At 37.3% G+C, this 72,089-nt stretch overlaps 1 protein-coding gene across 1 annotated transcript; it reads right to left on the bottom strand.

Moving 5' to 3' along the window:
• Positions 1–30,681: 30,681 nt before the first annotated feature.
• tmem47 (transmembrane protein 47) lies at positions 30,682–71,432 on the bottom strand. Its single transcript, NM_203568.1, is given in 3 exon segments — positions 30,682–31,298; positions 35,408–35,548; positions 71,180–71,432. Coding segments are annotated over 3 exon segments (540 nt in total). The 5' UTR covers positions 71,400–71,432; the 3' UTR covers positions 30,682–31,119.
• Positions 71,433–72,089: the final 657 nt, after the last annotated feature.

The raw sequence follows: 72,089 nt of genomic DNA, 5'->3' as shown, positions 1-72,089 counted from the left end.
ACATCTTTTCCAGATGTAGTGCTCCAATCTGGACAGATAGTTCACCGGTGGTTAAAGTGATGGTGTCCGTGGAGAGAGGTCTGTCATCGATGGCGAAGACCCGAATAGGAGGAGCCACTGGAAAGAGGGAAATGCCAACCTTTTTTGCGAATGCCAAGTCCATAAAGTTTCATGCAGCTCCGGAATCAAGGAAGGCTGAGACTGGTATTGCCTGGGAGGACAACCGGATCTGCACAGGAACATGAAATTGGTGAGATTGTTCCACTGATTTAGGAACAATACTACGAGCAAAAGAAACAACAGTCTTACTTGAAGCAGGAGTATTCCCCAGCTTGACAGGGCAGGAAACCGCTAAGTGGGATTGTCCGCCGCAGTACAGACATAGGCCGGAAAGGCGTCTCCGAAGCTTCTCTTGTGCGGATAGTCGAGCCTTCCCAAGTTGCATGGGTTCCTCCGAAGGGGAAGTGGTAAACTGCGGAGAAGACGGGGGTATCATAGGGTTCTGGAAGCGCGGAGCCAGGACTGGATGAGACTTTTTACTCCGCTCTTTATCAGCCTGATGTTCTTTAAGGCGAGTGTCCACCTTAATAGCGAGAGCAATCAAATCTTCAAGGGAGTCAGGTAGATCTCTGGATACCAGGTCATCCTTCAGACGGGACGATAGGCCTTGGTAGAAGACTGCCTTATACGCCTCCTCATTCCAGGAAGTTTCCGCCATGAGGGTTCTAAAGTCTATGGCATACTCACTGGCACCGAGACTGCCCTGTCGGATTTGCAGCAGGCGTGAAGAGGCAGTAGCGACCCGACCAGGGGCATCAAAGATGGTTCTGAACATCTGTAGAAATTCCTTCACATCAAATGTCAGGGGTGACTGGCTCTCCCAGAGAGAAGTTGCCCATTCCAGTGGTTTGCCCTCCAGACGAGACATAACGTAGCCCACCTTTGCTCGCTCACAGGAGAATTGGGAAGGTTGGAACTCAAACTGAATCTGGCATTGAGTCACGAATCCCCTGCAGGCCTGCGGATTGCCACTGTAGCGCGGAGGAGGAGGTATTCGTGGCTCACGAGCTGGTGACATTGCTGGCAGAGGAACCACCACAGCAGGAGGAATTTCCGCGACAGCGGGAGTAGCGGGCAAACGGGACAAAATGGAATCTAGTACTTGCCCAATTCTGACTTGCTGGGATTCATATGCCTCCATACGGGACGCCAGCCCGCGAAGGGCTCTTCCGACGTCCGGTACCACTTCCTCGGGATCCATGGCCCGAGTATAATGTCAGCGGGGGCCTTCGGCACCCACGGGGAGGGTGAAGTCAGGATCAAGGAGGAAAGCCGCTTCCAGCGAGTCCGAGCGAAGTACAGATGCAGGGTAATCCAAAAACAAGGTCAGGTCCAGGCAAAGGTCACTTAAGGCAGGCAGCAAGGTACAAGGTCAGGAACAGGCAAATAAACAGCAACAGGAAGGCAGATGAGACAAATAGAGACCCAGGAACACAATAGGTAAATTGAGCTATACTCGGGCATTGAACCTGGGTCTCTGGCGTCCTTTTAAGTTTGAATTTGGCGCCATAGCGCGTGACATCATCGCGCCGGCGTCCTTGCGCCCACGTGGAGCCCTGGGCGCCGCCGCACAGGAGCAGGTAGGGAGCGTCGCCGATCCATGACAAGTGCATTCAGCATTCTCATTATTTAACAAAATAATGTTACAGTGACACATGAGACATGTTAAAATAATGGTGTCCCTGATCCCCACGTGTAATTGAAGGTTTTAGCAGGTACTCCCTGGCTTATTAAATGTGTAGCCACATTCCATGTTTAATATTGTAAATTAAATTCACAAAGATAATCTAGTTTTCCCATGGCTCATTGGTCTGGGTCAACTTTTTTGTAGAAACTGATTGTAAACATTTTAAAGTCATTTCAGTGGCCCCCTAGGCACAGAGTGGGGGTTGAGCTGTGGGCCTTTTTATTTCCAGTTTCAAAAATGTATTTTTTTATGGCTTAATTTTTTATTGTTAGACCCAATGGAACAAATGCTATTTCAAGATATACCATATTAGAAACATTTTCATTGTATTCCTAGGTTAAACTGAGTAAGTATCCCAGAAGTATTCACTGCTTACTGAGCTACATTAATCAAATTAATACCTAAGGATAGAGCATAGAACATGTTTTCCAGTAATAACTATTTTGAGAAATAATTTGGTATTCCCAATGCTCCGTTTGTATAGAATTTACTTGTAATAGATTCATTATGAATCTGTTTTTTTTTCTGAGAGTTAAAGTAGGCAATTAAAATCTGTATCTGTCTCCATGTAATTACAATTGGTATTATTTAGTATTTATGTGTGGCACATCTACAGCTACAATGTAAGCCCATATTTTTCCTTTCAATTCACTGTAAAGTAAATTCCTACAGCATTGTGATATTTAGCAGCATATAGCATTATTATCTTGATTCAGTTTCTTTGTGGGACACAGGCTTGTCTCGCCTACAGTTTGAAACTTGTCTGCCTAAGGGATATTGTTAGCAGGCAGTTTTAGTGATTTATATGGAACATGGCTTTCCCCCATGTGACAGTCTGTCAGTTATAATATTTGGGGAGAGAGAACTTTTACATTAGCTATGACACTAACTCTGAACAAGCAAGTCTGGTTTCATTCTAATGCAGACTCTTTCTGACCTTAGACAAGTCCCTTGATCTCCCAGGGCACCAGACTGAATATAAAACTGAAGGCTCTGTGGAAAAGGTACTGTACATAATATTCTTTGCACTTCTCACATCTTATGTAAAATAGCACTATTGTATAAAAAAAAGGTTTTTTTGTAACATTTAAAGATGATTAATAAATATGTTACATATACACTGGTATCAATATGGATGTTAATGTTTTTTATAATTATTATTTATTTATTTATTTATTTTAAAGGAACACTCTCATCCAGTCTGTGAATAGAGGGAAGCAAACCTAAGCAGAACAGGTACTGATAACTACAACATAAAATACATACATTTGACTCCCAGTTGCAGCCTGCTGTGGCATATCATATGCAGAGTTCTTCTAGAGAGGCCACAAAATCCCATGGCAAATGTATTTTTCCCCCTTATTACAAAGTTTAATCTGCAAGCCTACAAATTTCACTTGCCCATGCTCTGGGCAGCAAATCCCTGATATTCACTTAACTAGCCTCAATTTTGTTAAGGCGACATGGTTGTTTATTTTTATATTTGTTTACTACTTAGGGGCACATAGGTGGGGAACAACAGAAATAAGAGATCAAAAATGTAACTCATCCCTTCATACCAATAATTCAGAGGGGATAGAGTTTCTATATTCTGACTCCCTCCAGGGTGTTTTGTTATTAGCTTTGGGATGCATTTTACCAGGGACAGCAAATAGTAGTACTGAATTTCTACCCTCTGCACTCTGCACAACCATGTGGCACCCTTAATTCACTCCAGCACAAAAGTGATTGCTTGGGGAAGTGATGGGGGAGGCATCTGGAGTTCTACCTTAGGCAGCAGCAGACCCAGGATTACCTCTGATTTCTCTGTCCCTCTTTATTATTTAAAGGCAATAGAGCAAAACAGAACAATTTTCAATATTCAGACTCAAGCAGCCCATTCTGTTGTTCATCATTATTGTATAAGCAGAGAGGAAATGAAATCTAATATTGGTACTTGCAGACCTGAAGAAAAAAAAATATCAGGCAGTAAGTTACAGTGTAGCTCAACCACAGAAGTGTTAATGCTTTCCAAATCACGTCACTTGTGTCTGTACAGTATATGGGAAAATTACTACTGGAGCATAAAATAATGTAAAATATTAATACTGTTCTCCATACCATCAAAAATATGGATAAAAATAAAAATAAGTATCCATATACTCTATAAGTGCCATGACCAAGTTTGCCCTATGAATACAGCACTGCCTGCATCCCCCCAGTGTCAGTGTGCTTTATTCATATCCTGCCTTATGGTTGTGCTCTGCACCTTGCACTAGACTTCTTTATTATATGCTACTAGGCATCAACCAAGATAATTTGCTCCTCTGCCTCGTTCAAGATGGGGTTCCAAAGCAAACAAAATTTGCATCTACAAATCTTCAAATACGTAACAATTTATCAAGAGTGCCAGTGGGTTTTTTTTCACCAAAAGTAACTTTACTACTGCTGGCAAACCTCCATTTTCAAGATACAGAAGACTCTTACTAGTCTTATTATGTACGTCATGCCCTCCATGTTAGTATCCCACATACAAGAACTAATTTGTCAGTATATTTTCCCCCATTTTAATTATATTTGCTGGAATAATTTCCAAAGTACACAAGCAAAATTTGGGCACATTATGCTTGCAATGGTGTAATTACAATCTTAATTAAATACACAATAAGCCGTAAAAAAACCTGACACTTTACGACAAGGCATTTTAAAGTGAACTCTGGTGGAGTTAGGCAAGGAGAAAATTCACACTTTAATGAATATGCCTATAGATGTTCAATGGGATGGCTAAAACAATGTGAAGGAGCAAGAAGTAAAGAAAAGAGGAACAATGTTGTATATGTTACTATGCACTGATCTTGCCCATATAAGTAGTAACCAGCAGAAATATTAAATGACAATTTAGCACAATTTTCATACATATTAATTCACTAGTGCATTGTGTTATTCCTACCATGTCTACTACTTTAGCTGTAACTTCAGATTTAGAATCTATTTCCAGCTGTTACTGTCAAATTTAGAATCTATTTCCCCCTGCCTCTTAAACTAGTAAATAAAATAAGAATCTCTATATCTGAAAATAATGAAACCTTTGTGGAAAAAAACAAATATAAAATGCATTGTAAATAAATGTAAATGTTCATTTAGCTATGCTGTTTCATAGCTATTCTTTGTAGAATGGCTTATTAAATATTGATAACAAGAAATATTCTTTGAGAAGCTTCATTTACAAAAGGGAGTCGGCAGAAAGAAAGAGATTACGTCAACATTAAATTTTCATTGAACATACAATTCATTAGATGGATGCCAACAATTGCTATTGCAGAAATTTGTCAACAATAAGGGGCATATTTAAAGAACTGTGTAAAATACATGACATATTTCTAAAGTTCTGTCATGGTTCTTACAGGTGAATTTATGTAGGCATTGTCATTACAGAAAAGAGATCCCTAATAATTCTAAAGCTGTGCATTTTCTTTCATGCAAGACAAACATCTAAAACGCAAAAAATAATGCCAATATTTGATACCACTCTTGACTTGGTTTAAGACATTTAGGTGAATACCACTAACTCATGCAGGGAAATATGTTGTGCACAATAGTGATACCACTACCCACAATAAATGTTTTACAGCAAACCTGTTGAAGCTTTTTTCCTATTTTTTGGATTTCCACAATAACATTTTTTTTATTTACACAGCTTTGTAAATATGTCATGAGTGATGTATTAAAATGTCTAAAGGTTGCTACTTGTCTAGTAATCCATAGCAATCATGCAGCAAGTTGCTTAAAAACACATACAGGTATCTGTTTGTTTGCTACTGTATGGGTTACTACATGAGGTCAAACTTTAAAACATATTATGATGTAACTGTATACCATGATGTTTAAGTAGCTATGTAAATTCTAATGTAAGATGTGTTTTAAATATGCCTAAAGTATTTAAAATCCACAAACAGATTTTCAAGCTCTCCGAAAAAGTCCAAACTATAATTCTCTATGTAATAAGAGGCATCAACAGGTAGCATTTACTGGCCCTGTTTGAAATAAAAAATGTGCTTGGCAATGAGTAACAAGACCTGGGGGCACATTTACTAACCCACGAACGGGCCGAATGCGTCCGATTGCGTTTTTTTCGTAATGATCGGTAATTTTGCGATTTTTTTTCGGCGTCTTTACGATTTTTGCGTAAAAACGCGAGTTTTTCGGCGTCTTTACGATTTTTGCGTAAAAACGTGAGTTTTTCGTAGTCATTACGAAAGTTGCGCAAAGTCGCGTTTTTTTCGTAGCGTTAAGTTTTAACGCTACGAAAAAGGCGCGACTTTGCGCGCAAGTGTTAACGCTACGAAAAAATCGCGACTTTGCGCAACTTTCGTAATGGCTACGAAAAACTCGCGTTTTTACGCAAAAATCGTAAAGACGCCGAAAAACTTGCGTTTTTACGCAAAAATCGTAAAGACGCCGAAAAAATCGCCAAAAATACGAAAAAATCGCAAAATGTTTGTTTCCAATCGGAATTTTTCCAATTCGGATTCGAAATCGTGTCTTAGTAAATCAGCCCCCTGGTGTAGCTATTTTTTACTAGTTGATTGCTATGGGTAACAGATCTACAGATTTTTTATTTTATTTCTGTTTCATTATTTAATCTTTTTAATATTTAGTTCTAGATCACTTTAAACTGGCTTAATTCTAGACAGAATGCAACGTTGCATTTCAGATTTTAATAGGCTCTCCGTGCACTCTGCTATTGTGCAATAGTGTTGGCGAGCGAATAGTGGAAACTGGGACTAGGGGACAAGTCAAATTGCATAAACTTTCACCAGAACTAAAAAATGTTGGCATATTAACCTTGCATTGACATCTTTTTGCCATGAGTGATTGCAAAATTGGAAAATTTTAAATATCTCATTATGTACCAGTAAGTCATATTCTCCATGTGTAGTGATGAGCTAATCTGTCCCATTTAGCTTTGGCATAAAATTTGGGAAATGGCAAGAAAATTTACGAAACGGTGAAAAATTTGAGAAACGCATTTGTCGTGTGATTTTTTGGTCGCCTGCGTCTTTTTTGTGGCCCGCAGGTTTTTTTTACACGACCATGGCCAATTTGACGCGCAACAAAAAACATTCCAGGCAACAAATTTTTCTACAGCGAATTTTCATGGAAGTTTCGCGAAACAGTATCTCACATATGATATGCCATTGCATTAGAAAATGAATTTGCCAGTGTCCCCATTACAATTCTGTGGGGTAAACATGCTGATATGGCAACACAATTTTGACACATTATGCTTGCAGTGGTCTTATTACAATTTTAAAGAAATGTTACCACAATGTTACCACAAAAAAAGCCTGTTAGCCTTAAGTTAACTTTGCTGGGGTTGGACAAGAAGAAATTCACACTTTAATGAATATGCCTCTTGATGTTCAGTGGGATGAGTGAAACAGAATATGAAGGAGTAAGGAGGAGAGAGTTACTATGCATTGATTATCCATATAGAAGTAGTAATCAGCAAAACAATTGAATTACATTTCATCACCAAATCTAGTAATCATATTTTTATTTGAATATACCTGCAGTGTTTCTAGTTGTTCTTTTAAGGGCAATTCATAAGTATGTATGTATTATTATGTAGGTATAATCAGACATTCCATTCAATGTAATAGTCTGTTTGGGCTTTGCTTAGATAACATTTAAAACATGTCTAAACACTGATAATGAACATGCTGATATAGGAAGCATAACTTCCAATTGAAAGAAAATATTTGTATATGTACAGGAATCAATTAATAGAATGCAATGTCATAATAATGTCCATTTTATATGTTGCTGGTTCTAAAATGGTATTTTTCAAGGTGTCCAGCCTAAAAATGATAGTAAGTATAAGATGAAATCACTTGTAACGAGCATCAAGTCCCTATTAATATTTATTATTGTACTAGTACTATAGATATTGTAAAGCTGAAAATTACCAAAATTATACTATATATTGTTGGCATTTGCTGAGCAACGTGTAAGGTTAACAAAAAGAAAGTGCAAAATTGCAGCAACACCAATAAATGGTCTCCATTGTCTTTATTTTTGCAAACCCGCTGTACAGTCACTGACTTGACAACTAAGTGACATGAAGAGTCCAAATATCTACACGGATGGCTTACTGCATTAGAGTAACAGCTAATACTACTGTGTCTGAAGAGGATCATATTCAAATGAATATTTCATTTCTGAAAGGCACAGAGTTATTGTGCCTTGCGGCCCTGGCTGTGCGTCTCAAGTTAATTATATGACTTTTTCTGATGTCCTTATTTAGCTTATCGACATAGATATATTGCAGGTTACATACAGCATTGTACTGTAAGATTGTACTATTTTTAAGTTTCTCTCCTAAAAAAATTCTTATACAGTATATGGAGAACATTTGCTATGGTTTTGTTATAAAAGAAAAAAGGTGACATTGGAGGTTCACAAATACATTGTATTCGAAAACAATGTGACATACTTGTCTCTTGTGCCAATTACCAAGCTGACATCCCTTTCTAAGGCCCAGTAATGTCCCCAGTGCTCATCTGAGGTGTTTAACATCCGTAAAAACATGAAGTGTCCATGTACTGTATGTATAATGTCTCTTGAGGCTTAAACCTCATTTGCTTTTACACAACAGTATTTTTCATTTAGTGTTATTAGGCGAATGAAGATCTACTGAGCTTTTGGATTAATGAGATGACCTAGAGATGAGGTTATCCCAGGTCTGAAAGTAAAAAAAAAAAAGAACTTCAGAACTACAGTAATACAGTTTATCTTGTTAAAAAAGAATTTAAACCTACTTTAAAGTTAAATTGCTAGATTAAATTAAAATAAATTGAAGCAAGATCATATGTAAGGCAGTAACTAAAGAACTGTTTGGGGGGGAAATATGTTTCTCTCAGGCTTTTCTCTTATCCCCTGGTGTACAGGAGCACTTGAAAGGGTTAATTCCAGGAAGGTGCACTCCTGGGATATTAGTGGCCAGTTAGTATCTTGCTGGCTTACTGTGAAAAAGGAGGACATGGAAGAAAGAGGGCAGAGAATCCGTAGCCAAGTGGAAATTTAAGGGGCAAGCAAAGTGCAATTTACTGTGGGTGGCTTTGGCATTTTACTCTAAACCACCTGTGAGGAGCCAGTTTTATTTATATTAGCCTGACTAAAAAAGTAAGTTCCTGAATTCACTTGGATTTTCATTACGTTATTGCTCTGGTTGCTACTAAATAAAATAAAAAACAGAGCAGATGTAGGGAATAATAGGGGCTGTGTTTACTCAGGCTGAAAGGTAATAGCTGGTTCTGGAATTAGTCATAACCTGAGATAAATGGGTGGGACTAGGAGTAAACTCATTGTCCAGAAAGTAGAAACCAGGATATGAGGGATGACCCCATAAAGTTTGACAGTGTTAAAGTGGAAAGAATGTGAGTTAAATATCTGTAGTTTTCCTGGATTAATTATGGCTGGGGTACATAAGCAAACTGCCAGTGGACAAGTCTTTTGTGGTCTTATAAGAATGAACTTTAATTTGTTTGTTTTTCTGTTGTGTAAGAAGTAAACATGCCTTGGTTTGTGGAAATCCATGCTGTGAATTAAAAAAAACACACAAATATCTGATTAAAGTTACTCTGTGTGTTATAGGGGTCATTTACTTATACTCCTTGCAAATGTGCAGGAGCACTAAGGGATGTAAATGCTTACCCCTTAGTGCTCATTGACTAATGGATGCAATGGCTGTGCTGTGCACCATGCACCACATACTGTAAAAGATCTGGGTACAGGCCAGCAACAGGCCAAATATAGGATCCCTTAGTCAGAAAGTCCATTTTAAGCAAATAATTCTAATTTTTAAAAATGATTTCCATTTTCTCTGTAATCATAAAACAGTATCTTATACTTGAACCTAACCTAAGCTACATAAATCCATATTGGTGGCAAAACAATTGAGTTTATTGAGGTTAAATTATTTTAGCAGACTTAAGATATGGTGATCCAAATTATGAAAACATCCCTTATCCAAGAAATCCCAGGTCCCAAATATTCTATTTGATAGATCCTATACCTGTACCATTTCTGCCATTTGGGTGAACTCCCATTAAACCCAAAAGTTTTAACCAAAAGTTATTGCTGCAAAGGCTTTTTTACAGAATTGTAAAATGTGAGTATTGAATACATTCACATAAAACAATATCACAATAATAAGTAATTTTGACTTTTTTCTTAGATAAGCAAAGTGGTCAAGGGCAATGGGTCTGAATAATCTGACTGAGCCATTTGCAAAATGAAATCCAGGGACCTTTGGCGTGTAGCTTGTATATATCACACCCCCTTTTTGGCCACTCCCCCATTGCTGTATACCCATACATTTTAGTATTTCCCTAGAAAAGCTCAAATAATTTTACCAGACCTAAAACCATAATGCAAGCAATAGTTACAAAGTTTTGGACTGAAGTATCCAGCAGTAAGAGCCAATGATCACAGCTGTGTCAGGCAGCGTTTATTGTGTAGATCGCTTGATGTAGTGGGGCAGAGCAAGAAAGTGCAATGGAGAGTGAAGCTTCCTTCTGCAACAGAAATGCTGGTGCGGAAGTTTGGAGGACATGGGAGGAGGAAAGGGGTTAGGTGACAGAAGATCACTCCTTCCTTCCTCCTGTCCTGGAATAGCAACAGTTGGCTGAAGGGTGGCTCTGGTGCCACAGGGACAGCTGGGGACAACTTTCGGGGTTGAGGACGTTGAGAACTAATGGTAACCTTATTTTTGTTGTACTCACTACACTCTAAATACTGGTATGGGAACCGTTATCTGGAAACCCAGTATCCGGAATGTTCTGAATTATGGGCAGTGTGACAAATAAGTGTTAAGATATAAGAAGTTATATAAACTGCAATACTACATCAGTTGTATACCTGCTTACCTGCACAAGATGTTTAAAGCAATATATTGGCTGTACCACCAGACCACTAAAGGAGAGAGCTAGGGAATATATAAACCTAATAAAATCAAGAAGTGAAACAACAACAGTCTCTAGGCACTTTAGTGAGTGCAGTAATGGTAATGTAGGGTACAGATGAAGCGCTGGGTTTCCCAAAACGTAACTAGTTACAAACAGGATAGCCTGTGTTATCTTGTGTTCTTGTGCCATCTCCCTGCTGTGTCAGGGGAAAAAAAGCCTTCTTAGGCTGTAATTCTGTTTTCAGACAGCAGGTGGTGCCTGGAAAGGGAACATGCACAGTAGGGGGTCCACTTTGACGCCAGGCTTCATTTGTTTGTCTCTGGAATGTGGGACGTGCTAAGAGTGATTAAGATTACCCCCTGGTAAAAACAAATAGAGCACTAGTCTCTGCTGTGGGTAATTACAGACTGGGATGTTTCTGGTCAAATCCAGTTGGTACAACGTATATATATATGGTTAAATGATTCCCCTTTCTCTGTAATAATAAAACAGTACCTGTACTTGATCCCAACTAAGATATAATTACCCCTTAGTGGGGCAGAACAGCCCTATTGGGTTTATTTAATGGTTAAATGATTCCCTTTTCTCTGTAATAATAAAACAGTACCTGTACTTTTTACTTTGTGGTTAGGCTGGTTTTGGGAGAGGGCCTTTTGTTGCCATGTGCAGCACTGATATCTGAGAGCTGACTGTACTGCCATATATATACTGTTTTTGAATACTTCAGCTTTTTGTTTAGCAGCTTAAATTAGATGAATACATTCTGTAAATCATAGGGAACATCTCTAGTATATGAGTGGCATCTCTTGACCAAAGCCTTTGACACAATACTAATGCTGATCCACCCCCTTTCAATAATGTAACAGTTCATCCTAGGGATGGCACTTTATTATTTTTTTCAAATAATACATTATTGATGCTAAAGCAGCCTAAACTTACAAACTGCAAGCAACCCATATTAGTAACTAGGGGGTACTGCTTAAAATACTCTGAGGTTGTCTGAGGTCATTTCTTTGATGAAATGTGCAGAATGTGGATTGGGCAAAATGTTGCTGCTTTCTTGAATATAAGATACTGAGCAATGGCACTGGAAAGAGAACAGAACAAATGGTTCTTATTTATAATTTCTCTGCAGTATAACTGAACACATTACAAGCTCAAAATGAAAGAGAGGTCATGGTGTGTGGCAGATGATATCCCTCTTCAGATGCTGCCTTGGGGCCACATCAAGGGCAGATGCAGCAGTGTCTTCTTAAATTTAAGTACTATACAGTGGGGATATATGATGAGGGCAGCTGTCACATCAACTAAAATAAAAATCTTTATGATGAAGTAGCCAGCAGTGATGATAAAGAACCAAACTGTTAATGAATTACACATTGGATTACACAGTGGAAAACAGTGCGTAACATATTTGAAGTACTAAGAAGGTAATGAAGTGAACATTTTGCTGAGCAGTACAGACAGAACTCTGTAATGCTGGCTGATGAAATTCCAAAGTTTTAAATATTTCTTGCACGTGTTTTAGCTGATTATTGTAATTATTATTATTATTATTATTATTATTATTATTATTATTAAAAGTACCTTTTAAAATCAAGGGGTTTAAAGATATAAATGTATTTTTCTTTCCAAGATAATTCTATAGTTAGAGGATAGACTAATTTCACTTACCGCCACCAGAACAAGCTTCTTTGCTTGCCATGAAATAAAGTTGGGATAACTTAGGAAAGTACTCTTCAACTCAACACACACATTACTGAATGGGCTTTTAGAGCTAAATGCTTTGCCAGACTAGAGTAAGTGCTAAACAGTTATATAATCAAGGAAAGGTTAAAAACTATTGACACTTTAGTCATCACTGGGTCATTAACATAGAGAGAATAATAGCTGGCACTCAATGGAGGAACATCGAAAGAGGAATGAAAGCACACAGCATACTAATGAGAAGCAGTCAGGGGCTGATCAGAACATTAATTAATTGTATGATCTAAAAGAATCTGGGTGTGAAAAATAGTAATGTTCATTGCCCATGAAAACATTAGAAGTCTCTGTAAGTAAAGCCTCATTTATTATTAATTAGTATTATGAAATTAACATGATTGTTAAACTGAAAGCTATATTGGGAGGTAGGAGCTTATCCTTATTAAGATGTCAGATTACACTTAGCTATAGAACTGCCATATTCATTTCTAAGCTTTGATAAACTGTGAACTGTTTTCACGTCTCTGTGTACCCCCCTTTTTTAACATTAGTTCAATGAATAGGGCTTGTGCTGAACATCCTTTCCCCATATTTTTCACTAAGAAATATGATTTTTGTTCCTAAACAGAGCAAAATTTGAAATGGAAAGTAAAGTCACAATCTACTTCCAGCTCATCTTAGCACAATCAAAACAAATTACCTGTCTACTGTGAAGTCCGCTGTATAAATAAACCCTTCCTCCATTTACAGCCTGCTAAAGGAGCAGCTCATTATATAGATGGCTTTTCAGGGGACTGTTGATTCTTTTGATTGTGCTCAGATAGCCTGGAAGCAGAATGTGTCATCACCTTAAATTCCAGATTTTCCCTTGTTTAGGGGCAGAAATAACAAGAACCATAGATATTTCTTGGTTAAAAAAGTAATGAGAATGTTCAGAACAAGCCTTATTCATTAAATTGATGTTGAATTTAGTTCATATAACACTTTATTAACACCCATTGCTCATTTAATAATAACTGCTGCAATCAATATGTGAAACTCTTACATTCATTTATATGTCATTCATTCAAAACATTATTTGCTCTTTTTTTTTTCTGTACTGAAACTGTTAACTTACCTCTTATAACTTTGCATAAGCTTATTTTCTTTATTATACTCTGTATCTGAGTTGATATCTTAATTTACAGAATGTTATACATCTGCATTCTACAGATAAATGATTAAAAAAAACGCAATGAGCAGATTTATATTTATCATTAAATGGCATACAATGAAAAATTACTTCTGCTAACATAATATCTGAAGTAATAGATTTCGCTGAACAAAAGGTGAAAAAGTGTCAGCAAGCTGTAAAGTTAATAAATTGTCCAGTAAATGGATATAGGCATTTTACAGTCTATCCACCTACTGTTTCCTTTGCGCAATGTCGGCCTTTGCTCGGTTGTGTAATGTCAGCATTAACAGATCATCATTAACATACATAATAGGAGTCATGAATAGTCTGATTTGACCCCTCTGTTATTAATGTTCTGCTTTGATATATTTTATGAAAATTTTCTTTTTCATAATTTGCTTCTAAGTTTTTGTTTCCGTTATCTTGAATTACAGGATGGGCCATCTCCCGTAAGCTCCGTTTTAACCAAATCAGATTTTTAAAATTGATTTCCCTTTTCTCTGTAATAATAAAACAGTCCTTTGTACTAACTAAGATATAATTAATCCTTGTTGGAGTCAAACCAATCCTATTGAGTTTATTTACTGTTTATGATTTTTTTAGTAAGCTTAAGGTATGGAGATCCAAATTATGGCAAAACCCCAGGTCCTGAGCATTCTGTATAACGGGTCCTAGACCTGTAATATTAAAGCAGTGCCTTGTATTTAGTCCCAAATAAGATAAATAATTCTTATTGGTGGCAAAACAATCATATTAGGTTTAATTATTGTTTAATGCTTTTTTAATAGACTTAAAGGCCAAGGAAAGCCTGCTGAAATGGCTCATTTCAATAGTCCTATTCCTTGCTCCTAGATCGCTACCTTTTTTTCAGTCTGTAAAGGGAATAATCCCTCCGTGTATATATTCGCTCTATTGAAAGGTTGTGCTCGACATCTTTACCAGGATCGCGTCAATGTGCGCATGCACTGAACCGGAATAATAGCTATTACGCCTGCGTCTCGGTCTTGGTCTTGAGAGCAGTGCGGTGACTTCTGGGTAGCACTTGTTCCTTTCTTCCAGCTTTGGGGAAGTAAACAGCTAAGGATCTTTTAAACAGGAGCACGCTTTAGCAAAATTACTACACTGACAGCCTGTAATGAGGTATGCCTTTCCCTGAACTTCTTATTATACTTAGCCTTTCCTTGTCCTAAGGACAAGGACATGTAAAGCCCCCACAAAAATTTAAAGCATTGCAAGTATAAGTTCACATGTGTAAAAACGATTCACACAAATTAAGATTCTAAATCATTTTCGGGATATTCAGAATAGGATTTTTATGAATTTCTTTCAGTTAAATGAATGTAATGCCTTCAGTCAGTAACAGTGATTCATAGAGTTATCTTTGCACAATTGTGCCATTGGGTTATTCAGATTCATCCAGCAATAATTTATTATAAAAATGTAAAAAAGGAAAAAGGGGACTTGAGGCTTCTATAAAATTACTTACATTTTAGCATTATTGTGTGGTTACATATAATTACTATAATGTCTAAATGCTAAACAGTATTTTATCCTGTTTTTTTTTAATAAAAAAACATTTCTGTTGACAGCCTGTCCTCCCAGTGCTGTGCTTTGCATCAGTTTATAAAACCACTTATTGTTCATTTATTTTGTGCTAATAGTTCATTAAGGCTGTACAGACCATCATGCCTATCTAATTTGTGAACTGGATATATTCGTTTTGGGATATTTAGAAGTTCAGTTATTCTGAGCCATTTAATTTAATTAACACCTCAAAATCAATAGCCTAACAACAGAATTCAAACGCAACTTTGAGATAATGCAGCTGGGTTAAGAATTATTATTTAAAATGAATATTTTGCCATTACTATTTTAAGTAATAGCTGTATGGATGGGTGACAAAAATACTTGGAAACTGTCCCCATTATTTGAATGGATTTGGATTAATGGTACACTCATATGGCAACTGCAACCGAAACAAAGCAGTTGGAATTTCTGGGGGACATCAGCTGGTGTGAATGCGCCACTATTAAAATCAGTGGGAAATTATTCCAATTTTGCCACCTGCCCATGGAGCTGATTTATCAATGTTTACGGCTGGCCATCACTGCAAAATCAGTATGGAAGAGTGGAAATCGTGAAAAAACATACTGAGATGATAAAACTCAATGGTAAGTGTATCTTTGTGGGGCTTTTTTTCTAAGAAAATTCAACAATCATGGCTGCTTACAGACAGGTTCCTGGAGACAGGTCCTGTGAGTGCTGCGTCTATGTAATGGATGTGCTTGTTGAACAACTACCCAGCACCCAGGCAGATTTTATCATTACTTGGAGCCTGCCCTTTGTTGCTATAGCATATACATGTATATATAAAATAATATATATGTTTTATATATGAGAACCTTCATCAGTGCATGATAGTGAATATTTAAAACAAAAAAGTTAATTAATGTGATATCATTAACATGCAACCATCTGTGAGTGGAAGTTATGAACATAAAATGAAATATAAATAAAAAAATGTGTATAGACTAACAATAGTCTCAGTTATTTACACCAAAGAAAAATGGGTGTAAATGACTGAGACCATTGCTAGTCTATATACACTACTGGTGGTTTATTTTCGTTTGTTTATGTTCATGATGGTATGATGAGGGGGCATGATGATGACATTGCATGAATAAACTTTAGTGGCAATTTTTATTTAAATGTTCACTATCATTCACTAGATAGGGTTTCCTAATAAAACGCTCTCTTATGAGCCAAAAGATTAAATAAAACCTCCTTTTATTTTCTTATTTTTTTAAAGTAAGACCTGCGAGTGCAGGCACACAGTTTGTACTGCATATAGCCCCACCATGTGCGCTGTCAATCAAGAATGCAGGCTTACAAAGGCAGCATTTACTTTAATTAAAAGTCCTACTTGGATTGAGCACTGTAATGGTTAAGCTGAACGCAGAAGAGGGGGCGCAGACAGCTAGAGCAGAGTTTCTATAGAAACCAGAAATGCCATCTCTTCATTGGCTGCTAGGCTGGATTTTGTGTTTACTAACCTCGGTTAAGAAGAACTGAGCATGCCCAGTAGCCAATAGTCAAAATAAATTCCCAAGGGAGGGGACCAGAAGGAATCCTAAGTGATTAACTGGATGCTGCAGCCTTACTATTAACCTTCTAACAACCAGAGTGGCGGGTATTTAAAGATTTTAAAGAGGCTGTTCACTGACTAAATGATTTTGTGGGGGTTTACATGTCCTTTACAGCCTATGTCTTATTCCAAAGCACATGGCTGGTGTAACTGTTGGATTTAGGGCTTTTTTTCCCAATTAACTGTTACTATGTTGACAATAAAAGGAAGTGTATTTAGGAAAGCCGGCAGTTATATTAAGATACATATTCCCATCCAACATGTACTACTATCGTTTAATATCCTAATTTAATATCAGTCTAAGCTAATAGTATATCTTAATATTTTTATTAATATCTTGATATGTTGGATATATTGTTTACAATATTTACCATTATTTAAAAAAGAAAGTTTGTTTACCATTTAAATTATTAAAAGTATAGCAAATGTACATATTGTGTGTAGGTGTATTTTGTATGTAGGCTTGTTTTATTCTACATGGCATGGTACTTATTTTTATTTTTAACTAAGAGTCATGAAACATATCCTGTTCTTTGTTAGTTTTTAAGTTTTTTTTATCATTGAGAGATTTCAAATTTAGAGAAATAATTACTTGTATTCTGTTTAAATTAAAATAATTAAAAATAAAATATGATGTAAGTCATAAAGAGACCTCAGGCTATATCTCAACATGTGCCAATTACTGCTAACAATCTGTTAAGTGACATATCATGTTCTTTGTTAGTTTTAAAGTATTTTTTTTATCATTTGAAGATTTCAAATTTAGAAAAATAATTACTTGTATTCTGTTTAAATTAAAATAATTAAAAATTAAATATGATGTAAGTCATAAAAAGACATAAGGCTATACCTCAACATGTACCAATTACTGCTAACAATCTATTAAATGACAAGTAATATAATTAATATCACTGGTGGCATAACTAGAGTTTAGTGGACCCCCTTGTATGTGCATAAGCTGTGTTATGTTGTAGCCTTGGTAAATAGCAGAAGAAGACTGGGAAGATAGTCTCTGTGTGTAAGGAATAAAGATGGTCAACTGTTAACAACCTGCCTGCCTTACTGTCCAGCATCACTGATATAACAATGGCGATGAGAACATCTGAACCCTCAGTGCAACCCCCTGACAAGTGTTTGCAGCACCCTGGGAAGCCTGCAGTGCCCTGGTATCTCTGGTATGAACAGTTTTCTATCTACTTACTGGCATCTGGCCTGAACGGGACTTCCCCTAAGAGGAAAAGGGCCCTGTTACTTAACTCCCTGGGCTCTGAAGCGTATCACATTTTCACAACTCTGGGAGCAGATTCCTCATACACTGCTACAGTACAGGCCCTGGCCCGCTGTCAGAGTGAAGGGAACTTATATCACTATGTTGCTGAGCTGCGACAGCTAGCAGTCCCCTGCAAATGTGAGCCCTTGCAAGATGAAATGATTAGAGACCAACTTAATGAAAAAATAACAAACCCTAAACTCAGAGAAATATTGCTTATGGAACCAGATACACTTACTCTCTGGAGTAACAATTTATCTGGGTTACATACAGTACTTATCCATGCACCCTCTCTGGAGGAACACAATGCAATCCTTAATCAGGTGTTCCACAGGCTGATGGACTATAACCTCACCTTGAATGAAGCAAAATGTGTTTTCACACAATCTGAAATTGACTTTGTCAGTCATAGATTATCATCACTGGGAATTCAACCCTTACAATCCAATGTTGAGGCCATACATCAATTGCCTGAACCAAAAGACAGAGCAGAACTTCTTTTTTGGGATCTACAAATTATTATTTACTTTTTGTAGCTGACCACCCTTGTTAAAAAAAAAGATGTACAGTGGGAGTGGACACCAGCTTGTTCCCAAGCAGTCTGTATTGCTCTTGCACCAACCCATGCACATTTTTCCCAAAATGCACGTACATTTATCTCTTGTAATGCTTCAGCTGTTGCCATAGGTGCAGTCAGATGGAAATCATTTATTATATACTAGTTTTCATTCAAGGTCACAGTTAAAATCATTACATTACATAGCTTTCCAACAAGGAACAATGTGATATAAGATTGGATGAGATGTCTTTGTAGAGAGGGGGTATCCAAGAAGGTAATTACAGTATAGTTTGGCAATAGATAAGGGTGCTACTATTAAACAACTTAGAACACCGCCAGATATTGAGACTAAGGAGAACGGTTGACATTTTTGAGCTAATTTTCAGTAGCTAGTGAACATGTGGGTAGCATTCTCAGGAAACACTGGCAGGAGTTACAATTGGATATATATACAATGAATGAATTTGCTATACCACCCCTGATGGCTTATAAATGGAAAAAGAATTTGAAAGACCTTTTGGTCAGAGCTAATATAGGTTCACAAAAGAAACATATCTAACGGTTTTTGGGTACTCCTAAAATGGAAAGGATCTGATGGGCCTGAACCCATCATTGCTCTTACCTCCGACCCTCCAACTAACACACACTATTAGGCTGCAGTGTGCAGTAGATCTCAAATGCATTGGGCATTTCTGTACTGTGAAGAAAAAGAGATTATTGTGTAAAAGATCTTTTGCGGGTCATGGAGGATGGACACAGTCAAACTATACTAAAGACGAATGATGGCATTCAGCATATAAATGGTAAGTCTCAATACTCCCTGTTGGTCTCTGTTAAGATGGGGAATAGTAATGGAGACTATTCTTTGCAGGTAACAGAAAGGAAACCTCAGGTAAGTACCACACGGGAGGTAAGTTCTAGGGAGGTCTATACTATAATTCAGTAATTCAGTGATCATTGGCAGAATTAAAAAAAAAGAATGAATCAGAACTTAAATCAGGAGTGCAGAGACTTGAAGTTAGCCAGGGTCAAAGCAGGAGTCACGGGAAGGTCATAGAACCAAAATAGAAGCCAAGGTGTAGTTTATTACACAGGCCGAGGTCAACTTTAAAGGAAGCAGGGAGAAGAAATGTAATCCAATTTACAGGCAAGGTCAAGCCAGGAGATCAGTCCAGAGAGCTAGGGGTTAACTAAAGTGGGACAGTTTGACAGTAGAGAACTGAGAAGACTGAGGGGTATATTTATCATGCTGTGTAAAAAGTGGAGTGAAGCATTACTGGTGATGTTGCCCAGGGCAACCAATCCGCAATTTGATTTCAACTGTTAGAAAACCAAATCAAAGCATCTGATTGGCTGCTATGAGCAACATCACCGGTGATGTTTTACTCCACTTCTTACGCAGCATGATAAATATACCCCTCAGTGTCAAAACTGCAGACTGGAGAAGGAAAGCAAAGAGATGTGTAACCAAAAAGGGCTCAGATGTGTGACAGGATGGACCAGATATGGGAACAAAATAACTACACAATGTTTTAGGTGTGCGTGGATAACATCCAGCCCAGAGTGTGACAATTTCTCTCTAAATTTACAATTTGCACTTTTTGCTTAGAAATAATTCAAATTCAAAAAGTGAAATTTAAAAAGAAACAGTTTTTGTATAAAGTTCCCCTTTTAAGCAAAAATATATAGTTTTAGTGAATCAACCCTCATGTGTGTTGTAATTGAGGAGAAGGAAGCAAACTCAGGCATTAATATACCATTGTACCACTACATACAGTTACACGTCTGCTTCCCATGCACTCCCCCAGAGCTCCAAACTGCCACTCTCTTAGGAAAGAAAAGAGGAAAAAAGCCTTACTAAAGACAGGTTTAGTAGAAATGCTGTCTTTTATATTCTACACTTACTATACCAGTCCAGAGATTCAGCTGCCCTATAACAGCAGTTTTGAAAGCCTTTAGAGCAGGGGTCCCCAACCTTTTTATACCTGTGAGCAACATTCAAATGGAAAAAGTGTTGGGGAGCAACACAAGCATGAAAAAAGTTCTGGGGGGGTGCCAAATAAGAACTATGATTGGCTATTTGGTAGCCTCTCATGTCGATTGGCAGCCTACAGGAGGCTCTGTTTGGCAGTACACCTGGTTTTTATGCAACCAAAACTTGCCTCCAACCCAGGAATTCCAAAATAAGCACCTGCTTAGAGGCCACTGGGAGCAACAACTAATGGGTTAGTGAGCAACATGTAGCTCGCAAACCACTGGTTGGGGGGTCACTGCTTTAGAGCAAACCCCCAATCTTCTGATCTTTTCAGGCCATCTTGTTTGCTTTAGTAGCACTGCACATGCTAAGTGTTCTCTGAGTTGCTGTTGAACAGCTAAGCTTATGGGTTGGGAAATTATCAAATAAACAACAGAAAGTGATGTCACATCTGTCTTAGAAGCTGAAGCTACATGACTGATAATGAATCAATGTTGCTAAAGACTGCATCGATTTCTATGCGGTGACATAATTGGGCACTACATTAACTACTAATCAGCATCATATTATTAATACTTGTATTAATGTATATATATACTGTAAGGTTTGAATTGGTCTCTAAGCCTCAAGTAAAGGTGGCCATACATGGGAAGATTTGCTCGCTTGAAGAGGATCTTTTCCAGATATTGGGCTATTTTGATCATTTGGCCCTAAGGGCCAAACGATCAAATTACAATGGTAGACATAGGCGCCTTTGGATCGGGGACCATTTCAACAAGCCGATGCAGTCCCCAATTGGATGGAAAATCAAACCTGCCCAATCGTGAGTGTATGGCAACCTTAAGTGACAGCAGCCCAGAGCATGTGCCGTGGATCAACAGAAAAGACAATGGGGAGCTAAGGAACCTCTGCCTATTTAGCTGTTCAACTTCAGATTAATCAAGAACATGAATCAAGCCAAACAAAGTGGCCCAGTGACCCAAGTTCTTCCCTCTGTTGGTAACTGTGTTATTAGATGGAACCTGGAAGCCGGGGGGGGGCAATGTGCCTTAATATAACTTCCCACTGACTTGCTGTTCTACTACTTTATGAAGGATCTGCCATGTAGCACTGTAACATCAACATAGTGTTACTCTGCACCTATAGGGAACATCATCATTTGTATTTCTATATCACAGACACATTTACACTGCGTTGTACATCCATTCCCCTCAGTCAATGCCCCAACAGAGCTTACTATCTAATGTCCCTACACACACTCCAACCTGCCAAGCAGCATCCATGAGCACCTCTCACTCTGTACCTCAGAACAGCTGATATAAATATATCTTAACATCTTTTATTACCTATTGCCAGTTTGTATGTAGATTTGTATGTTCAATGTTTATACCCATTTATTGTACAACACTGCAGAATATATTGGCACTTCATAAATAGCTGATAACAATAATAATAGCTAGTAAGGGAAGCTTGAGAACAAACTTCATGTTGGTTTGAAAAACATGGCAAGTCACTGAATAAAATCTGATTGGCTGTTTTTGGCTCCAAAAATTTTGGGGACCTTGGTTTTAATTGTGTCAGAATGGCAGCAATCTAAGTTTCTCCACTGAAAGTCAATGAGTGATATCTGATTGATGGTTGGTGGCTCCACCTTCTTTTTCTAACCCTGAACTGTAGTTACCCAGTGACCAAAGTTTAGGGACCCTGGTATTAATATTTAAAGAAAGGCAATGGCTTAAATTTAAACAAATAAAAGTCAATGAAATCTTATTGACGATTGTTGGTTCCACCAACTTGTACTAACCTTGAACTTCAGTCCATGACAAGCTCTGCAAAGTGTGGGCACCCTGCCATTAATGCTGTGAGAAAGACATCAGTTTAAATATAAACTAAGGAAATTTAATGGGTGAAATCTGATTTGCTGTTAGTGGTTCCACCCACTTTTCCTAACCTTTATCATTAGTCCCCCAGTGACCAACTGTAAAAAGTTTGGGGACACTGGCATTAAGTAACCGCAGTTACTCAGTGTTAGGTTCTGGTGGATAAATACCCAGTGACTAGCTCTGCAATTTAAATGTAAACCTATAAAAGTCTATCTGTGAAATCTAATTGACTGCTGTTGGCTCCGCCCAATTTTCTAAGCTTGAAATGTAATCACCCAGTGACAAAGTTTGGTGCAAGAATGGCAGCAGTTACAATTTCCCCACTGAAATCAATGAAAGAAATGGGATTGGCTGTTGGTGGCTCCAACATACCAACATAATAAATTTTAAGGTTATACAGTTAAAGGGAAAGCCCACTTTTTTTACTACTTTTCTGCACAGACCCATGCCCCTCCTTTAACCAAACAGCAAAAAACATTTTCCATTCTTCACTTCTGACCTTTGCATTTGTCACTTTCTGCTCCAGGCCAGGCAGTACTGGACAAGCAGTATGTGCTCTCTTTCAATGTAGGAGAAATGGGAATTTTTAATGTTTTCACATTGGGTATGCTAGCTACGTTAAACTTTTTATGGATGTTGTGCCATATACACACAGCAATACATTTGTCTTATTATGATAATTGATGATGTGCACTGATTGGGTAACATTGGTATTTACTGAAGTGTCTCACTTCCTGTCACTATCCTGACGACGATCCTGTGGCGATCGAAATGCATAGATATGGGTATGGAATAAAGTACTATACTTTACAGACCTGATGCCTTGAGTGCTTTCTGTAGATACAGTATATATATATATATATATAGACTGAGGACACAGAATGGGTATGAGGCCCACTTTTTATCTCTAAGTAGATCAATATGAACCATTTTACTGGCAAAGGAAGTAAAAACTAGGACTTTATTGTGGTTGAACAAGAAAAAGTACTAATACTACAGAATAGAATTAAGAACAATTCTATCCAGCTAACCAAGTACATATAACAGTTAAGTCATGTGCACTTCTAGGTTCTTAAGAAAGAGATGTAAGGCATCAACAGTACAAGCATTACACTGTACACTGTACATCTAAGTTCTCCAGTTAAGCCAGTAACATATTACTATTGCAAAAATGAAAATACAATCAATCCAAAGGTAAACAGCCCAATTGGGGTTGACTGAGGCATGCCATGACCATCCTGAATACTTACAGTAGTTCATAGCAATGTGCTTTTATCAAGTCTAGTTTGTTTTTGGCTGTTACAGCAGATGGTGCTGGAAATGAAAATAATACGCTTTGTTGAGTTCATACAATATTACAAGTTAATTTTAGTCAATGAATATAGACATTTCCAAAATGCCATATATGCACTAAAGTAAATCAAAACACACAGTTTCAAATATATTTTATTTTGTAGACAGAAATTCTCTAGGCACAGTATTAGGCATTAAAGATAACACAGAGGCAAATTTTAGTGTGCACTGTTCTGTACAAAAATACAGTATGAATAAATTACACTGCTAGCTATAAGTTTGGACTTCACTTACCAGTCAGTTCATTGCATGTTTAATATGATACAGACACATGCTATTTCATATATATATCAATTTTATTTCAAACACATATTTCTCTCTATAATTACTCAGGTTTTTTTTATATTGAAGTTACAAAAAAATAATATACTTGTGCAAGATATTTAAGCAGGATACTTGACATTGGCAGTTAAACATGTTTTGCCATGGAAATGTGAATAACTAATGTTGAGATCAGCAATTTAGATCCTAGACCAATGCATTCCCAATCAAATTACCAGATTCATGAACTCACAGTACAAATTGCGGTTTCTGGCTTGATAATCACCCGAGCTCATTAAGAATCATGATTGCTATAACTAAATTCATTCATTTCTACCTGATGGCATCCTTGCGATATCATTAGTATAAAAAAATAAAATAGATACAGATATGTTGCAACATTAAAATTATTGTCTGTGGGTCAAATTGAAGCTCAAAGACTGATGAGGATTTGAAGCTATTCTGAAATAAAACTAATAAAATGCAATCAATCCCAAAAGAGAAGGTAAAAATAGAAGAAGCCAAATTCATTTTTTCCGCCATTCTATTTTTTTTTTTTTTTAGCTTAAACTCTTGAATTTGAATACCTCTGGCCTGATAATCAACAGGGTGGGAGAGTAAATAATCTGTGACTCTTCTGTTTTCTGTTTGGTTTTCAAATGTTCAAATCAACGCACCAGAGGTCACCCCTTTAGATTAGAGGAACGGAGCTTCCATTTGAAGCAGCGTAGGTGGTTTTTCACGGTGAGGGCAGTGAGGTTGTGGAATGCCCTTCCTAGAGATGTGGTAATGGCAGATTCTGGCAGATTCTGTTAATGCCTTTAAGAGGGGCCTAGATGAGTTCTTGAACAATCAGAATATCCAAGGCTATTGTGATACTAATATCTACAGTTAGTATTAGTGGTTGTATATATAGTGTATGTATGTGAGTGTATAGATTGGTAGGTGTGGGTTAGGTGTGCTGGGTTTACTTGGATGGGTTGAACTTGATGGACACTGGTCTTTTTTCAACCCTATGTAACTATGTAACTATGAATAATGGTTTAAAAACTTGAATAATCTATATTTATTAGGCACAAAAATATTTGAAAAACTTAAATGTAAAACTTCTACAAGATTTATGAAGAAGTCAATGGGAGTTGTCCTAGGCAAAATGTAAGCAATTTTTTTAATTCAAGATTTTCAAAAAAATTTTAAAAGACTTCTTTACTCATGGAAAATGATAAGTATAATACGAATTAGATGCACTTGAGCTTATTTTCCTAGGTTTGTTCAATCAAGTTTTTTTTAGATTCAAATTTTTTAATAAATAAGCAAACATTTGAGTTTGGTAAAATTTCACATTTTTTGAACTCAAGAAAAAACTCAAAAATTCACAAATTCAAATTTTGATAAATAAGCTTCTTAGTGCCACCCAAATTTTGCATATTAATCTAGGCACCATTATTTCTAACTAACTGGATAAACTTTAAAAATTAATACATATTCCTTGTGTCTTTCTATACTATATAACAAACACACTTCTAAAAAAAAGCTTTTAACCAATGGTTGAGCTATAAAAAGAATAAATACACTAATACTATTGAACTATTAAATATGTATAAAAAACATTTTGTAGCTATGTTTGTGTTACAAATGTGCTACGATATTAAACATCATATTTTGCATTTTCGTATATTTTATGAGACTCAGTAAGTGGCTCAGAAGAATAATAACTCATTAAAACAAAGTAAATGGTTATTTGGATAAACAGTTGACAAAAACAAAACCAAAAAGGTAAAACATTTTGAACATTTTCCAAACTACAGTATTTAGCAACAATGCCTGTAAAGATATGAAAATATACATTTATAGAAACAAAACTGCTAAATATAATATGAAGGGCAAATGATGTAATAAATGTAAAAGTAAATAAAGCACAGAATACATAAGAAGCTTCACAGTCACTTTAAATGTAACCTTCCATCTTGCTTACCTAATTTATTTTCATCATAATTCTGTTTTTATGAACTATTGCTGCCATCTGGATAATATACCTCCCAACAAAATACCTGTACTTTGTCATAGATGTTTCAGATAAACAAATAAAACCTATTTTTACTTCCCTCTGCAAATATGTTCATCTTCAGTAAAGTGCATACAGTGATAGAACTCATTCCTCATATTTTTTGTTTTTCTTTATAATTCTAAGCCACCAAAATGTAGTCTTTATTTTAAGTTTGGGTTTTGTAAACTATTGGGAAAATGTAATGAAACAATGTTAGCACTTATAATTATTTCTTTTAATTATTTAATATGTAAAATTTGTAACAACCCACTGCTGCAATAACACAAAAAGTACACACATGACCACATGTATTTCTGCTGGATAACAGGGGCATAAGTCATTTGTACTTGATTAGGATGGATCCTGCTAGCTGATAATTTGACATGACCAACAGGGATGAAAAACTGATAAAGTAACACGATGAAAAATAACACACAAACTTCTGCTTGGATTTTGTGGGGTCATTTTGTATGCAGGAGTAATTTTAATGAGCTTGTAAATGAATAAAAATACATACACCAACATATTTTTCCTTTATGCCATTGTTGCTATTGTCAGAAACATGTACAAAAATAGGAGTTAAATAGGAATAATTATTTAATCTAAATTTACATATTGTTATTAGCTTCATCTTCATTTAATTCTACAAGAAAATATACTGTAATAAAACATATTAAAATATTATGTTCTTCATTGCTTGCCCATTATATGAGTTAAGCCAAACACCAAAGAGTAGCTAGGATTTTGGGGAAAAAAAGAAGTAACTTATAGAGTACTATCCTCAACTGATTATATCTTATTTGTACTATTTAAATTTACTTTTGTACATTTACATATTTATTAACCCAAGACATGAGTTATAAATAATATTATTTATTAATACAGCCTCCACTCTCCGGTAGATGGAACAAACAACAGAAAAATATTTCTGTAAAAATTATTGTAAAACTGCATTGCTACAAAGGCTCCAGCAATCACCACCGAAACCAGACTTCTCATCATGCTTGCCTTCTGTAAAAACTACATTGGAGCAGACTGTCTAAGTGAGACCTGTTGGAGCCTATAGCAAGAGAATGAAGAAAAGAGAGTCTTGGCTGGAGATAGACCACAGCCCTTCTATTCAGAGCTGTACTGGGGTGTCTGGGGCCCACCAACACCACCTCGTCCAGTCCAACCCAGCTTCTATTCTCATTATCTAGAAATTGAAAATGTGGTCTGGTTGTTGGACTCACTGGTAACCAAACATCACGTAGAGCCCTTCATTTTGTTGTTATTCGTATTTTTCATTCTTTTTAAACCCTCTCCTATTTACATTCTAATTTAAATTCATACCTGCTGCCTGGTTATTACTAATTAAACTCTAGATACCAGATATCAGTTAAAATTCCAAGGCTGAGAGCTGCAGAACAAAAAAAAAAGAAAAATTATTTATAAACCACAAAAAAAGACATTAGCACAATGCAAATCCAAGTATACTGCTGTCAAATGCAAGCTAAAATAAATATTAACTTGAATTAAACTTAAAAATCAAAATCAGAAGTTCAGAGTTCCCATCACCGCTACACCTCTTGTAAGTTCTTGGTACATTAAGTTAATAATAACAGGAAACTACTTTTTAACTAAAGGGTAGAAATCTAAATATGCAGCAGCATCTGACCCAGTATCTTATTTGTTCCCTGAAACAAAAGAAGAGAGTGCTTTGCATTTGCATCTTAATGTGTAAAGAGGAATTAGTGATAAGGGTATAAGTCTGAGTTTTGGTTAACGTTTTTTTTCCACTGCTTCCTCCTGGAGTGCCCAAATAATTAAGATATATATACGAGAGAAAAACAGTACAACTGGGCAAGTAAAAGGTTAAACCATAAATGGCTTCAAATATGAAAGCTAAGTTTGTGCAGTGTCAGTGTTTGGAGCAGGTTCAAACTTACTGATATCAACCTCAGTCAAAACAGTAGCTATTACAAATTACAAACGAAATAAAGCAAATTACTTTAATCATTAACATCAACTATGGTTTGTAAGGGCACAACTATATGAGTCTGATTGCAAAAGGATAGATTTGCTTTCCAAGGTTAGGGGGAAAAAGCAAAACTAAGTACCAGCATACTCAATAAATGACTATTTTTTTTCTAAAGCACAGTAATTCCTGATTGTTTCATTTACAAATTTTGATAGTTCAGTACTTTAGTTGAAGTACCATCATTATTTTACAGATTAGAGTAAGCTTGCTTACAAATGGAAGGATAGTCATGGCATATTGTTTTAAATGGTTTCTTAAAATGAACATCTTAAGAAAAAGACTTAAATTCAATTATGGTAAATGATTACTAAACTCTATAACTGAGCTCTTCATGTAATATAATTAATGCAGAAATCACTGATGTTAGGTTACTAACAATTCAATCTTTTTTCATACTATTCTGTTTGGGTTAAAAACCATGAAAAACATATTTATGCCAGATTTTTCCTCTTACTTTTACTGTTTAAAATGTGTTCTTCAGATGATGACTTTAGATGACTTTAGTATATGATTCAATTCCTAGATTAATTTAGAGTGGTATTATTTTCTGAACTGTACTATTTTTAACAAAAGAAGGTATTTGCCTTGAATCAATAAAATAATGTGAATTAAAAAAATACATTTTTAAACAAAAATCATGATCTCTCCAATCAGCAGCTGTTTTGGCACCAAACCACAGCCAGTGTTAGTACTATTTCCCCAACCCAGAGAGAGTTGTGGGGGGGGAAGTATTTCGGGGGGTGATAACTAACGTACAGATGCAAATTTATGAACCATCTCTATTTATTATCTAGTAGTAATTATGGTAACCATTCAAAAGATCCTAATCGATTTACTTTTACTAAACCTTTTATTTTGGCTAAACATGAATTTCATAAAATGTTAACTTGAGCTGTGAAGAAAAGCACAAAACATTGGTTAATATTAAAATACAAGTAAAACTTGAGTACACCCATCCACAAAGTGAGAGACAGCACATAACTATTCTGTGTTAGCATTATGTTTGCTTGGCAGCAGATTTAGCTATTTTTGGGGGGAAAGAGCAAAAGGCATTAAAAATAGTATCAAATACAGCATAAGTATATTCTTTGCACTAAACCCATAGCAAGTCCTTTACATTAAAATATCTAATAATATATCTTATAGCAAGAGGATATTTGCAATACCTCATGCACCATCTAAGCCTCAAATGCAGATTACAGTTTAAAAGCATTTCAAAAGGTACATGCCCAGATTTTAAGCATGGCGTCTTCTAAAACTGTGGTGGGAATTATGACCTATGGAAGGGCTTCTCTAATTAAAATGAAGCATCCAGAATATGATGAAATATGTCTTAATGGATGGGATTGTTTATTTGTGTTGGCATTTCCCTATCATTCCAATTCTAAATGTCACCTGCCTAATTACCATGTTTAATGTTCTGCCATCCTTAGTGTTTTATTTAATGACCGCAAACAGAATTTTATTAGGCAATAATTTCTGTTAATATACATGTTATCAGTGGTGTAACTAGATGTCACTGGGCCCCTGCAGCAAATTTATTGTAGGGCCCCAAAGCATTGGTAAGTTCTCAAGGGTGTATTTAGGTCTGTTGCAGCCCTAGGCACCGTACCTAAATACGGCCCGACATCACTTCCATAGAGCGCCAGGACCCCCAACCCTCTCAGCTCCATCCTATGGAAATCTGCGGCAGAGCCTGGGGGATTTTTTTTTTTCTTTAAACAAAAAAAGGAATACCTTCCGAACTTGTCACAAATAACTAAATTTGAAAAAGTTATTATCCAGCCTACACGTGACATATACTTAGTCATACAAGTATTCTAGATATGATTGATTTCATGAACACGGATTTCTTTAGTGCTGAGAAATATTTTATGATTCTTTGCACTGATTTGCTTATCTTTAAGATTAAATCACATATTTATGTTATCCTTAGAGGTTCTGCTCTATAGATTTTCCAGGGAATGGATGTTGGGTTCTATTTGCCTACCTCAGTGTAAAATGAGAGGCTGCTTTTTGTGACTCTATACTCTAGCGACAGATGTATGGAACATATATGAATATGAATATGTTTACTGTCTTTCTCTTTTTTGCATCAGCACAGTACATTAAACAAAAAAGTTTAAACATGAATAGTGCACTTAATTTTTGGTCATGTCACTCTGCTACAATCTAGAATAAAATTCCCAGGGATTTATAATTCCAAACATTCAAACACACCATGACATATATATTTTTTCTTTAAAAATAGTAGTTTTTAGGCAAGTGAATAGCTAAACTATCATTAATCCCTTCAAATATACAGAAGCCTAAATGTAGATTAATGCTAAACAGGCTTCTCTAGGAGTAAAGCAGGTATTTGTTCTCACCCTTGCTTGGAAAACAACAGAAATAGAACTCCATTTAAAAATCTGCTCAGTAATAGACACCTTTATCTTTTTTTTCCTTTAATGGCTCATGCCAAAAACATAATCTCTATGCTGTAAAAACTGCAAGCAGAGTCCCTTAGAATGTGGGTTTAATTTTGTATATTTAGTGGATTAATGCTATGCAGATATTCTGAAGTGCCCTTTTTGTTCTTTCTGTTTTTTTTGTTTGAAGAACAAGCATTATTAAGCTTTCTATTCACCAGAATCCAATCTCTGCAGCACACTATTGAGCAAAACTCAGCAGCACAATGCAGTGGTAAGATTTTATACAGATCTTGGCGGCAGATGCATTTGGTGGTTATTGTCATTTTATTTGCAATTAACTATTTATACCATGATTATGTTTGTGTAGTCTGTTAAGATAGCAACAGATTTCAGCAGTCACCTATGCAGTTATCCGCGGATTCCTTTTCCCACTCTTTGCTTTATGTTCGGCAGTTTTTGAAAGTGGATGTAAAGCTGGTTATATTATTGGCAGCCGAAAGGCAAAAGTGATTAAATCAACTGTGCAGATTGCTTTATGCTCCATATGTGTTCTAGAAAACGGAGATAGAAAAAAAAGTTGAATAGTCCTGTTTTTCATTTCTTCATTTACAGCCCAGGTTTAGTAGTAATCCTCATAATTCTTAGGATTCAGGCAGTAAAGTATGGCACCTCCAAAAGAAAAAATAGTTGCACCCCAGGCCAGTCCATATCCCCAGTTGAATTCATGGTATATCTTTAAAGTGACTGTTTCGATGAATTTGATTGGGTACAATACGAGACCGCAGACCTGGAGAACAACTGAAAAATATGAAAAATAACATGTTAATGTTTTTCAATTGTTGAGAGTTAAAATCTATATATATATACATACACACACACATATATGTATATATGTATCAACGCTGTTCTTTTTATATTTTGATAATCAGTATTAACTAGTATATTTTGTTTTTTGTAAAATAATGGCACAATATTCAGAGTTTATAAAATTATGCCATTGAATAACTGACCAAAAACATTTAAATCCTTAAAAAATATGAAGGGGTCTCTAAAATGATAAGTTCTACCGGTCTAATTTGGTGTCACAGTAAAATTAGTGGTACGGTGGCGTAATAACTGGATGCCAGGCCTCCCATCCCCCCGCAAAAAAATCTTCAGAGGGGCCCGGTGTTCATAGTGACCCCAACTGGCCCTGACCCCCCACAGGTAGGAGAGCAGCTGTGGAGAGAGGATTTGTTTACAATTATAATGGAAGCATGGGACCCCCTATGTCCTGGGCCCCACTGTGACTATGGGCTCTTCTTCTTTTATAGTTAGGAGAGTGTATTTGTGGCAGAGCGCCACTAACCTTTGAAAGGAAGGGACAAATAAGAGAAATGCACCCTTCTGCCCATAATATAATAAGCAAATATTAAATCAAATATTTCTTTGGAGATAGGCAAAAAGAAAAAAAAAATATTATAAAACCTTGTTGTTATAAATTTATTTTTTTATTTAGACTAATGATTTGCTTAAGCCAGAAAAGCTGAATGGATTAAGACTGATAAGTACAAGAAATCTGGAATGTTGACATATAATATTAATGCAATATGGTTTTCCAATAAGTAGCCTTCGTAAGTATTAGCTTTAGCTAAAGCTGCTTATTGAAGATATTGGTTGAAGAATAAAATAAAGTTTAAAAGCAGTTTAGGTTTCACCTCTGACTGCCAACTAATCCCTGCAAAAGTCACTTGCTTGATTTGACAATCAAATCTTACTTCTCCACACTTGGACAACCTGCTTTTTAAGTACCAACAACATTCCAAATGTAAAAATAATGATTTGGGGATAAAATACTGACTTTAAATCTTATTATTTCACAGATCTAAATTTGCTGCACTTCTCCATAGTTGCAAGAGAGGGCAGTAAACACATATCTATTTTATTTTGACAGTTATTTGTTTGTTACAGGTTTAGAGCTTTAGTTATATTGGGATTGTATTTTATATTATTTTGTATTTCTTTTCTGTTAAATTAAAGACCATTAACTTTCCAAGGTGTTTGTTTTAAAAAATAATATATATGCATTTTATAGTGAATCCTGCACATCACAGACTGCATTTGCATGGGAGGAAGACCACTTACATGAGTAGAATTCATTGTCACTTTTGCAACCATCATTTGCATCAGGATGGCTAGTTCTGTTGAACAGACTGACTGACTAATATCAATCAGTATGTATGAGTACATTTTGCTTAGTTACTAACAAAAAATGAATAACACAAACTTATATTGGCTAGGAGCATTACATTCCTTTTGAAAACTTTGGAGATGTGGCAATTTTCTTACACTGGGGTTTCTAGCAGTCTGTTTGACATCAAGGGATTAGCAACTAATGCAAACAAGCATGAGTTGTGAATGGCCAGTTTGACCTCAAGGATGGATAAGTTACAAGTGAACATGCTATGACATAACCAGGGCTGTATGTATAGGCACCCGAGAACTGTCCCTCTTCAGTTTCTACCTTAGGCATGAGCCCTCAGGTGCCTATATAAAAACAGAACCCTAGATATTACAGTAAAAGACCCATCGTATTGAGGAACTTCTCTTTTTCTTATTCTTCGCTCCATTTGCAACTTTTGATTCCTTACAGCCCTGCATTTGTATATAAAATGTTCAATGAAATGAATCACTGTGGAACATTTCTCCATAGAAACTGCAAGTTCTGCCATGGCACTCCATTCTGTTTCTTCCTTGTCTGCATTTCAAATTATCTTTTTTATAAACTTAGCAACTAAACTGGCAATAACTGAAGAAAGTGACAAGGACCCATTATACACAACAACTAAACAGCAAGGATTTGGCTTAAGTACAAGCCCTTTATTGGACTGGGATTTTGTCAAATTGTAGGGGGCAAAACACTTTATTAGTGCATTGCAGCTAAAGGTGCCACCAGAGAAACAGGATTGATTAAAGCATGCAACAGGCTCAAATATAGTTTGCATTAACAATAGATTTAGTTCAGCATAAAAAATATATGCCACCAATTCACCAAATAAATTTATTTCCAAGAACACCCTTGCTACATTTTCCATAAATAAATATATCAAGGGTGAAATAAAAACAGTTTGACTGTTAAGCATTCATCACTAATAATGGGTTAATACCCCAATAAAATAAGATTGTAGATCACTAGGATTCCATTAAACTACTAACATCAAATAAAAGTTCAGGGCTCAGAAAAGAGATCCCTAAATAGCTTAAATATGCTAAAAAGAAAATTACTAAAAACGTGCCTGCAATACTTAGCATGTGGTCCCAATAACTATGGACCATCCAGCACCATTATAATATGTGTGTCCAGAACAATGAATTCCCCTTATATACATGTAACTGGAGGGATATGCAACTATTGTATTGATGAATGCACATGCAAAATGGTTATCTTGCTGGGAGAAAATATAAAAGGGCGGGGTTGCCCCCAGGGGAGTTAACATTCTGGCATCTACTTTTAATGTGCTTCTGCACAGGCATACATCTATATGATCTATTGATACCCTTTGCTACATGCGACTAAATCAACATTATGGCCGTCCACAAGACATTTGCTAGGGTGGCGTCAAACTCAGCTATTGTGCAATTTAGTCAAACATCCACACATAGAAACAGCCACATTAGTGTTATCCAACAAATCGTTCCACTGTGCAGAACTGTCATCCAATGGATCATCATTATTGAGCAAGCTTTCCCATTTGCCTGATCTGCCAAACAGTCATTCAGGGACAATGAATTTAATCATACAAATCAGTGTCACATGACTGCTATCGGAGCAGCTATAGGGGGACAGTCAAATTTGAGGTTTTAATATTTCCTGTAAACTATTTTGCCAGGGTCTGATAACCAGTATATCTATATTTGGCCCATAATTAGGAGCTAAAAAATATACATCCTGCATAATTTGCAGATTTTCAACACATTTTCATTTACATAAATATTTATGTGCAATAATGTATATGTAATGTGCAATATGCAATTATAATAAAGAAATAACATCAGACTAGATTTTAACCTAGGGAAGACACAATAACCATTCAAATGCAGTTTCCAAACAGGCTTTTTCTCTATTATTATCTTCCTTTTTAAATCCTGTTTATAGAGCCTATGCTAGGCACAATATATATTACATACAATGTGATTAATACATTAAAACCAAGATAGTTAAAAAAAAATTGTTCAATTAATTAAATGATAAATAATAGAATCTTATTAGTTAAAGGCATAGGCAGAATGCATATGTGCAAAATGCAAATTGAATGGAGCTAACTGCTATTTATTTGTGCACAGTAAGGCAAAGGTTTATAAAGCTAACATTTCTATGTCTAGTTTAATTTTATATGTACTGGTTATATTAATGTTAAAATTAATATTTTGCACCTAATTTTCCTGGTACAGCATGTATTCGTTGAGTCAAATGTCACCAAGTTTCTTAAGACCTGAGATATGTTAAGAAGTACACAACAAAATTATTTTTGTATAACCAATTGCACTGGAAAAATATATTATTATGATGGCAAGAAAATCCATAGTCTTGAAACATATATGAATATAATGCTGTCAGCTAAGACAAACTCTGATTATGCAACAGCAAATGAAGAATATGCAGATTTTTGCAAATTTCTTTTTGATACAAATATAGGTTATTTAGGTGGTTATTTAATATGGAAAAGGATGTTTCCATGAGGACTAAACCTGTCTGCCACTGGTTGTACACTAAGAAGCCATATCTTCTGCTTTTTCTGTGCAGATAGGGAATGCTTGATAGGGAATGTTTTCATTAGCTTTTTATATCCCTGTGAAGTTTAAAAGCAAGCACTGCAGTGTTTATCTGTGCTGAATGAAATCATTGGCTCAGCAGCGACTTAAATTACCTGCTGCGAAAAGCATCACTGCCACCGGTCTGTAGAACCGCCTACGGGATCCCACGCAGATGGAGATCAGGCCCACAAGGAAGGCGATTAGTATGATAGCAGCGCCGCCTAAAAGTAAGGCAAGAGTAGCAATCTGCCAGTCTGAAAACAAAAGCAAGAGAAGCAAACAATGACTGGGGGCCTCAAGAATCATCTTTTGACTTGAAGCAAGACACATTTAAGGGCACTAACATAGGTTCTCAACTGCACAAGTGCTAACTGTCAGCATTTATTATTGATCACTCAGCTTCAAAGTCAACAGATGGAATATAGATCTTATTTGGTAGAAAAGTTGGGTCCAAGGTACATTTTTTAAGGACTGGAGTAATTTGTGCTTCTTTGAATAAGGTCAGAGAAGTGCCAACAGAAAATGAATGGATGATTAAGTGATTAAGTACAGGGCAAAGAGTATTAGAAATTGTGTGGAGGAGGTTAGGTGGTACAGTGTCAGGGGAGCATCTTGTTGAGTGCAGAAGAACAGAAGTTAAAGGTAGATATATCTGTGTTTTGGTCTGTGATTCTGTATTTTTTTGTAGAAATCAGGGCCACTGGGAAATTTAAACAATGATATTAAAGTCTTTATGCAGAGGTATTAAATTCCCCTTGTAGAAGAGGAAGAGTTGTAGAACTAACTGATCAGCAATACCGTTCCTGCCTAATTACAATGCTACTTGAACACATTGCATAAAAACACCATATCCACTTTTCCACTGCATTCCTCTAGCCGAAATCAGTTCTGATTATTATGCATCATGCTAAATAATTTACAAAATGCCCTACTTTTCTGCACACATGTAAACAAAAGAATTCCATTTGCAGTGCTTGCCTCTTAACAATAATACAGATACAAAAAGTGTACAAAAAAGAGAGAAAGGGAGAAAAAGGTGTTATACAATCCCCTTGATAAATAATACATTTAACTAGCTGACTGTATAATTGCAAATCCTTTTATATGATTTACAGCAGGGCTGTCCAACTGGCGGCCCACGGGCCGACCCCCCTCTGTGTGGCCCCCCACCTGTCTGGCTGCTTTGATGGCTTACCTTTGTGTATTACCTTTAAATGCATCAGTACTGTTTTGTACTGTATTGTTTAATCACCCTGTAATCCTTATGATCCCCCTGAGTCACCCTCAGGCTCTTGCTGTAATACCACTTGTTCCTGTTCACACTCAGACACTCAAAACAGGTTTTGAGCTGTGTTAATAGGGGGCATAGTATGCACACAAGCGGAGTGGGCATAAGAATAAATGGCACATTAGGAGGGTGGGTCAGAAAGGGCAACTAAGCAAGGGTATGGAAAGGCACAGTTATAGAGGGACCACAAGTTGGCCACATAGGAAGGGGCAACAGTCATGATCACATAGAACAGGGCAGGCAGGCAGAGGGCACCCACTAGAAGAGGGAAGTAAATACCAGCTGCTCTGTGTTCCCTCTGCCTGTTTTCCATACTCGCCTTTATTGGCCTGGATGGCCATTCCCTCTTGTACATCATCCAGTGATTGCCATCATTGTGCCCTCTGACTGTGAAGGTATGGGGTTTGTTGCTGGATCAATTGGTAGTTTAGGCTAGGTGTGGGCAGGAATAGTATGGCACACTAGGCAGGAGGGCAGCCTGTATGGTCATGGCAGGAGGGTCAAACATAGTATGGCACGCATGAGGGGCAGGCAATAGGCAACATAGGCAGGGTGGCAGGCATAGTATGGCACACATAGGTGGAGCAGGCATAGTATGGCACACAAGCAGGGGGGCAAGCATAGTATGGCACACATAGGAGGGGGGCAAGCATAGTATGGCACACATTGGCAGGGGAGGGCAAGCATAGTATGGTACACATAGGCAGGGGAGGGCAAGCATAGTATGGCACACATAGGAAGGGGAGGGCAAGCATAGTATGGCACACATAGGCAGGGGAGGGCAGGCAGAGTATGGCACACACAGGAGGGGTAGGGCAAGAAGTACTCTGCCTGCTCTATGCCTCCCCTATGCTGCCTGTGTGTGCCATACTCTGCCTTCCCTATGCTGCCTGTGTGTGCCATACTCTGCCTTTCCTATGCTGCATGTGTGTGCCATACTCTCCCTGCCCTATGCTGCCTGTGGAAGGTGAACCTGGCAGGGGTTTGTTCCTGGAGTTTGGCATTTGGAAATAGTCATTATATGGCCCCCAAGGGGTGTAATTATATGCTGGGGGTTGCTGTGCTATCCACAGAAGAGGAGGAGGCATATCGATTTAAGTGTATGACATAATATAATTCTTTCATATATAAATGAAGGGTGATATCCCTTCAGTGAGCACCAACCATTGGGTTTTTGCTGTGTTGCCACCATTAATGTGGGGATGGTCTTAAAAGCTCTTGTGATAGCATGGGAATAGTTTGAAGTGGGTGTGGTTTAAAAAAGGGGAGTGCTCAAAACTGGCTTCCATTAACGGCCCTCCACCATGTAGGCAAGAAAAATTCCGGCCCTCAGTACCACAGAAGTTGGACAGCACTGATTTACAGGGATTATTTCCTGTTGGGCTTATGTTATTCCCAGTGAAGTGGGTTTACAGCATTACACCCCTGAATATAAAACCCTCCTGAGCACAACTTCTTTGGCGCCAAATGTACTTTGCATGCACTCAGCTTGAGTAGGAGGATGAAAAGCTGATAAAACATCAGCAGTTTCCATCAATGGGTATGTCTATGCCTCCCTTAAAAAGTGCACATTTTGAAAATGTATTCACTCAGGGGGTAGAAGGCAATTACATTTACTAATGCAAGACTATAATTCGGGCACATTTGTTTCCAAATTCTGCTAAATAACACAATTACTGACATCACTCCTGGAGCTTTTGTAGAAAGAAAGTGGAGGTGGTAGGAGATTAAACTTGTAGTTTTTTTAAGAAATTGCTTGAACTATATGCTCTTCAAAACATTAAACTAAATTAGGGATAAAACAATTTATATTACATTTTAGATTTAACAATTTTGGAAAAAAGTTGGCCAAAAATTAGAACCCCTTGTGAATTCTACGAAGTATTAATGATTCAGAGGGATGTTAACACGCCATTGAACAGAATGGTGATTGACGGATCAAATTCTAAAAACTTAAAATGGGGATTCTACTGTAAAAATTCAGAGAGCCTAAATGCATCTTGCCAGACCACTACAGAATAAAGTAGTTAACTTTCTTTCATTTGTTAACTGGGCTTTTAAAGGCATAATATGCCTTTATTTAGTAAGAGTTCCATCCTAGTATGTTACATTTATCAGAAAATGCATTCAGTGGAAAAATATATTTATACTGAAAAATGGCTCACAAAGTATGACTTTTTGCAAGACAAAAATATTTAAAATGTATGAGCCATAAATTGTACATATAAACAGCACCACATAGAGAGAGATAGAGGCATATTTTATAGCTTGCTTTTCCTTTGCTTTCCATTGCTTATTTTGCTTAAAAAACTGATGATGCATGAACTGACAAAGCTGATCACATCTATAATTGCACTCGCTAAGTCCTGTGTCATCTAGTGACATCTTTTTTTAGCTGTAAATGGACAGCACATTTATCTCAGCAGGACTTTTGCCTGATCAGTATTGTTGAAAAGCAGAAGATAATAAAGAAAGTTTCATTCACAGCTGGGGCAGGGACACCACTTTAGAAAATTAGAGCAAGAAAAAAACATAAAGAGATCAAGTAAAATCTACTGTTTTAGTATTAATATTTTTATGCTAGGATTACATGACTGCAAGGGAAATTTTAAAGATTTGCTTTCATTTATTTAGTGCTTAAAAATCTCCTGTTTTTTGCACTTTGCAGGTTTCCTGCATAGGCACTTTGGGCAATAGTGAACAAGCTCTTAAGTCTATTTTTGTTGAAACAGATGTAGCAATTTAAAGAGCCTATTTGTGTGAGATGGCAGTGTTGCTAGGAGTCAAACATTTGTTACATTGTCTCCTGAGATATTTAATTTGAGGGCACAAAATGCCAACCTAGTGAGACTAGAAAAACATATCAAGCATATATCCTGACTCTGAATTCTAAGAAGATTGTCTAACTTACAATAAATCACCATTATGTTTCTTGGACCAATGTGTCAAATTTTGCACAAAAAAAGGTTAGGTTAGCAGACTCTAAAAAGGAAATAGCTAGATATAGCTAGGCTATGCTTTGTAGATCAGAGATATGGTTTAAAAAGCCTGATTTTCTATTTGAAATATTGAATAAGTTCAAGGCATACATTTCTAAAATTGCTGCCATGTCATCTTCAAGACCAGGTTTCTTGAAAATGGTACTTTATTAATTGCCAGAGACTAAGGCCTAAAAGTTTGAAGGGTGTGTGTAGATTTGTGTTAATATGAATTTAACTATGTCATTCTCTTCTGATTTTGTCCCAACATGATTAAGTTCATGCTTCAAGAAAATCCACATCTATGTTGTATCAGTAATTAACACATACTAGATGAACCAGTATGAGATCTAGGCTTGCCAGCTGTCTGGCACAGTATTTCATCCGGTTTCAGCATTGTGAAATCCAGAAAAAAAATCTGTACATGTCATGTAATAGCCTCACCCATAACACCATGACCCAAGAACATCACCAGTCTGCCTCTTGATATCAATGTTCTACCCCTACATCGTTACCCTGCCCCCTTTGTCTGACGGAAAAGCTAACATTTATTATACTTGGCAGTTAAAATAACATCACTAATTTGTCTATAAGGCAACTGTCATTTTTGGGTAAAGCCAACTTAATCCAGATAATAGATCACAGTTTTTCCAGCTAGCAGACTCTGAAAAGAAAATAGCCTTTACTATACAGAGATACAGGCATACAGAGAATTCTAAGGTTTTTATGTCATCCACAAGGCCAGGTATCCCTGTGATGTTTTTTTCTTTTAATTGCCTGAGTCCTTTCTTTGATGATTTTTGGACTTGGTTTGCTGTCCTGCTATATATTTTGCAACATTTGGATGAATACAGAAATTACAGATTTGGTGCATTCCTAGATAACATCAATGTTTCAGCCATTTAATTATAGTTCCAAGCATATTTATAACAACAAATAAATGTTGAACCCCATATCTTAGTCTAACTGACCTTCATGTTGTGCTTGCAGGAATATTTAAGGGAGCAAATAGGTATTCTACTCAAATCTCTTCCTTAAGGCTCTGAGCCCCTTTTTCATCTATCCCCACAGATTGGGAATTATCGCTTTACAGCAACTCAAGCACAAGCCTTTTGACATTTTAATGAGTTTGTCCATGTTAAGGACAACTGGATCATTTTCTGAACCCAGAGGGGCACCTATGGGAGTATCCAGAACTGGGAGCGTGTGCTGAATTTATAGCAAAAGACAAATAATCTGACCACAATAAAGGGCAGCCTGTTTAGGTTTTGTATGCATGTGTTTTCATTTCATATTTTTTACAAACATGGAAACAAACTGAATGAGGATAGAAAGATAATGAGTATTAAAATGCAACTGTGATATACAGAAGGAGAATGACTATAGGTTGTACTGAATACAATTTGCTATGGTTTCCTGATGTTTAAAGGCAATGAAAAGTTTAATTAAAGAAGTTGTCAATTAGTCAGGAAGCTCTCAGTGGTTATTATCACTAACCTCAAATACCGAGCAAGTGCTACCTTGTGGTTGGCCTGAGCCATGTACATGCAAAATAGATTAGAAATTCAGCTTTAGCCTATAGCAGCCACAGGGCATCCCTTCTCACGAGAATAGCACGCTAAGACATGTTTTTTAGCAATGAGAAGCACTAGCTTGGACTTATAATATAATATAGCTATTAAAATAACAGATTATTTTTATGGGTGCTGAGCCAAGTACAGTGGATATGGCAATGCAGAGGGACTAGCTGTTAAACAATGTAAAAACAGCCACTGAAGAGTTACAAGTGGACTAGGAAAACAGAGTACAGAGTAAACTAGAAGTAGTTGGCATGGGATCCAGATCGATGATATTGGTGTTCCACACAGGGTTATGGTAAGTAAGAAACTCATAAAAAGGTCTGAACAAATAGAAACAGTGATCTATATGGGTACAGTGTGGCCCATTTTCTGCTCTATTAATGTAATGATATCTTGGATTATATAAGGCAGGGCTGTACAACTGGAGGCCTGCGGCCCCCCTCTGTGTGGCCTCCCACCTGTCTGGCTGCTGTGCTGTGGCACACACAGGCAGCATAGGGCAGGCAGAGTATGGCGCACACACAAGCAGCATAAGGCAGGCAGAGTATGGCACACATAGACAGCATAAGGCAGGCAGAGTATAGAACACACAGGCAGCATATGGCAGGGAGAGTATGACACACACAGGCAAGGTAGGGCAGGCAAAATATGGCACACACAGGCAAGGTAGGGCAGTCAGAGTATGGAGCACACAGGCAAGGTAGGGCATGCAGAGTATAGCACACACAGGCAGCATAAGGCAGGCATAGTATGGCACACACAGGCAGGGTAGGGCAGGAAGAGTATGGCACACACATGCAGGGTAGGGCAGGGAGAGTATTGCACACAGGCAGTACTCTGTCTGCCCTATGATGCCTGTGTATGCCATACTCTGGCCCTCCGGCCCTCGGTACCACAGAAGCTGGACAGCACTGATATAAGGTATAATCCGTAAACCCATTATCCAGAAAGTTCCGAAATACAGTGATCTCCCATAGACTCCATTTGAAACAAAATAATTCTATTTTTTAAAAATGATTTCCTTTATATCTTTAATAATAAAACGGTACCTTGACCTTGATCCCAGCTAAGATAAGAATTTTTATTAATGTTTAAATAATTTTTAGTAGGCTTGAAGTATTGAGATCCAAATTACAGAAAAAAACCCTCATACCCCAGGTCCAGAGCATTCTGGGCAACAGGTACCATACCTGTATATGAGAAAAGATGCAGCCTATTTTTGAGTTCACAAATCTACAACTTGCAAGGCAATGACAAAATTGCAAGTGCCTGCACACAGACTGCTTGATATACAGTTGCCTCACCATGATTTCTTGATTTTGAGTCATGTGGTTTTTCAAGGGGCTGTCAACATTTTGACAACTGGGCAGAACTCAACTCAGTTACACAGTGACACAACAACCCTGCTCCCAATGCTGTGGCTCTCTCTATTATTATCTATATAATATTTTGCGAGACAAGTGCTGTTTTCCACACATTACTCCGTGTAGGGTACTCAAAGACACAGATCTTTGCACTTGTCATTGCACTGGATGGATGATTTATTAATTTTAGAATTTGATTATACATTTTTATTTTTACTCAAAAAATTCTCTTTCTTTATAATGATAAATCTCACAAAATTGTCACAAGAATAGTTGCAATTTATTCAAACTGTGGTGGAGAAAAACCATCTTTAAGAGCCCCATTTTTGGACCACTTAGTGCTCTTGAATTTGCATCAGAGGCAATAATGAATTTAAATCCTCAGGCTATAGGGTGCCAGGGGCCGCAAGGTGCAGTAGAGCCCTGCACACAAACGAAGAGAGCTCCAAACACTCCGAACTTGGGAATTGTTCACTAAGAACAAATGTTTATTGATCCATTAAAAATCAAGCGCCTAACACGTTTCGTGCGCATGCGCACTTAATCATAGGCTCTATGATCAAGTGAGGTTAGGTTCGGGGTTTATACACCCGGACCTTAATGATTCATTTGGTACGAACCATTACAATCAGAACCCTTTTTCAATGCTTTTTATATATGTTCTTGATTGAATATAATTTAGATATATAATATTGTTGCTTTAGCGTTTAGTGCAGTAGAGCCCTGCACTTAGTACAGGTATAGGACCTATTATCCAGAATGCTCGGGACCAAGGGTATTCCGGATAAGGGGTCTTTCTGTAATTTGGATCTCCATACCTTAAGTCTACTAAAAAATCAACAAAATATTAATTAAACCCAACAGGATTGTTTTGAATTCAATAAGGATTAATTATATCTTAATTGGGATCAATTCTAAGGTACTGTTTTCTTACTACAGAGAAAAAGGAAATCAGTTTTAAAATTCTGAATTATTTGATTAAAATGGAGTCTATGGGAGACAGGCTTTCTGTAATTCGGAGCTTTCTGGATAACGGGTTTCCGGATAAGGGGTCCGATACCTGTACCTGCAGGACTGCCTCATTGCTGACAGCATCACGCTCTGCCCTGGGTTTGCCACTTTGCACAGCACATCCATTTCCCTAGTTGAAACTGCCCTGTGTGTTGCAATATACCGTATTTTGAAAATATAAATGTCACAATACAAGGCTAATTTTTTAATATACATCACATGCCACATGAGAACCAGTGCAATCTGCTTTAGAATTTAATAGTCAGTCCTGAAGCATCAGCTTCTATGACTGATGATTTTCTGCTTGATAATTTTTGTGACATTTAATATACTGTATTTATTGTTTGTTTTAACAGGACGGATACCTTTCCTCCTACTGTTGTCTTGAAATTTGTTTAGGTGATTTAGAGCTTAGATTAGTATATAGTGATGCATTAGGTTTCCTCTGTTTAGGTAAGGTCTCCACTGAGCATTTTTGTTTGTAATTTATGAACAGTGTATGTCATTTTAACAGGGGTAAAGGTAAAAATAAATTTCTATCCAATCTCACGGGAATTTTTTTCCTAAACAAATTCACTTGAATTGCTTAAATCCTGTCTTGTCTAAGATTTATAAGCAGAACAAGCCATTACATCCACCCTGTAAAAATATTTGCTAAACATCTGTTCCTGGGTTGAATGATGCTTAAATTTAATTTTGTTCAGTCACAATACCTGTCCTATTGTTACCTGGATGCTTCAAAGAATAAAAATTTCCCATGAGAATATATGTACATGACTGCGCACATTTGTATAGAATAATCATATATCCTTGAAAGTGCCTCTTTTCTAGGTCAAAGAATATATTTTTCATAAAAGATTTAGCCAAATGAATTAAATATACCATGCCTTTCTTTTTTGTTTTGTACAATTTATGGCATAAACCTGCACTTTACTATCATTTTGGACCTTGTGTTTAGGATCACAGTTTTATTAATAGATGAACTTTCCATCAAAATTTAAGATTCCTTCTGTTTTAGCCCAGTCCCTGCAAATAAAAAGCATCCCCATAGCATGAAACTATATCACTGTACCTCACTGTAGGTATGAGTCAGCCATACCGAAAGCCATTCTTTCTGTGCATCTTTTTTCATCTATGCTTTCTCAGTTTGGATCTTTTGATAAATGACTGACATTCGCAGAAATGAGTGTAGTGGTGGTTTCAAAAATGCTAAAACCACTAATATCCAAATGTTGATAAATGCTCCCCTTACAGTGAAGTATCTGGTGACTAACATTGACACTGCAAATGTAGCCTTAGAATCGGTCCTACATTTAGTAGGTTAGTCCTCATTTTTTATAATTGCTGTACTTATTATTATATATTATTCATTAAATATAATTAAATATATATTTATTATAATACACAGGTATCAGTGAGTCACGTTATAAAAATGGCTTCACTATGCACCCATTATAACTGATGACATCACTAAGCACCCATTATAACTGATGACTATAATTACTACGCACCTTTTATAGGTATATATATCATATATATATATATATATATCCGTGCCTATTGTGTAACATATAAGAATATATTTAGAGAGAGAGGGATTTATGCATGGTCTGCACGTCAGCTCTTTTGAAGAATTATTCTATATATATATAGAATATATATGTTACACAATAGCCGCGGATATCCTGTAAATGATATCCTAATTAATGGTGCTTAGCAATGTCATCGGTTCTACTCATTGCTTTTTTATCTAATTTGTATTACTAGAACTCTAAAACTTTGTATTATAATATATAATGTACTGTCTGTATAAAATATGAGGGTATTAGATGTTACCTTGGGGTTCTGTGACCCATATAAAAGCATATATGGGTATGTAACTCCTTGGTTATATACTTATTTTCTCTATATATCCAGTGCAGTACAAAATGTACTTATTATAAACTGATATAATTCACAATTTAAAGGAATGCTGCTTTTACTTAAATTCATGCTCTTGCTAAAACATATTATATAAGATACCATAAATATATATATGTATACATGCACATATTCTCCAGTGCAAATCAATATGAATTGAAATTATTCTCAATTAAAAGCAGCCAAGTAATCTTTTACACTGACTCAAGCTATTGCTAAAACTACTGCAAAACAGTATAACCTCAGGATATTTATGATCTCAAACTAGGTGAGATTGGTAAAATAGATGTCACGCAGAACCTTTTACACAGTGCAAGTGCAGAAATTACATTTTAATAATAAATTCTTACAGTTAAGGGCAAATTCAACAAAGTGTAAAACAACATCCTTTTTTCACATGACTGTAAATCATAATGTATTTCCACAAAGCAGAAAAAAAGATTTATTATTATAAAAATCATAAAGTTGGTTAACACAAAAGGTCTAAATTACTGTAGAGTGTATACCATCATTTGATCTCTCTCCATTGATTTAATGGTCTTGCTCAATGCTAATTTTTTTTATTTAATTATTGGCCTTAATAATAACATGGGGACTCTTTAATTGACCCTTTGCCTTGAGGCACCCCACTGAACCCCCTTGTTACATACCTAAATGAAACACCAGGAAACAGAGATGGGGTAAAATTGCCACAGCATTTATTCACATTTTATCAAATAAATAGTATGTTGTCAGCTTTACCCAAGGCAATATTCTAAAGCCAGAATTCCATAAGAGATCACTACTATGCTTTGCCTTCCCTCACTGAAGGCATGATTTACTTCCATAGTTGCCCTTTGAGATTAGCACTATGTCATTATATCCGCCACTGAGTATTAGGTTGCCTCTACCTATAGAGAGGATGGCCCCAAACTCTGCTACCAGCAGGAGCTGCATCACCAACCACAAGAGAAGTTCAGCAACTCTGCTGCCGGGCTGAATCTGCAGTGTCTCGATGATAGGAACTCCAAGCAGGCTGTCACCTAGCACAAGCAATAGTAGCATCCATATCTATCAATCCACTTTTCTTTCTCTGCTAAACTCTGCTGCTTACTTTGGCAAGGTCCTACCTCTGCTGTAACAAATAAAACTTAAATTACAGTATCATATATCCACTGTTTTGATCCAGAGGATGGCAAATAAAAAACCCAACCTGAAGCAAGTGGCGATCAGAAACATCCCTTGGATCGAGCCATCGTAGTTATGATGAATTAATACAATGATGACTCTCAAGTTTATACTGTATAAAGCTACAGAAACCACAATATAACAATGCATTCGGGAAAACATCCATGTTCAGTTATTAATAGATAATTTGGGAACATAAAGAAAAAAACTCCTGTCATTTTTGCAAAATATGCAAAAAGGGGGAGGGTGGGTAGTGAGTGCTTCCTTTCCTGACATTGCGTCCCTCTCTTTCTCAACCCAAGCCCAGCTTCCTCCTGCCTTAACTCCTTCCTTTTCATCTAATCATGGGTCCACCCAATTAGCTCTAGTACCCAGGTAGCGTTACCTGCCCCAAAGTACCTCTCCCTTGGGCACGACAGTTGCTCTCACATTGAAGGCACATGATAAACACCCATTCTCATACTGGAGCCTTCCAATACCTTCCCCTAAATGTATTACTCACTGAGGACTCACATGGTGGTAAAGGCATCCAACAGCAGCTAAGCAGAACTCCCTCTTTATATGGGGTTCAGTGCTTCTCCCAAGCAGAGCACCCACAGCCATTTCACAGAAGGCAGATTAACAAGCAGCTCCTTTACTCTCTCTGCTGCCTCTCTCTCTGCTTTCCGTATCTGGGTTTCTGCCTGGCTGCTGCATTAGGTGGCCCTTTATAACCTCCTTTATAAGTGGTGTATATCACAGGTCCACCTGATTCTGCCAGTCTCTAAATCTAAACCAGTGTAAACTGGCTGCTGGTCATTCGGATCCCTTGTCATGCAGCCCCAGCGCTTATAGCTCCAGTTTTTCCTTGATCTTTGTCTATATATTATATATACTGTTGAAGAACACAAGGTAAAGTCTGCACACATTCTCAATACAATCAATGGACATTGGCACTGTGCTCACCACTTTATGGAAAATACAAAGATCCAATTTCCCTCTCTGGAATGAAAGGCATCAACATTGATTACTCTCCATTAATATAATCCATGAAAGACAAAAGATTGCAGCATTAATGCTGATCTGACTGATCACATTGCTTGATTAAAGAGACAAATGAAAGCAGATCTTGGAAATGGGTACAGTAAGGGGCCCTATATATTATGCTGTGTAAAAAACCCAACAAAATTTGCCACACATCGCAGGCTTTGCCACAATAAGTACTAGTTAGTGACAGTTCCAGTTGGTTCTAATATTCTTCTCTTTAAATATTTATGTCCTGATAAAAAAGCAATTTCTCAAATTATAATTATACATTTACAGAGAAATGTATCATTTATAATTTTTCTAAAATATCACTCTAAAATAGTTGTACACACTTTAAACATAGGATTAATAATTCAACCAGCAAGTAAGGAAGGCTTTATTAAGGTATACACTTTACAAAGCATATCCCAGGTTGACAATACTACAGAATGAAAAATTATAGCTGCTTGTCATTTCCAATCTATACAAAAGTGAATCTTGAATTGAAAAATCACTGCCAAGACAAGAAGGCTGACTTCTTCAACTAGATATGAATTTCCTTTGCTATAAGCATACATTATCCCATGGTGATTGAGCAATCACCCACTCCACCTAGTGGGCATTGAGAAGTACACCTCAGGGGAATTCAACTAGGACAATAAATTACACACAGAATCGTGTGTCTAATTTGTATAAGGTTTGAGCCAAATCACCCATTGCCTAACCTTCCTGCCCCCAGATGCTGGTCCAACATCTGACAACCAACCTCAAGCCAAGCCCAATTCTGCCACCACTGATTGTTCACAAAAAATGCATTGCATACTCGAGGTTAGCAAAATGAACAAGAAAATATAATAAACATAACTCATAATAGTCATGCCAGCCAAAAATACCCAGTTTATGGACAACCAATTAACCCACCTAGTCCCTTGGCCAAATGTCCTAATGAAGAAGTGACAGTCTATAAAGACTATAAAGATTTCAGTTAATGCCCTTTTATGCAAGCCAACAATTTATTTGCTTTTATAGCCCCTGAATGACATTGGCTTGAGTTACACAGTTTGCTATCCACAAAAATTCCCAATTTTTCTCAGTTAATGGAATACTGTCATAGGAAAACATACCGTATATACTCGAGTATAAGCCGATCCGAGTATAAGCCGAGGTACCTAATTTTACCTAAGAAAACTGGAAAAACTTATTGACTCGAGTATAAGCCTAGGGTGGGAAATGCAGCCGTTACTGCTAAGTTTCAATAATCAAATTATTTAATAAAAGGACACTCACAAGTGCTTACATGACTACCATATTAATAAACACAAGGTGTGGGCTGGAAAATGAGGCGCATCCAACATAAGATAACCATATGCAAGGTTGTATGGGTTAATATCTCATTTAATTTTACATACATATTGAAATTTTGATGTGTAAATTTGTTATTTAATTCTTATATAGTTCTGTATACTTTTTGGGGTGAGTGATGTAGAATCGCAAGTTTAAGTTTATCTAGAAACTCCGGCTCCATAGCTGCAGCTTGAAAGGGAAACAAAATGTACTTCCTTGCAGCTAGAGCATGCAAATTCAGGGAAATATATATATATATATACATTCACATGTATAGTTGTTATTCCAAAATTGTATGTGCAGTATTCTGAATGTCTCTAATGTGGCAGTAAAAGACATAGCACATAAAAGGATTAAACTGAACCTGTACTGGGCTCTGAAATGGCAGTGAAAGGGAAGGTGATAGGTTAAGATTGTAAGCTCCTTCCAACATGCATCATAACAATATAGCAACTGGAGCCCACTGTGCCTCAGGAGTCTATGAAAGAGAATAATAGTATGACAGCTCCCTTAACCATAAATAAACACAAACCTACAGACAAACAGCTTTCTACAATTTAATAAATATAAGAGGGACCAGTAACCCCACCCCCAAGCAGTGATATTCAAATGCGAGCCAAAACAGCAACCATAGCACAACAATGAGCTCCTTATAGTTATTATGCGACCAATGTGTAACTTACTGTTTTCCTCTCCTGTGTCTTCGCCAAAAAGGCACTTCCAGCGCTTGACAGCTCCTTCGCTTCCTGCTCCCTGACACGCTGGACCCCATGTGCGCCGTAAGTTTAAGCGTCGCGTTACTATGGTTACCGTTGGCTCTGGTGTGTTACGCTGCTGAAAGCGCTCCCTGCGCTTTAGATTAGACAAAATGCACACGGGGCGGCGGAGGGGGTTGGCGCGCGTCTTCCAGAATGAACGTCCACACACGTCCAGGAGCGCAGAACGTAAACTACCGTATATACTCGAGTATAAGTCGAGGGGCCCTTTTTCAGCACATTATTGGTACTGAAAATCTCGGCTTATACTCGAGTATATACGGTACTTTTTTCCAAAATGCATCAGTTATTAGAGCTTCTCCAACAGAATCCTGCATTGAAATCCATTTTTCAAAAACACAAACAGATTTTTTTATATTTAATTTTGAAATTTCACATGGGGCTAGCCATATTCTTCATTTCCCAGGGTGCCAAAGCCATGTGACCTGTGTTTTGTTAAACTTCCATTACAATTTACTTTGAAAAATTTTCAACTCCTGTGTTTATTTGGCATAAAGTCACATGACTTTAAGGATTCGACCGAATCTATGCCTCTGGCCGAACTGAATCAAAATCCTTAAAATCAATTTGTGCTGCTGAAAAAGGGCGAATCTTGGCTGAAGCTTGAACCGAACCCTGGATTTGGTGCATCCCTAATAAACATAGATGATTTAGGGGTGTGTTTACTAAGAATGGAGATAAATATCACCGGTGATGTTGCCTGTAGCAACCAATCAGGTCTTTGCTTTGATTTCTAACTTGTAGGTGACTGTTTAAATCTTATTGCTGATCGGTTGCTATGGGCAACATCACCAGAGGTATTTATCTCCAATCTTAGTAAACACGCCCCTTAATATCATTTATCTGAAAAAAAACAGACACTGGTTTGTAAGTTTATAGACATTAGCACAATAGTGACCATAGGCTCAGTCAATATGGTCTTTCCATATACAATGCACATTGATGTGAGGGATACCATTGCAATTGGAGGAGGCCTCACAACTAGGTCAAGTTGTTATTATGGGGGACTTTAATTATCCAGACATTGACTGGAGTAATGGTGTGGCCAAGTCAGAAAAAGCTAGCAGGTTTGTAAATATGCTAAATTGCAATATTTTTTTCAGGCAGTTCAAGAACCTACTAGGAAAGATTCTCTTTTGGACTCTCATTTGTGTGGGTGAGCATTTAGGGAATAGTGATCATAACATTGTCTATTTTGAGATAATGTTGCAGACAGCTCTATAAGGGATAAACTAAAACACAAAATTTTAGATATGCAGACTTTGCCAGTATAAGGGCATCTCTGCAATGTATCAACTGGGAAAGGCTTTTCACAGGGTTAAAAAAGTAGTTACATGGAATATATTTAAAATGTTGCTTAACAAGTATACAGGTCAGTATATTCCCCTTGTAAGCAAGGAAACCTTTAAAAAAGTGTTAGTGTCAAGGTTAGTAAGAAAAAATGGCCTCAAGTTAGCTGGGGCAGGGGTATTGCAGTAAGGAGTAAAACAAATCCAAAATTATTTTTAAATATGTAAATAGTAAAAAAATGAAGCAAGGAGGCATGGAACCCTTATTATCACGGGGGGGGGGGCACTTTGTTCATGAGAACAGGGAAAAAGCAGAAATTCTGAATTCTTATTTTTCATTGGTTTACACAACTGAGGAGTCAGCTAATCAAGGCTTCCATTTTAATAGACCCAATTCTAGTAGTATAACAACTGATGCATGGATCACTTAGGAGTAAATTAAAACAAAGGTCCGGGACTGGATGGTATTCATCCCAGGGTATTAAACAAGGTTATCTCAGTGATTGCCAAACTTTTTCACTTAATTTTTCAGGATTGATTGAGGTCTGGTATAATGCCAAGGGACTAGCGAATTGCTAACATGGTTCCGTTATTCCAAAAGGAATACTGTTTTCAGCCTGAAAACTATAGGCCTGTTAGTCTGACATTAGTGGTAGGAAAGCTTTTGAAAGGGCTAATAAGGGATAGGATATTCGAATACATGCAAATCATAATACAATAAATTTGTGCCAGCGTGTTTTTATGTGTAACAGATTAATTGCTTATTGTGAGGAGGTAAGCAGGAACCTCAATGCTGGAATGGCAGTGGATGTGATCTACTTGGACTTTGCTAAAGCATTTGATCCTATATGGGAGGTATATCCTATGGGAGGTACAAGCCCCTTGCCAAATCTGTAACTTTATTTGGTAAGCAATATTATGAAATATCAAAAATGTAAGTATAAATACAGTGGTGTGAAAAACTATTTCCTGATTTCTTATTCTTTTGCATGTTTGTGACACTTAAATGTTTCTGCTCATCAAAAACCGTTAACTATTAGTCAAAGATAACATAATTGAACACAAAATGCAGTTTTTAAATGAAGGTTTACGTTATTAAGGGAGAAAAAAAACTCCAAATCTACATGGCCCTGTGTGAAAAAGTGATTGCCCCCCTTGTTAAAAAATAACATAACTGTGGTTTATCAATTTCAATTTTCAATTTCAATATCAATTTCTGTAGTCACCCCCAGGCCTGATTACTGCCACACCTGTTTCAATCAAGAAATCACTTAAATAGGAGCTACCTGACACAGAGAAGTAGCCCAAAAGCACCTCAAAAGCTACACATCATGCCAAGATCCAAAGAAATTCAGGAACAAATGAGAACAAAAGTAATTGAGATCTATCAGTCTGGTAAAGGTTATAAAGCCATTTCTAAAGCTTTGGGACTCCAGCGAACCACAGTGAGAGCCATTATCCACAAATGGCAAAAACATGGAACAGTGGTGAACCTTCCCAGGAGTGGCCGGCCGACCAAAATTACCCCAAGAGCGCAGAGACAACTCATCCGAGAGGCCACAAAAGACCCCAGGACAACATCTAAAGAACTGCAGGCCTCACTTGCCTCAATTAAGGTCAGTGTTCACGACTCCACCATAAGAAAGAGACTGGGCAAAAACGGCCTGCATGGCAGATTTCCAAGGCGCAAACCACTTTTAAGCAAAAAGAACATTAAGGCTCGTCTCAATTTTGCTAAAAAACATCTCAATGATTGCCAAGACTTTTGGGAAAATACCTTGTGGACCGACGAGACAAAAGTTGAACTTTTTGGAAGGTGCGTGTCCTGTTACATCTGGCGTAAAAGTAACACAGCATTTCAGAAAAAGAACATCATACCAACAGTAAAATATGGTGGTGGTAGTGTGATGGTCTGGGGTTGTTTTGCTGCTTCAGGACCTGGAAGGCTTGCTGTGATAGATGGAACCATGAATTCTACTGTCTACCAAAAAATCCTGAAGGAGAATGTCCGGCCATCTGTTCGTCAACTCAAGCTGAAGCGATCTTGGGTGCTGCAGTCTAAATGGCTGAAGAAAAACAAAATGAAGACTTTGGAGTGGCCTAGTCAAAGTCCTGACCTGAATCCTATTGAGATGTTGTGGCATGACCTTAAAAAGGCGGTTCATGCTAGAAAACCCTCAAATAAAGCTGAATTACAACAATTCTGCAAAGATGAGTGGGCCAAAATTCCTCCAGAGCGCTGTAAAAGACTCGTTGCAAGTTATCGCAAACGCTTGATTGCAGTTATTGCTGCTAAGGGTGGCCCAACCAGTTATTAGGTTCAGGGGGCAATTACTTTTTCACACAGGGCCATGTAGGTTTGGATTTTTTTTCTCCCTAAATAATAAAAACCCTCATTTAAAAACTGCATTTTGTGTTTACTTGTGTTATCTTTGACTAATAGTTACATGTGTTTGATGATCAGAAACATTTTGTGTGACAAACATGCAAAAGAATAAGAAATCAGGAAGGGGGCAAATAGTTTTTCACACCACTGTATAAAACGTCATAAGATTTAAAAAAAAAGGTGGTCTTACTGTACAGTTAAAGCACATCTGCATTGGATTATTAAATGTTTTTTTCTTTCTGAGCCACTTTTCTGATGCATTTATGTCAGTTGTTTCAATCATTAAAAATGATGTTTCACAAGAATATATGTGAGTTTAAATGCACAAGATACAAGAGTCAATTATTAAGTTATTTTATATATTTTTTTTTTTATAAATGTACTTGTTAGAAAAATGTGAACGGTAATGTCTGTTTTTCTGTTAACACATACCACTGAACCTGCTAAGCAGAATATCAAATATCAACCTACCTTCACATTCTACCGATCTAACAAAAGCATATTTATATTATAAAGCAAAAACATAACTTGCTAATAATTAGCTGAGTTTGTTCAACCAGTGATATATAAAGTACCCCTCACTTCACTTTGACTGTTTTGGTTTACAGACAAGAAGTCCATTATGCAGTGGAATTATCGCAGTGCAACCTCATGAGAATAAAAACATGGAGTAGCTTATATATATACACATTCAATGGAAATGTCTCTCATCCTACAATTCAAAAGACAAGTTTGAGTGCACGAGACCTGGTTGAACTATATACATCTAGACTGTCTCAGCACTCCTAACATACAAAATGGTAAAAACACATGCACGAAAAAAGTGAATTAACAACCACCGAGGGAAAATACCTGCACTCAATTGAAAACAGGACACATTTGGTCACAGTGTTTGTACAAACATGCATAAGCCGATGTGCCCCATCAAGGCAGTGCCCATCGCATCAGTCCTAAACTAGTTTAAAAGCGATGTATCCACACTTTGCTATTTAACCCTCTTAAATGCTGAGCTATTGGGCAGTCCTTAAGGGGGTGGGAATAATGGGAGAGCTGACATATAGTACATATACCTCCATATACTATATACACATTCAATGGTAATGTCGCTCATCCTGCATCTGCACACTTATACATATATATATACACTGTATATCAAGTAAGAATAAAACAAGGAATATCCTGAGACCTTGCACACTAATTACAGTACATGCAAAATACTGACAAGCTATGCAAAAATGCATTTGATTGATCTTATAACGTCCAGCTATAAAAAAAAAGTAAAAAATGGATCATAACAGCATAACAAAATTTCACGTAATAAAGACATTTAACTAAAATTAAAGCTTAAAATGAGTGCAAAACTCTCTTTTTAATTATCAAGCTCCATGAAATTACTGTTTTACCCACAAGATCATTTAACACACTTAGTCAGTCTTACTTATTTCAAACATGGGTGAGCAGTGAATGCAGTGTCCTTGCTAATTCCGCACTGTAGAGCTATGCATGAATTTTCATTTTCTCCCTTTAATTGAGGGTTATTTTGTTATGCATAAATAAGCATCTGTGAATTGGATTAAAAGTGACTTAAGCCTGCAAACATTTTACTATAAATGGGCTTCCCAGCACAAGAACAGTAGCCCATGGTGCTGTCAGCGCCAGCATCTCCCCCTTTCAGAATTGCTCAACCACGTGAGGTGCCTGGACAAGCACTAAACTGGGCACCCAATGAGCTAGCACCTGAAAGTTACGTGGGAGGAGACTAGGGGATCTGCACTGCACCAATATCAACAAAACATTTGGAAACCTATGCTTGATAAGCAGGCAAGCACTGCACATACCATATGCTAACAATTTTCCAGGAAGGTATAAACCTCTTTTTCTGGATACCCAGTGCAACATCTTACACACACACATTAACATCCCAAGGTCAACAAAAGCTGATTTGTTGGATAGTAAATAGAATTCAACCATTCATCTACAGTATAAAGGTGTAATCTACCCACCCACTTAAACTGAAATTATAGGAGTACCGTAATGAATGAAGATCAAGGCTAAAAAGCTATTCAAATAAACAGTAAAATACAGAGGCAATTATAGCTGCTTTTAAATCAATTATTGCACTGTATGCATTTGTATTGTGCACTAAAATATAGTTAAATATATATAAACATGGAAATATCAAATACTTGCTTGTTAGCCATTACTAAGATAGCTACTTCATTCAAATGTAAGGCTTGCATAGATCTCAGGATCATTCCCCTTTACAATTCCAAGTCCCAGTATCCTGACAATTGTTTTTTGTGCATGCTAAAACATCTTGGTTTTGTTGCAAGTGTCCTAATTTTTTAAAAAAAACAACAAATAAAATTTTTATCTTAAAATAAAATTATTAGAACTATCGCCAGGCCCCCAGTACCCATATCTCTGATAGTGATGTGTGGGCCGGCCCGATACCCACGGGTCATGTGCAGGTTTGGGTTGACCTCTTCCGCTCACCCCCAATCGCAACCTAACACTGCTGGCTGCCTCTTTCAGCTTCTGTATTCATTGGCGTGCCCCCACCAAGATAACAAGTAATACAGCTGCTGATGTTTATGATTTTGAGGGGTATCCTTTTGTTTTGCCTCTCTATCCCCAGGAATTGTTGCTCTGGGAATCTCATTGTTTTAAAAATTACACAGAAGCATGTCCACCTTCCTATGCCAAGAAATATATTCAGAGTCTCTGCAGTTGGTTAATGCTAAGCTTAGCTGCTCAACAGCTGTCTAAAGCACACAGAGCTTGTGCAGTGCCACAGCCATTACTAACAAAATCAAAGATGGGCGGCTCCTGTGACAACTTTGAAGAACTGGATCATTGCTGTTAAAGGGATACTGAAATCTTAGTCTAGCACATTAAGTTTAGTATGTAAAATATGGAATATTCCTTTTAGGGTTTAGTGTTTAGGGATTTTAGAGTTTAGTTCTCTAAATTTAGGGTTTAGGCCTTTAAATGCATCTCTACATGAAGGTTTGAGTTTTCAGATTTATAGCTGAAAATACTCTGGTGAAAAGAAATGAGAAACATTTATAAAAAGGGTTTGTTTTTTAAATAAATCTTTTGTATTGAAGCTTTTTTAACATTTCTCATCTTGATAATAATAAATAGGCCCGATATCCACCTTCATATACATGAACAAAATATTCTTAAAGATTTTTAAAAAATGTACATAAAGTCCACTGCAACCTGAAAGTGATGACAATGTTGCATTGTATTAACTTTTGCAAAAGAATCAATGTAGATTTTCGCCAAAAGTTATTTTGACAGTTCCAGCATAGCATCAATAGAAACAGTAACAATTCTCAAAGGACATTTTTTTCAGCACTGGCAACAAAATATGTGTTTACTCTGACACCAGTACAAGAGCCCTAAAGACTTGATTTAATCAAACCAAGGCATTTCCTCAGTCACATTAAGTTTTTACAAGACATTTGAACTAGCACTCGTTTGCAGCTCATGCTAAAATGCTCTCTCGTAAATTGCTGCTGGTGCTGCTGTTTATCCCAACCAGTACATAAGTGAACCAATTTCCTTTCATTACCTGTCCTTTCATAACACTGCTCCTCGCTCCTGAAAGAATCCCTTGTCTTCTGCAAGGCATAGATATGCTACAGCAAATCTTGTAATAGTTTCCTGAAGTTACCATATATAGTTCTTTTAAATTCTTCACTTCTAAATGAAAAATAGAAAGCATTTTGGTACTATTTTTCTGGAATTTAATCTGCAGAAAATATAATGCATAAAATGTTATCCAGTTTTTACAAAAAAACAGTTTTTCACTATTTCATTTATCAACGCAGTTGATTCTTTCCTTTGACCCTCTTTCAATAGTGCAAATTGAACATTCAACAGTTTTATTTTTTACTCATTCCACAAATCCTACGAATGCTTGCTATCCATGTCTGCTGTTAATTGCCATCTGGCTTCATTTGTTTGTCATTTGTTTGTGTTGTCAACACCAAGCCATGCCCATACTGCTTTACTGCATACATAATGTTGATCTACAAACTACAGAATCTGCAGGTATGTAATGCAATCTTTTTAGCTCATTGGCTGAAACTATATTAAAAGCCCCTGTTAAGGACATTTAACATTAGGCAACCCCCCCTTCCCACCAAAAAAATGTAATGATCTATTTCATTGCCTAACATTTTGGCACCCCCCCCAGTTAAATAAAATTTGCATGTCCTTTAATGTAACTTTCCTTTTTTATATGCTCCTGTGTTATTTATATGATTTTATTTATTCCATAATTGTCATAATTTACACAAAAATCGCTACAGTGGAGATTTGTCTGCAATAAGTTACATCAACTTTCTTGCAGAAGAACCTCAGTGCTCTAACATTTTTCACTGCAGACTAATCTGATGAACACAACATGGCTACACAGAAAACAGCAGTGAGTATAATGCAGCAAAGAGTATTTTAAATGTTTAAATTTGGCCTGCAAATTGTCTCAGTATAGCACACTCTACATCAAACTAAAACTTAATTTAAAGGTGAACAACCCCTTTAATGCCCTATAAATTATAACTATATATAGGTCTGGGGCCTGTTATCCAAAATGCTCAAGACCAGTGGTCTTTTGAATAAAGGGGTTTTTCCTTAATTTGGATATCCATACTTTAAGTCTACTAAAAATTTATATAGACATTAAATAAATCCAAGGGGTTTGTTTTGCCTCCAGTAAGGATTAATTATAATTTGTTTGGGATGAAATACAAGGTACAGTAATTTTATTACAGAGAAAAAGAAAACATGTTTTAAAAAAAAAACTTGGTTTCCAGATAAGGGATCCAATAACTGTATATATAGATAGACAGACTGAGAGCTGCAGGGTAAGCTGAATTATATGAATAAGGAAATGCATTGTTAAAAAGGAAATGCACTATGCATTATATATTGGTGAATCCACAAAAAAGGTGTAAAATGCAGAAAAACTTAAATTTAGGCTATGTAAAAGGTTACAAATCTAGGTAGGTAATATCAACAAAGAGTGCTTTGAGATGTAATTTAACATAAGCATAATCAGAAATGTCAGACAAAACCCAGACTACATTAAGCTGAGGCATGTACAAAGATGCTGTTGTGCCTGTCATTTGTACTATATTAAACAGTCAGGCCCTACAACTCCATCATGGAACCACACTGCCATACTCTCTTGTTTCACAGCCATTAACTATTAGCCTGTTTGTTCTGGCCCCCTGCTGTACTGCAGAAATAAACAGTATGCACACACTCCCTAATATTGCTGCAGCTACATATACAGATAATATCATTAATCCTGCAGATAAATACATTATCTTGTAATTACAGGCACATGCAAGCATAATTCACAATTCTCCTGAAGACACATATGAACAATGCAATGCTTGCTGCAGAAACATTTATACATAACTCCAGGGAATCGTGCAGAAAGCCTGTGGCAGGAATTCCTTCAAAGAAAAGGGGCTGACCCAGGCTTTTGACTTGGCCTCTCTATGACAAAATTACTGCAATCAAAAATAATATATGGCTACGTTTTTGACCAGATATCTATTGCCCCTGTTTGAAAATCACAGCAAATAGGTGCCCATACACATGAAGATCCGCTCGCTTGGTGAGCAGGCCCGGATTTGTGGCGAGGCCACAAAGGCCCGGGCCTAGGGCGGCAAATACACAGGGGCGGCATGCCGCCCCGCCGCAAGCAAATGTTAACATTTTGCTCCCATACGGAGTAATGGGGACATCTCCCCACTGCTCCGTATGGGAGTTCTAAGTTAGGCGCTTGCGCATGCGCATTAGCGATAGGGGGTTGTTCGCGCATGCGCAAGTTAGGCGCATGCGCATTTGCGTTTACGCGGCGGGGGTGGGGGGGCGCCCCAAGTAGAAATCCGGCCCTGTTGGTGAGAAAAGCGTTCATTCCCTCCATTGACGTCCAGGGCTGAATCGTCAGATATAGAGGTAGACACAATAGGGATTCTACCTCCACCTGACGATTCAGCCCTAAATGCAGATATTACTTGGGTTCCTTCAACAGTGCCCGATCAAAATCTTTTGATCTATGATATGACTGATATCCGAAGCTTTTGTGATATCGGTCGTCTCGTCGCACCCAATATCGTACCAAACTAGATTTCATAAGATACTATCGTACGTGTATGGCCAGCTTTACTTGAGTTGCCAAATTGGGAAATGATATGTTTGTTTGCTGAGATCTTTTCATATAAAGTCAGTATATCACTTTAGTATCAAGTCTGATACAGTGATATTACACTGTATCAAATAAGGCATTAATAAAGAATTGTTTGTTTTTCATGAGGTTTCTGGATATATGGTGTCCGCAAAATAATCCATAGCTACTTTACCCATAATAACATTATTTAATTTTTATTTATAACTTAATGTAATCAAAAGAACAAAATGACCAAAACATATGCCTTAATAAAGACCTTCACATTACTGTTACTATTCTTTTTGAAATGCTCTGTTGCACATAGCTGCTTTTCAAGTAAATTTAATACTAAAAGCTGCTTTCAGTGCAAATACTTGCTTGTCCTCTTATCAAAAGGAAGAGATACAGAACAAAGAATACTGTAGAAAGCTATATTAAGAATTTCAGCATTTAACAGCACATATAAACAGCAGCATAAATATGGCAAAAGGCATTGTTCAGTAAGGAGTACATTGTCATATAAATGAAAACTGATATGTCACAGGTATAGAACCTGTTATACAGAATGCTGGGACCTTGGGTTTTCCGGATAAGGGGTCTTTACATAATTTTGATCTCCATACCTTAATAATTAAAACAATAAATAAACCCTATATGATTGATTTGCCTCCAATAAGGAACCAAGTACAAGGTACTGTTTTATTATTACAGAGAGAAATTGTTTGAAAAATTATGAAATATTTGACTGAAATGGAGTCTACAGTATGAGAGACAGCCTTCCCGTAATTTAGAGCTCTCAGCATAACGGATCCCAGATTTTATCAAATTTAGCCCCACCAAATGAACAGCATATATATATATACTGGTCTTTTTTGTATGATGTATTATGTTTTTACCGTGCACTTGGGTTTATAATTAAGACGGTGTGCCACCCCTCTGGTAATATATATATTCTGCAAACACAACAAAGCAAGGCATTCTACAACCTCAGTACCCTCACAGTAAAGAAACACAAGCTGCTAAGCTGCTACAAATTAAAATTCAGTTATTCAAGTCTAAAAGGATGCCCCTGGTTCTTTGTTCTTTTCTATGTGAAAAGCTGCCCTGGTATCTGTCTATAATATCCATCACCACTCAAGTTAATGGCCCTTTTTATGCAATTTATTTGCTTTAGTAGCCACTGAGAGACTCTGTCTAGAATTATACAGATTGTTATTCACAAAAATCCCCAAATACTTCTCAATTAAGGATACTGTCATTAAAATGAACAAATGTATGCCCAAACACTAGAGAAACACATTGTATCATTCTAGCCCTTTATATTTGTAAAGTCCAATTACATCACACAGCACCAAATTCTTCTAAGGAAGTAACATAAAAAGGCAGTTCCAAAGTCCCACAGAAGTATAGTCATAGTCTGAAAAAAACAATGACCGAAGAGTCATCACCACTCAAGTTAATGGCCCTTTTTATGCAATTTATTTGCTTTAGTAGCCACTGAGAGACTCTGTCTAGAATTATACAGATTGTTATTCACAAAAATCCCCAAATACTTCTCAATTAAGGATACTGTCATTAAAATGAACAAATGTATGCCCAAACACTAGAGAAACACATTGTATCATTCTAGCCCTTTATATTTGTAAAGTCCAATTACATCACACAGCACCAAATTCTTCTAAGGAAGTAACATAAAAAGGCAGTTCCAAAGTCCCACAGAAGTATAGTCATAGTCTGAAAAAAACAATGACCGAAGAGTAACTGAAGTGGTTGATCCAAAGTGCAGGAGTCCTTTCCTCTCTCTCTCTCTCTCTCTCTCTCTCTCTCTCTCTCTCTCTCTCTCTCTCTCTCTCTCTCTCTAAAGACGGACTCCCAAGCTATTTTTGGGGCTCTTTTTATGCCCCTGTCGGCTCATTCTCTCAGCAAGTCCAAACTGTTATTAAGTAGGGATGTGAAGACGGGTTAACTGGAGTATTTTCCCCTGCTGGCTCTTCCTATTTTTTTCATGGAAGCAGGCGCAGACATGCTAGAGCCACTGGGGATATTACCCTATATACTCGAGTATAAGCCGAGTTTTTCAGCACCAAAAATGTGCTGAAAAAGTCACCCTCGGCTTATACTCGAGTATATACACAATTTGAAGATGTAACTCGCTGGCGTTCGTTGCGCACTCCCCATCCCCCCTTCCCCCGTGGACGTGCTAGCAAGCGTGTGTGCGTGAACGAACGCCTTGATACGATGGGTGCGCACACAGCAGGCGCACACACGCACACCTTGATACATTGGGAGGGGACACAGCTGGGGCACGCATGCACGCCTTGAATCCAAGGGCGGTGCACACAGCAGGATGATGGGAGCACACACAGCAGGCAGCAGGATGGGATACGATGGGAGCTCACACAGCAGGATGGCAAGTACTTGATACTTAGTATGGCAGCTTCGATGGGAGCACACACAGCAGGATGGCATAAACTTAAACCAGAGAACTCCTATTACAGTAGCTGTTAGCAGTAGCTGTTGCATTTCCCCCCCAGGCTTATACTCGAGTCAATACATTTTCCAGTTTTCTTAGGTAAAATTAGGTACCTTGGCTTATATTCGGATCGGCTTATACTTGAGTATATACGGTAATACTTATCTGGTTCCTATTGTCTTTACAGACACACCTTGGAGGAGTCCTTAATCCTATTTTAGAGGGAAATCAAAATATTATTAGATTTCCCATATCCATCACAGATACCTCTAACACAATACTACCAATAATTGTAAAAGTAACAGTTCAAAGTGACAGCATCCTTCATGGAACTTATAGTTCCATTTAGTATCATCAGCAAAAAGACAATACTGACTATTCCAACCTCAAGGTCACTGATAAACAAATTTAAAAGCAATACAAATGAGTTCAGGTATGATTCTCATGAAATGTTTGTTGGGGGCTAACACAGTATATTGTTTGTAAATACAACTGTCCTTTAGGTAACCTTGGGTTACTGCAAGAATGATTCTGGGCAACAGATCAATAGAATAAGCAAGGTCAGAAAGACTTCTACATAGGTACTTGAAATATATCATTAAATATTAAACCCTTTTGGTTATACTAATCAATATGTGAGGCATTACACATTCAACTTAAGAATAAACTGTAACTGCCAATGGCAAAAAAAATGCTCCAGAAATGTGTTCTTTCTACTTTGAGGTTTTATTTCAGATGAAATACAGTAAATGCATCTCTGCATAGTAAATAAAAAAGTGGCACTTTATTTTAATTAGCATAGCTTACCTTCAATCAATAACAAACATTAACACATTAAAGAGAAAGAAATGGGAATGATTTTCCTTAAAATAGCAATCTCTTAACTATGATTCATCATGCTTTTTTATACTTATTCTAAAAAAAAAAAAATCACAAGATTTCTTTAACAATCATTTAATAATTTAACAAACTTCAAAAGCTAATTGTCCAAATCTGCTGTACTGCCTACCTCAAAAGGTCCAAAGCAGCAAATGGGGGTGGGGTGGCCATTTATCTATAAACCTTTTACAAGACTAAAAACTAAAACAACAGTTGACAAGTACAACACAGTCACATTTCAGTATACTATTGTGCAGTGTCTCAGAAGCCAAACTGTAGCAAGTGATTTTTAAAGGTGCCAGATGAGTAACCAGTACATTTAGCGAGAATGCTCATGCCTTCCATGCGTCATGCAAGTAGTGATATTGCATTTAATCTGCATGTTTTTTCTTTACAAAGAGAAATTAGAGTGTACAGCGTGCCAGCTAAATAATCCTGATCATCAACTGATCCTTTAATCTCTATCATGATACAAGCACTTGTTAAATGATGGCAAATCAATGAAGCACTATACATTCAATATCTTCTCATCTTCTCAAGTTCACCTCAAATTATTTTGCCTTTAGGGGCATTTCTGAATTATATCCATCTGAAACAGAAACACGGGGGCTTAACTAAGTGGGTCTGGCCCCCTGTGGGAGAAAAAATTTAGGCCCCCACTGCTAAAATGATGGGAACAAATCGCGGGTCACTCCCAACAAACCTCTCTGCCACTGGACCCCACCCTGCACAAAATCATTGGTGACTTGCATTGCAAACAAAATCACAAGTCACCAGCGATTTTGCTGGTCGCCTGTGAACCCCCCGCACCATGCCCCAGTACACCAAGACAGTGTGCTGTCTCAATAGTTAAGCCACTGTAGCCACCCCAATTTAACCCATGACTGCATTGCTAGTGCATGGACCAGACCTGCATTTTCTGGACTAGAAGCAACAAATTTCCAATAAAAAAAAGAATATCACTTCTTTAAGTCACCAGGGACAGCTTTTTGCCGCCACTTATAACTTGCTGCCTCCTGAGGCAAGGTTTAATTTTCAAGGCTGTGAAACTAAATGAAACTAAACACAAGTTATCCACTGATATAAGCTTTGTTATTTAAATGGACTTATACTGCATTAAACAAAATATTATTTGAGCAAGACTAATGCATTGTTCTAAATTGTATTTTTCGGAAATGTTAATTTCAAAATAATCTACAAATAACACTTTCTTCTAAACCTCTTACTGAATGGAAATTTGCCTTTTCAATTATTGCACCAAAATATTACTTCTTACCAACAATAAGAATTTATTTCTTTCCAAAATAAAAGTAGGAATCGTTTATATAAAAGTTGAGATTTTTATCCTAGCTATGATAAATGTATAGATCTCTGCAGTAACCCTGGTCCTGGGCCTAGGTGCAAAAGAAATGTAATTAATTACATTGAAAAGTACTTTGTTTTCCAGTTTTTTGCAGTTCTCTGTAATGGAGAACACTGGGAAATAATATGTTTAGGATAATGTTGGAATTATTCTGGCTAAAATATACTGCAAGAGCAAACTGTTTCATGTTGTGATGTCCTCCCAGTTCCCTCAAATTACTTTTAGAAAGTAACTGCAAAGTAATTACTGAGGCTGAAAAAAGACAACCCTTCACATTCATAATTTATATTCAGCTCAATCTAATACAGTTAAGAAATTCAACACTCAGCAATCATGCCTCAAAACATTTCAGATATAAAAAGAAGGTCATTTTAGCCCACAATTACAATCAACCAAGGGCCCCATTATGCCTCATAATGATAAGTTATGCCCACTCAGACTCCAAACCCAGTGTTGGACTAGGGTACATGGGGCCCAACAGAGAATGTGACCTCAAGCGCCCCTCTGAATACTCACAATAGCTCAGTTCTGTTCTGTTCTATTCCACAACTGTCCAAGGTCAGGAGGCAGAAAGCCAACTACTGCTTGAAAACATATTACAATGCTGCTTCCCATTCAGTAGTTCACTTAAAGTGATTCTGTCATAATTTTTATGGTATACTTTTTATTTCTAAATTACATTGTTTACATAGCAAATAATTTACTCTACTATTTAAAATTTTATTCTTGAACCAACAAATTTATTTTTTAGTTATAATTTTGCTGTGTAAGCAGCCATCTCTGTGCATTGTGCCTGATTCTGAGCTTTCAGAAGGAGCCAGCACTACACATTAGAACTGCTTTAAAATTAAAACTGCTTTCTCCAATTTCCATGTAACTGGAGGAGTCCCAAGCCAGACTTGGATTTCTTACTATAGAGTGCTATTTTGATATCTACCGGAAGCTGCTACCTTGCTACCTTCCCACCTTCCCATTGTTCTTCTGATCGCCTGCTGGGAGGGGGTGATATCACTCCAACTTGGAGCTCAGCAGTTAAGTGTGGCTAAAGTTTATCAGAGCACAGGTCACATGACTGTGGCAACCCTGGAAAATGAAGAATATGGTTAGCCCCATGTGAAATTTCTAATTTAAATTAAAAAAATTTGTTTGTGTTTTTGAAAAAGAATTTCAGTCGAGGATTCTGCTGAAAAATCTCTGTAAACTGATGTGTTTTGAAAAATCATGTTTTCCCATGACAGTGTTCCATTAAGAAAGGTGTGTATGCACACAAAAGCAACAGGTTTCGTTCTGCATTTTCTACACAACCATACACCACTTTTTCAAATGAAATAATGTTTCCTTAAAGCAAATTAGGATTTGCTATGTCTCAAACTTGGGTATCCAAGTGTCAAGGAGATTACAAACAATTTGAAAGCACAAACAAAAGTAAAATATAAAAGGCAGCTGATGGGTCATACCAAAGAAGGAAGCAGTTTTTTTGCAGGAAACACTCGGATGAATTTAATTACAAGATTTCGACTAGAATCCAACTTAAAAAACCTGAAGGCTCTGAATACCACCACATTAAGTCTTTTTTTTTTAAAAAAATCGGTAACAAACATGTCTGTGTTTCCTTACAAAAGCATTTAGAGGGCTTCATCATTTTCTTGTTGGACACAGTGATGTTTACTTTAAAAGTAACATGGACATGTTTTCTAAAATAACCAGAGTATTTTAAGCTGCTTACTTAAGTAAAATTATGTTTAAAAAAACAGATTGGACAATCCCACAACAGTTCTTTTGTAGGCTGATAGAAAGCCCCAGATGTCAAACATAAAGGACCTGTTCATGCATAATTATTCATTTACTCAAGGAATAGCCTGTGAAACTGGGGGCTGTGCGGTGACCTTGAAATTCTAATTTTTCCCCCCTTTTCTTAAAGATAAATAAGGAGAACTCACTGAACACGTTCACTAAAGCAAGTCACCCACTGAAAGGGATGGAATCGAAATGTAGAACAGCAAAGCAAGAGGTGTGAAAATCACATCTGTTTCTCATAGAACATAGCTTACTGTGTGAAAAAGAGAAGTGCATTTCACATAGTCTGACTATACTATTGTTTCCTAATTCACAAAGCAGACGGCTGTCAGGCACTGAGCCATTGGAATGAGGGTTAGTTACCTCATCTGATTTTCACTAGCATTGTTCTGGAATGTATTTAAAAACAAGCTCAAGTACCAAGGTATGTAAAATATGCATCTAAGGAAAGAATTGCCAGCAACTCAGAAATATAAACGATTCTCACTGTTTCCCCTCTTCTGAATATTTCTTCCCGAAACCATGGTTATTATAATGAGGGGATAATGGATTGTGGTTGCTAAGGATACTGCTTTTAGACAGGCAGCCTTCCATGCATTTCCACTTTGGGGTTGTTGGCCACAAGCTTGTTGCTGAAAAGAAACTTTGTTGAAAAGAGTTTCGTGTAAGGAAATGGAAACTGATACCTGCATTTTAGCCAAAGCTCCTAATATAAACATATATGCAGACGTGGGTCTGTGTGTTTTTGTTTAATGAGTGTATTTTTTGTGCAGCCCAACTTTAATGGCAATATTTTCAAAGATAACATCTTGCTTTAAAAAATATATAGGGAATAATGCTTCACTTATAATGAAATATTGCATATCAGAAGTCATCAATGAGTTTCATGTAAAGGCACAAAGACGAAGGCCAAATACATTATACAGGTCATGGAACTTTGATTTAGCTTCTAATATCCTCATATTTTACGACACAACCTGCATAAAAACACTTCACCTGTCTCTCTGTATTCATATAGCACGAGTTTGGGCACTATCTGCAACATGTTTGTATGTTTTCTCCTTGTCTGCATGGGTTTTCAATGGGTACTCTGATTTCCTCCCACACTCCAAAAAACATAAACCTCTGTCAATTGGTCCCTCATTAAACTGGCACTACGGTGTGATAGGGGTCTTAGAAGGTAAGCTCCACTGTGCGTGAATTACATATTTGGAATCTCTGTGAAGCTCTGTGGGGATTGGTACTGTATAAATAACAGCTAGTAAATAAATAGGTGTGCACACATCTGAAATAATGCAACAAGAGCAAAAAAAGGTAAAATGCAATACATTAAAATTCACAAGAGCAAGGAGGTCCCTGCCCTGTGGAGCATACATATAATCATAGTGAAGATTCATGATTTACTTGAACAATCATTATAAATGTTATTACAGCTTCATTCTAGCTAGTCACACAAACCTTATTTAATATATAGAGATAAATGAGCAGACTATGAAAAATATGTTACCAAGAAGTATATTACAGAGTCCTGTAATTTGCATGCATAGTGCTTCTGCTACTTATAGAAGAGGCCTACACAACAAGATATTCTGTAAATTGTAAAGTTTCAGTTGCAAATATAAAGGAAGACTTTTGGAATGCAAAGTATATCCACACCTAGAAGTATAACAGCATGGGGCCATTCTCAATATCAAAATACTGAGATATAAAAGAAAGCCAGCAAATGTCTTCAAATTTAACCCACACACAAAGCAGTACTTAAGAAGTCTTTTTCCGGTGGAATAACACCTTAGAACAAAGTAAGAATGACAAAAAATTAAACCAAAGAGCTCACAATCTAGCTGGAAACATTTAAAAAAACAGTCAACAGCTTAAAATTTTCTGAGAAGGACAAAGCAATACAATGGCCTGGTTGCTTTAGTTACACCTGTCTCACAGGGTCTAAAAAACATATTGCTTCCCTACAATGTGCTTTTAAACAGCTCACTGCAAAAACAGACAGTTTTACTTTGTTCACCAGAAGTAGTCAACCGTTGGGCCTTCTGATATTGTTGAACTGCATCTCTAAGCACCTCTCAACAGTTTTAATGAGATGATAGGAGTTGTAGTTCTACATCTGTTAAAGGGGTGGTTCATCTTAGAGTTAGCCTTTTGCATATCATCAGCGCCGGATTTCCCTTCCCCCTTAAGGATAGCGTGCATGCGCATCCTTGTAGCTCTCATAAGGAGCACTGAGGACAGGACGCGCTAATGTTTTCTGTGCGGGATGTTCCCAGTGCTCAGTATGTGAGGTGCAGCTGGGCAGTATGCCACCCTAAAATTTATGCCGTCCTAGGCCCGGGCCTTTGTGGCCTCACCACAAATCGGGGCCTGCATGTTATAGAATGGCCAATGCTAAGCAACTTTTAAATTCGTATTCGTTATTTATTTGTTATAGTTTTTTTTAAATTATTTTCCTTCGTTTTCTATTTTCAACTTTCATATGGGGGTCACTGACCCCAGCAGCCAAAAAACTATTGCTGCGTGAGGCTACAATTTAATTGTTATTGTTACTTTTATGAGGTTTTTTTTCAGGTCCTCTCCTATTCATATATCTATCTCTCATTAAATCCTGATGAATTTGAACCCTAGCAACCAGTTGCTAAACAAAATGTGAAAACATTAAAATAAACACAAATAATAAAAAATTGACACCAGTTGCAGATCATGTTAAACTATTACGCTCTACATCACAAATTTTTGCCAATTAAAAGCACGATTAGGAAAAATTCAGAGCAACCACAATAATTTTGATGTGCAAAAATTCTTTTCTTGATCATACGAAAATATTGTGGTTGCGATCCAAAAGTCCCTAAATTTTCGTATCCGAACGATTGTAAACAGCATGAAAACTTTTCTGGCTTTGAAACTTAAATGCATGATTTTGGAAGCCTTCCATAGGATTCAATGACACTCTACAGCTCCAACCTGGCCAAAAGATAGCCACGATAACAAAGCTTGAATGTATTCCGAAATGGTTGTAATCTTTGCAAAAATATGAAAACCACGAAAAAGTCATACTATTTTAACGACGCCCTTACAAGTTAATTGTTAGATTAACAACCGCTTTATACCCTTCAGACTGCTCTTATAAATTACTAGCAAATACTTTTTGCTCATAGTTAATCAGATGGTAATGCCATTACTAACAAATACTAATTGTTCCAACTCAAATAATGGGAAATTGCAGGGTTTGCAACTTGCGTGTGATTTAACAAAATCGTCAATATTGGTTCATTGTTGTGCGAATTGTGATTCTATTAAAAATTAATTTTGGGGAAAATACACAGCATTAAGGGTAAAACGTATGCCAGTTTACAACTGAACTTTGCAATTTGCACTTGCATTGTAAATATGTCCTTTTAAATGTATTGTAATCTGGTATAAGAATGTGTGCTATTTTGGATAGTTGTTCCAAATCTATAAATAAACTGTGGAGCACTCAGCTAAGGAATGCACCCATTAACACTCTACACACAATTCAGTAAGTCTGAGACCAAGTGCACAATTTTTGTTAGTACAAATGATGCACAGACCAGCAAGCTGGGAAGAAAGATGAACTCTTGGGAAAATATATATGAAGGAATGCAGGAATATATGCAAATTTATGATTAACCTAATGCCATGCTTTTTTTTCGAAAATATGTTACAAAATTCCTACAACTTCAACAAATTTTAAAAATCAAGGCATATTGGCTTTAATTACCACTAACACAGAATGCTGCAGGTTTTTCCTTAGTCTGCAGCACTTCAGTAGATTGGGGTCTTTTAATAACTGAATAGGATGCAGTAACAGCAGAAGAAACAATGCAGAGGGGTAACAAGAAACACTTTAAGAGAATGCGAACCCTTTAGGATCCCATGACTGATTACCATACTTGGAGCTGTAGGTAATGTTGCTAATAATAAATGTAAAAAGGAAGGGGAAGCAGCTAGCAGGAACACAGTAGTTTGTAAGAGAGATAGAAGGAAGATACTAGCAGTTAGGAAAGGTAAACTGCCTGTAAGTAAATGCCAGAAGGGAGCCAACCAGCAGGCAGATACTTGTATTTTAAAAGGTGAGGCAAACATCATGCAAATACATGTAGTAAGGAAGGGGAGGTAGTCAACAGGCAGATACTAGCAGCTAAGAAGGGGACGCAGCCAGCAGACAGATAGTAGCAGTTAGGAAGTTAAAGCCACAAACAGGCAGATTCTAGTAGTTAAGTGCAGAAGTAAAGGCAGGCATCATGATACCTGTAGGTAGGAAATAGGCCAGCCAGTGGGCAGATATTAGTAATTATGAAGGGAGGATGTTAGCAGGTATGTATTAGTAGTTAAGAAGGGGAGACAGCCAGCTGACAGACAGTAGTAGTTAAGAAGGGGATGCAGCCAGCTGACAGATAGTATTAGTTAAGGAAGGGAGGCAGCCAGCTGACCTATAGTAGCAGTTAGGAAGAGGAGGAAGCCATCAGGTAGACACTAGTAGTTAAGAAGGGGAGGCAGCCAGCTGACAGATAGTCGCAGCTGGAAAGTGGAGAAAGCAAGCAGGTAGATACAAGTATTCAGAAGGGGAGGCAGCCATCAGGCAGACAGTAGCAGTTATGAAGAGGAGCAAGTCAGCAGTCAGATACTAGTAGTAAAGAAGGGAAGTAAGAAGGGGAGACAGCCAGCGGACACATAGTAGCAGTTAGAAAGGATAGTAGGACACCAGCAGGTAGATAGTAGTAGTTAAGAAAGGGGTGAAATCAGCAGGTAAATACTAGTAGTTAAGAAAGGGGTGAAATCAGCAGGTAAATACTAGTAGTTAAGAAGGGGAGACAGACAGCTGCCAGTAGCAGTTGGAAAGGGGAGGAAGCACGCAGGTAAATACTAATAGTTAAGGGGAGTAAGAAGGGAGGCAGACAGCTGACATTTAGTAGTAGTTGGAAAGGGGAGGAAGCCAGCGGGTAAATAACTAATATTGAGAAGGGGAGGGAGCCAGCTAACATAGTAGCAGTTAAGAAGGGAAGGCAGCCAGAAGACTTGCTGTTGGGGCAGCTGTGCTCTCTCACCGCTCTCCAGGGTAGAATCGCATATCCAGAGGTTTTCAGCTTTCTTGCAAGACTCCCATAATGACAGATAGTATTGGTTGTCCGCCGTCACCCAGGCTGGGCTCAGAACGGCTCCGATATCCAGACATAGTGCCAGGAAGATGCAGACCAGTCCCACCAGCTTTAGAGGGGTCAAAACAGAAGAACGAACCTCCTCCATCCCGCTGGCTGAAGAAGCCATGGTCCCCACCCCTGATCAGCAGCAACACAAGACAAGAAGGGTGAGCTTGAAGGAAAGGGGAAGCCAAAGGGCTACTTGGTTTGTTACTATGCTGAGAGAAGAGTGAGGGCAATGGACTTAACCTGTATGAGGCAAAGTGAGCTGACAAGTGAAGTGAGAAGGTAGGAGGTGGTGGGAGGATTATATTCCTTTTGCAGGTAATGCTGCCGAACTGTGTTGCTACTAGGGGACTCCAGTGCCTTCTTTTTGCCTGCCACTTCTTTTCTTTGGAGCAGATGCTAGCGGCAGCTCCTTGTTCCCGGACAGAAGAGAACTGTTAACCAGAAGCCTCCGTCTTCGCATAACTCCCTCCCTCCCTCCTCTCCTTCTTTCTGTAGCCCTTTCCTTCCCCGCTCCCTCTCTCTCTCCTCCTGCTCCTCCTGCTGGCTGCAAGGGGCACCGGCCAAGCGGCTGACGTCACGGCCCTGAGAGACACACCGAGATGGAGGGAGGGAGGCTAATAGAGGAGGGACAGTCGGGGGAGCGGGGAATGAAATGCATCAACACTGAGAAGGGAAGGCGCACATCTCAGGAGTCAGGGGAGAAAGGCGAGCACAATAGTGCTGCTGCTTTTAACCTTGAGCAAATGTATTGTGTAGACAGCCCATATCCCTGCATTGTGCCGTGGCTGAAAACATTCCCTTTCCCTCA

The sequence above is a fragment of the Xenopus tropicalis genome, chromosome 2 (assembly GCF_000004195.4).
Source record: "Xenopus tropicalis strain Nigerian chromosome 2, UCB_Xtro_10.0, whole genome shotgun sequence".
Taxonomy (NCBI): Eukaryota; Metazoa; Chordata; class Amphibia; order Anura; family Pipidae; genus Xenopus; species Xenopus tropicalis.
Note: the sequence above shows the minus strand (reverse complement) of the source record. Positions and strands in the feature narration are given on the sequence as shown.